The sequence below is a fragment of the Carex rostrata genome, chromosome 8 (genome assembly GCF_964058835.1).
Source record: "Carex rostrata chromosome 8, lpCarRost1.2, whole genome shotgun sequence".
Lineage (NCBI taxonomy): Eukaryota > Viridiplantae > Streptophyta > Magnoliopsida > Poales > Cyperaceae > Carex > Carex rostrata.
This window is the reverse complement of record NC_135925.1, coordinates 1656666-1728754: the sequence shown is the minus strand read 5'-3', so window position 1 is coordinate 1728754 and position 72089 is coordinate 1656666. Positions and strand designations below refer to the sequence as shown.

General features: G+C 35.5%; 3 protein-coding genes and 1 pseudogene across 5 annotated transcripts in view; 2 read left to right on the top strand and 2 right to left on the bottom strand.

The window, feature by feature from the left end:
• Window positions 1-39909: 39909 nt before the first annotated feature.
• Window positions 39910-45460, top strand: LOC144558631 (pentatricopeptide repeat-containing protein At3g26782, mitochondrial pseudogene; annotated as a pseudogene). Its single transcript, XR_013512952.1, has 2 exons — window positions 39910-39973; window positions 42318-45460. The product of XR_013512952.1 is annotated as a pentatricopeptide repeat-containing protein At3g26782, mitochondrial pseudogene (transcript).
• A 262-nt stretch (window positions 45461-45722) lies between these two features.
• Window positions 45723-50861, bottom strand: LOC144558601 (calcium-dependent protein kinase 26-like). The gene is made up of 7 exons (XM_078307446.1): window positions 49845-50861; window positions 49284-49427; window positions 49034-49186; window positions 48032-48147; window positions 47355-47522; window positions 46945-47169; window positions 45723-46126 (listed from the first exon to the last, which is right to left on the bottom strand). Exons 1-7 carry the CDS (start codon window positions 50584-50586, stop codon window positions 46004-46006), a joined length of 1671 nt encoding a protein of 556 aa, XP_078163572.1. The 5' UTR covers window positions 50587-50861; the 3' UTR covers window positions 45723-46003.
• Window positions 50862-64023: 13162 nt separating this feature from the next.
• Window positions 64024-66435, bottom strand: LOC144558717 (uncharacterized). 2 transcript variants are annotated; one of them, XM_078307567.1, is made up of 3 exons: window positions 65289-66435; window positions 64343-64396; window positions 64024-64252 (listed from the first exon to the last, which is right to left on the bottom strand). In XM_078307567.1, exons 1-3 carry the CDS (start codon window positions 66195-66197, stop codon window positions 64178-64180), a joined length of 1038 nt encoding a protein of 345 aa, XP_078163693.1. In that variant the 5' UTR covers window positions 66198-66435; the 3' UTR covers window positions 64024-64177. The 2 variants fall into 2 exon arrangements, with proteins under 2 accessions (XP_078163693.1, XP_078163694.1); XM_078307568.1 differs by lacking the exon at window positions 64343-64396.
• Window positions 66436-71310: 4875 nt separating this feature from the next.
• Window positions 71311-72089, top strand: part of LOC144558600 (callose synthase 3-like) — a 17342-nt gene continuing 16563 nt past the window's right edge. Inside the window, exons 1-2 of the mRNA XM_078307445.1 lie at window positions 71311-71657; window positions 71983-72083. Coding sequence (XP_078163571.1) covers window positions 71471-71657; window positions 71983-72083 — 288 coding nt within the window. The 5' untranslated portion in view covers window positions 71311-71470. The remainder of the gene's footprint in view (window positions 71658-71982; window positions 72084-72089) is intronic.

The following is a 72089-nucleotide window of genomic DNA, read 5'->3' as shown; positions in this document are numbered from 1 at the left end:
ATATTTGCGGGATAAATTGTTCGAAATAATCATTATAGGTGATGCATAATAAGATCAATCATGGGGTGAATAAATTGTTCAAGGGAGAGATCATTAATATTTTGAAAGTTCTATATTTTTGTATGCCATGTCAATTGTACTAAGTCCCAGTTCCAATTTAATTTGTAGCAAGTCCTCGAGATTATATGGTTTAACCTTAGACCAGACAAAACATATTCACATTATGCTGTCCAAACTCATTAGAAATTCACACTCTTTACTCCTAAATTCTCATAAACCCCAAATGCTTGTGATTCCAAAGTATTTATGTACTAGATTAAAGAAAAAAAGGAGGAGAAGGAATGTGTATGTAGCATAGTTCACTTGTTGCATATGTGCAACACCCAAAAAAAAAGAAAAAAAAACCCTCTAACGGGCATATGAAGTGAAGTGAATAAGGTGGTATCCCGAATAAACGGGTCAGGTCAGCTAACCAAACAAAAGAAGAAAATCTTGAAAGCGGTCAAATTAGTTATGGTTGTACTATGGAGTTAAATAAGTTCTTAGCTTGGAAACACTTGCGACATTCGAGCAATTTTTCTTCTTTCCTAAAGTCCACTATCCATTCAACCCAAACATTCCACTAACCTCTACGAAAAAAAAGAGAAAAAAAGAAAAAAAAGAGAGTAGGTGTCCAGTTTAATTACTTGAATTAGAGCTTCATAACTTGTCTACTTTGAATTAGAGTCAACTAGTATGGTCTTGAACTTTACCAAGTAAGCCCAATAAATAAATAATTAAAAAAAATTGCACTAACCCTGCAAGTACCTAGTGGATCCCTGTGGTGCCGTTGATGATCGCGTTATAACAAAATTATAATCCCTCGTGGATAAAAATATGTTCCAATAAGCATTTGAGGCAAAATACCACAAGCGAACGCTACCCCTTTGAATGCACCCTAGTGTTAACCATCTTGACTCACAATGTCAATGATGGAACAACAATGGGTAGCGACATGACTACAAGATATGATTCACCACTTCATTCTCAGGTACGTGATTAAAATAAAATAAAAATTAGCTAATGAAATATAATCGAGGTTGGGTACCAAGTAGTCTTACCAGCACTTAACAAGTTAAATGGGTTTCACCCTAGAATGCCTAATGCCTTAGGGACCCATTAAATAAAATTGAGTGCAAGGATAGCAGCTATGTATACCAGACCAATAGTTATATTTTCATGGATATACGGGTGTCTTTTTCCTTCAGCATAGCTTTGTGAGACAAAGCTATCTAAAGAGGGGCAGCTGTAGACACCCCAAATTGTGTAATCTTGACAATAAAAAAAATGCGCTTGCACCAAACGCAAGTTGGAAAATCCAAGACGAATGAATAATGTTATCTTCATGCACCTGCAAAATGAGGTACGTTTCGCAATCAATTTTTTTGGTAAGTATCATTTTTACTGCCTAGTTTCGAACTAAAGATGTGCACTATGGGTTGAACAAAATTCAGCATGAGAATATTATGAAAGATACTTCAAAAAAAAATTATTATATCCACGTTAATGATGATTATTACTGGCAGTTTCCTATCCACGGTTTTAAGATAAATTCTAGTACTATGTATCACCTCGCAAAATTAAGATAAAATCTAAAAAAATATATATAGGGTGAGGAAAAAATATATTATCTCGCAAAATTAAGATAAAATCTAAAAAATATATATAGGGTGAGAAAAAAACATATTATCTCTCAAAATTAAGATAAAATCTCAAAATTATGACATGAATTAGTTATTATTATGAATTGCATTGTTCAAGCCTGAACAAACGTTCGGTACACCAAAATATCAGTTCTAAGCATGTACCACATTGTCTATTGTGACAGGAACAAGTATTCAACCCTCGCTTAGATAAACTATAAATATCTAAACATGTAATACGCCATATATTTTTTTAATCTGAGATAAATATTAGCTTATGTCTTTGCATTTAGATGAAGTATAACTGCGAATAAGAATCTTATAAAAGATATTTATTTCTTATATCCTCTTTTAAAAGTTAAGCTAAGGATAAGGATCAGTCAATTAATTTGGTTTTAATAGTCTTAACGAGCTGCATTTACTAAAACGTTTTGGATGAAACTACTATGTATATTAATTGTCACGCTTCCAAAATTTTAAGCAATCATTTGCTGAAAATAAAAGATCATATCATCAACATGTTTATTTTTCACCCTCATCTTTTTATGAATCAAATGATAATTAATTATTGCTTCATGTATAAAACTAACATCGGTTTGTATCATCATGCCATGCTTCTCTTTTAGCATATATAGCAAAAATTAGTAAGTCACAAATGCATTTTTCAAGAAGAATATATATAATCAGATCTTATCAATATTACTAACCATGTTTTATAAAATATGTGCAAACCCTTAATATTCATGCTTAGCTTTGCAAGACATTACTATTTATATCAAGCGTATATTTTTCTTCTCCACATAGAAACCTTTTTAATATATAAAGAATAACCTTTTGTGTCATTTTATTCTAGAATACATATACCTTCTGATGCTACGTAAATCTAGAAAACAAAATACATCTAATATGCTTCATAAGTTGTGAGCATGATTACACTACAAAGCCTAAGAAAAAAATTCAGAAAAGTTCACCAAATGAAGTTAGTAGCAAGATGACAAGTTATGATTATAAAATGTATAGTCAAATCACTTGTGCAAGCGGCAAAACCAGCCAAGGAGCAACTTGAAACCCCTTTTCAGCTGGATTCTAGCTTCAATTTCAGCTTAATATTTGACTATTTCACATGATGTTGCCTTTAAATATTAAATAAATTAATTTTTTTCTTAAAAAGGTGATATATATACTGATTCTTATGGGTGAAAAATCATGCCATCCCAAAAGAAAAATTATTTCAAAAGAGTTAGCATGCCAATTCTGGTAAAACATAAGTAATCACCTAAAGTATAAAAAAATAATATGGTATTATCTATTTGCCTAGCTAGAAGTTGGTAAGTATTAGAGATTATTTGATGCTTAGTTATCCAAGAAATTATCAATGAATATAACTAGTAGGATACAATATATAGTAGTCATATGGTGCAATAATCGTATGCCAATGAGCGAGTAGTAGATGTCCGTTTAATTTCAGCACATCAACTCAGAGAGCTTGTGCATTATTATGATAATATACTATTGAACTTTGCGATAAGGCCTTGTTCTTACTTGCTACTTCAAGCTAAGAGAGCAACTCTAAACATTACAAAAAAAAAGTATACATTTTATGTCTAAGAGTATGGTGAGTACCAGTAGCCGCCAACTATCTTACTTGAAGCAAAAAAAATCCATATTTTAAAATTCATCATTTAGGTCTTAAAATTCAAACCCTAAATTATTTACCTAAACTTACAAATACTAACAATATTTTTCTGATTTAAGTCATATGCAAAAAATCCCAGCAGCTAGAAAAAACTCAGCAGAAAAATTCCAGCAGCACAGTTTTTTTCTAGCAGCGAATTCAACAGCAAAAATTGAGATTTAAAGCAATAAAATTAACTCATTTATGCATATTAAAAACATATAGTCTAGTCATGTCCTTGCTGCAAATTTTCATCTTTTTATCCTCTTGGAATTGATCAAAGAACAAGGCAAATTTCTGAATTTCAGCAGCAAGAATCCTGCTGTTATGTTTCCTCTTGTTCTTGGTGATAAACACCATTAAGATATGAAGAATAGTCATTAAAATTAATAAAATCCTTCTAAGTACCTGTAGGCATAGTTTTGATTCTTCTCCTGCATTATAATCATTATATTTCAGTATTTTTCACAACCTTTTTCTAATTCTAGTCAAATCTGTTCAAAACAGGTTCAGTTGTGGGGCATGGCTTCTTGCAGCATATTAAGTACAATTTTAAGCTTCAAAAGGCTTCAAACTTCACCTATAAATAGCCCCCTGCATCTTCACTTCATCTTCATGCTTGGTTAGAGCACCCAAAGCACAAAAGAGAGCAAAAACGTCCATAATTCAGCCCTCAAAAAAAAAACAGCAAGGAAGAATAATAGCTTTCCACAAACATCTTCCTAATGAGCTTCAAAAAAATTATGAGTGACAAACCTATCATGCTATCCTATTAACTGAGTTCTCAAATACTAAAACCATCCATCCAAGCCATTGAAAAGATCATCATGATTCATGACGTGCTATTGGCGAGAATGAAGATCAACGTGGCTTGAAATTTTTGATTAATTTTCATTTTTCTTTTAGTTGCTTTATTTCTGACTTTTTTTTTCCTTCTTTCTTCCTTTTTTTATTGTTGTTGTTAAGCTTGTTTGTCTTATTTTGTAACATACATTATCGTTGAAATAAATTTTTGAAAGCTAGAATTAGTAGAGACCAATTGATCGGGTGAGTGTGGTGCCTAACACCTTCCACATTCATAACCAAGACACGAACCTAGCTTATCCATGAGAATAAAAGAAATTACATTGTGTATTTCCCATTGCGTTACGGGTGGCGACTCCAAAATAAAATTTAAATCACACTTAAAAGGTTGAGTTGAGTGTCGTAGCACGGTAGCTACATTAATGTTTAGTTGTTTTTGGAAGGAAGATATTCCACCTCTAGTAAGGGTTTGATTTTTGTGGTAAAGAATATGATTTTTTCTGATTTTTGTTGTTGCTGGTTTTGGTATAAATTTGGCACTGGCTGAAAAATTGATAGGAATTAGGGGTGGTTTTATGGGTATTTTTTTGGTAATGGATTTCTGATTTTTGTTTTGCCGAAATTGTTTGCGGAAATACTGATAAATGTTGGAAAAAAGAAATGGGAGTTTAGGGACTTTTGAATCTAGGTTTGTTTGGCTCTGTTGGCTCTAAACCCTCTCTGCTTGCTTGTTGCGTGAATTTCATAATCTATGCCCCGATACCATATTGAATTTTAGAGTAGAATAGAGAATGGATTAACAGTGATTTTATTGATCGTTGTGTATAAAATTCTAACTAGCTGTTGGGCTATTTCCTAAATTATCTATGTTGTAATATATACCCTAATTGTCTCTTAATTACAAAGATTCACTGGCCATTACATGAATCAAGCTATGTACCAAAAATAGTTGAATAGTCATACAATTAGAGGCTAGTTTATTTGTTGCCTAAAATTGCCAATGATAAATCTTATGAGGCTAATGATCTTTTTTCTTCAATACAACTACCCTCTTCTTTTGCCATCTAGAGACACTATAAGAGTGCTGCTAAGAACTTCAATTAGAGCATTGTATTAGGGTAACAACGAGACTCTTTTCTTGCCATTCGGAGACACAACTCGTGTCCTACAAAGACCTTCAATTGTAGTATTGTATTGGGGTTGTAACTAACCTCTTCGATTGCCATTTAAAGATACTACTAAGCGTGTTACAAATTCCTTCAATTCGAGTATTATAATAGGATTGCAATTAGCCACTACTCGTGTCATCTGGAAACACAAATAGAGTGCTACAAACATCTTCAATTGGAGTGTTGTATTTGACTTGCAACTACCCTCTTATTTTGTCATCTAGAGACACTACTGAGTGTTAGTTTGTAATAATCTAGAAGTCAATAATACGATAAATTATCATAAAGCTTTGTTCATGAATTGAATGTTTATTTATATATCATTTTGTTGCCTTGAGTATTATTGCATTTATGGATCATTTCGAGTTTATGACTGAAATTGTGAAACTCCATAATATAGATGATATATACTCTTAAAAGGTCACTGACCAAGGTAATTAGCAAGAACACTAATTACCGCTATAAGGTTAGTATGTGGATTAAAAGATGGTTAAGTTTTACAAACCACTTGACACGAGATGTCATTTTAATCACATAGATACATGTTATAGGAACATGGTATTTGACAGACCCCGAATGAGACATTAAATAGAATTGTGTTCGTGTCATTTATGTTTTCATTCAGTGTCACGTTCTACAGTATGAGGTATTTATCGTTCCCACTGAGAAATATGTATGTGTGATTGTTATCTACCACTGTCCGTAAAAAGCAGTCATAACGGTAGCATTCTCATATGTATAGCTTAGCTGAGGAAGTGATAGTCTACCAAAAGTACTATTTGTCCCTCGTATTTTATACGAGCAATAGCATCACTGGGCCCCTTGGTAGAGTTAGATTATCTGCATGCGGTATAATTACAAGAGTAATTATATTTGATAATCTACTCAAGATCAAGAAAAGATTCAGTTAGCAAGGATGACACACATCTACCTTGAAACTGATCTAATAACTATGAGACAGAAGAACAGACACAAGTAAATAGTTTACTGGATCGTGATATTGTACAGTACAGCATCATCTGTGTAATTGGATGGTCATGATGTGTTGCCAGATACCACTCATGATTATAGAAGTTAAAACAGTTTTAACTCTGTTTACCAACATAACACAGATCCTATTGGGTCACACCATATAGGAGCTACTCGGAGAATCTTACTGATTAATTATAAATTGATTATAATTAATATTAAGATGGTTATAATTAATTATACGTGATATAATTAAATTATAAATGTCATTTAGAATGACAAGCAGAAACAACGGTTAATTTATAAACGTACACGTTACGTTGTATAAAAGTTACCGAACAACAACCGAAAAGAAATATAATTGTATATGACAATTATATATATTTGATTTGGATTTTAATTTATTAATTATGGATTTGAATTATGGGTTTAAAAGCCCAAAATAATCAAAGCCTTAATTAAAATTAAAAGCCCAAAGTCAAAGCCCAAAATCAAAGCCTTTTACTATTCATGCCTTAATGGGCCAAGGGCAAAATGGTCATTTCACACCTATGCCACCTTGCATGACACCTTAGGGTGTAGAAGCATGGAGAAGAGTGTGGAAGGGGTATTTTGGTTTTTTCACATATTAAAGGATGAGGTGTCAAGGGTTTTTGGTAAATAGATTTGTTTTGAGGGGTATTTCGGTCTTTTGCGAACCTCCTCAAAACACTATAAATAGAGGGGTGAGGGTAGAGAGAAAACTTACTAATTCACATGTTAATCTGATTAATTCGTTAATCGAAATTTCTCTCTTCCCCGGTTTCGGTTATTACGAGATTCGGAAAAATATATTTTTGCAAACTCTGCGGTATTTCTTGTTTTGCTTTTAAGTGAAACGGAATAACTTGGAGTCTTAAATATATTTAATCTGTCCCTTTTTTGGTGAATAGTATTTCTGCAGAATTCCGCGGTTTACGATATTTCTGGCAGAAGAAATAAACCGCTCTCCGGTTAGTCCTGGTGGATAACCGATAGAGGTATCACACGTGTGATACTCCGAGTCGATTCCTTCCCTAGTGTAGATCTTCTCGCTCGATCTGCATTCCAACTGTGATTTGGAAACAAGGTATAAATTGTTATATTAATCTATTTAATTGGTAAATAGATTTAAAGCTTTAGAAAATCAATTATGGAGTAGATCTGTAAATAGGATTAAACGAATCTTATTGATTCATTTAATCCGTAGCTTAAGTTAGATGTAAAAAAATTTTATTTTACTCTTTCCGCAGCTTAAGCTAAATCAATGGGTTTGAACCGTCAAAACCCCAACACTAAGAGTGTTGCAAAGACCTTCAATTGGAGTGTTGTAATAGGGTTGCAATTGGCCACATCTCTTACCATATGCAGACACTACTTGAATGCTACAAACACCATCAATTGGAGTGTTATATTTGGCTTGCAACTACCGTCTTCTTTTGTCATCTAAAGACACTACTAAAAGTGTTGTAATAGGGTTGTAATTACCCACTTCCTTTGCCATTTAGAGACACTACTAGAGTGCTACAAACAACTTCAATTGAACTTTTGTATTTGGCTTCCAACTACCCTCTTCTTTTGCCATCTCGAGACACTACTAAGAGTGTTGCAAAGACCTTCAATTGGAGTCCTGTAATAGAGTTGCAATTAGCCACTTCTCTTGCCATTTGAAGACACTACTCTGGTGCTATAAACAGCTTCAATTGGAATGTTGTATTTGGCTTGCAACTACCCTCTTCTTTAAGAATCAGACCCCACGACAAAACAAGGGTGCGGACGTCACCAAGGCAGGACAAGAATTGGAGAAGGATGCTGGGCCGACTATTTTAATTAGGCCCAAAAGAAAGGATGTTGCTTCCTCTTCTAACTTGGGCCCTCAGAAGAGAAATACACAATCTGGGCCGAATGGGGCCCAATTAAATAAAGATGGAGATGGTTTGGTGGAGGTTGAGATCCAATACTCAGATTCTCTCATGTTGGCCCAGGCAATAGGGGTCTCTGTTGATGATATCTCACGGGTTCTTCAAGCAGACAATGCTGACCGTATGGCAACACTGCCAGTCACAACTGAAGGAACTGACAGCCCCATCGGTGATCATGCAGTCACCTTTGACCCGGACTCGGAGGATGAGTTAGAGGATGAGTTGAGCTTGGATTAGATTCCTTCTTGTCCTTGTTGTGTTGTGTTGTTTATCATTGTTTTAAATGTTATTAAAAATATCAAGATTATGTCGTGGAACACAAGGGGATTAGGTGATCCTTCAAAATGTAATGTTGTTAGAAGTGTGATTCGGAATGCAAGATGTGATGTTGTATGCATTCAGGAATCAAAATGGAATTGTTACAATTGCTCTTATGTTGCGAGTGTGCTACCTTCTTATTTTGATAGAGAATGTGTGATGTTACATGCACTGGGTACCTCGGGCGGATGCTTTATTGCTTGGAAGAGGAGCTTTACTTTACAAAATTCATTTGTCACTCGCCACACGTGTGCAACCGAAATCAGGCATATTATTTCAGGTCACTTCTGTATATGGTCCGGTACTGGAGGAGAGAAAACAAGCTTTTATTGACGAGTTGAGAACCCTACACACTTAGATAGTGCACCCTTGGTTCCTGGTAGGTGATTTCAACATTGTCAGATGGCTCACTGATCGCTCGAGACCTATGAGAAGTTTTGGCATGATGTTCTCTTTCAATGATCTAATCCGAGATTTACAATTGGTGGACGTGCCTTTGATTAATTGTGTCTACACATGGTCAAACAAGCAACCTACACCGACTTTATCCAAATTAGATAGATGTTTCATATCTTCGGATATTGCTTCCCAAATGCCAATTGTGAAATTGACTGCTTTGGAGATAATAGTGTCAGACCATGTCCCTCTAGTACTAAGTTGTAAGAGCTTGCAGCATAAAAGGAATACAATGCGGATTGAAAACTTTTGGCTTCGGTATGAAATGGTTGCACCCATAATCAACTAGGTTTGGAATGAGCATGAGGAGCTATCAGGGGATCTAGACCCAATTGAGTATATGGGCAACAAAATTTTCCAAGTGCACAGTAAGCTAAGAGAGTGGCACAAGAAGAGGTTTGGGAAAATGAATGTTGAACTAGAGGCATGCAAGTTGACCATCTTATTCTTTGATAAGGTGGAAGAATCTAGACCCCTAATGTCAAAAGAATTTCAAAAGAGGTAGCAGATGAGGGAAAAGGCATACGAGATCTCTAACAACCTCGAATTGCGTTGGCAACAACGCTCGAGATGTAATTGGCTAACACATGGGGACCATAATACACAATACTTCCATGTGTATGCGTCTGCGAGACTTAGGAAAAACTCAGTATCACTGATGCACGTGCAATCATTAATGCATTTCGAGACCATATTATCCAAGTGCTGGGTACTGATCCTGAAGCTCTCCAATTCAGTCCCCAGGTGCTATACCCTACATACGAAGTTGACTTAATACCCCTGCAAGCCGAATTTACTGAGATTGAGGTGGAAGCAGCAGTTCGGCAATTGCCGAGTAATAAGGCGGTGGGGCCAGATGGGCTGCCACATGAATTTATAAAGAACTATTGGCCGCTGGTAAAAGGAGAGGTGATGGATATCTTTGAGAACTTTTTTCATAATACAGCAAAATTGGATGTTATTAACATGGCCAATATAGTGATGATTCCGAAGAAAGATGGAGCAAAACTGATTGCAGACTTTAGGCCAATAAGCATCATAAACCTCGTCCCAAAATTGATTGCCAAGGTTTTATCGAATAGATTAAGGCCTTTCTTACCGCAGCAAATTTCACCGAATCAAACGGCCTTCGTCAAAGGTCGCCACATCGCAGAGAACTTCATCTCTACGAGAGAAATCTTGCAACACATATCGAGTTCAGGAAGAAGTGTGGTGTTTGCAAAAATAGACTTCTCAAAGGCATTTGACTCAGTCAATTGGTCCTTTCTATCTTCTGTGATGAGAACTCGGGGGTTCCCGGATAGATGGATCGAGTGGATTCAGAACTTGCTTTCATCTTCTCAATCAGCAGTACATATAAATGGTGAAAGCTCTGAATTCATTAAGCATAGAAGAGGGTTACGTCAGGGAGACCCGCTCTCTCCCATGCTCTTTATTCTGGCTGCTGATGTTCTGCAGCAAATGATCACGGCAACAAATTTGCTTCTCAATAAACCTTTATCCACAAAAATTGTAGAATCAATCATGGCGCTACAATATGCGGATGATACGGTGATAATTGCAAATTCTGACAGAAAAACCTTGATCTTCCTTAAGATTGTGCTCAGAATCTTTGCGGAAGTATCTGGATTGAACATTAACTCTGCAAAGAGTAATTTCGTCCCGATCAACCTGACACAGGGAGAATTGACCAGTGCAAAGAACATTCTGGGTTTCACACAGTCAACATTCCCTGTCCTCTACTTGGGCATGCCTCTGACCATCAAGTCACCTTGCCGATCAGCCTTCCTGCCATTGATTGAGAAGATTGAAAGAAGGATGCAAGGATGGAAAGGAAAAATGATTTCACGCGGGGGGAGGCTGCAGCTGGTCAAATGAGTACTCTCATCCATTCCCATATACTTCATGACCTGCTTTCTACTACCCAAGTGAAACGAATTGACCACATCAGACGATCATTCCTATGGGGTCGAGATGGTAACAACAAAAGGAGCATTTCATTAATTAATTGGGAACATGTATGCTTGCCGTACCGATGGGGTGGTATGGGAGTTCAAAATTTGGAGCTCCAAAATGTCTCCCTGTTACTAAGGTGGTGGTGGTGACCATATGTATTACCAACTAGTCTATGAACCATGGTCTTACTCAGAATTAGACTAATTGGCAATAATGCGAAGGGGCCAAAAATCTGGATGATAGGGGGGTCATTTTTTTGGACGAAACTGAGAACTCTAATCCCAATCTTTCAGTTCTGTACTAGCTAGAATATTGGAGATGGAAGGAAAAATTCATATTGGTTTGACTCGTGGAATGGAGACCCAATGATAAACATGCTACAGCAAGGAGAACGGTCGATTCAATCAAGAATTTTCTTGCGGAATGCATATCCAATCCGACATTCACTGCACACAGAAGAGGTAGTTTTTACTGACATTGATTTTACGCAGGATACTGATGAGATGCTATGGAACTGGATAGCTTCCCACGCCTATTCGGCCTCATCAGCATATCACACGATAGTGGGTGGAGGTAGAATAGCCTCAAAATGCTTGACAGTATGGAGCCTTCCAATACCGCCCAAGGTGAGGGTATTTGCGTACATCCTGATCAATGAAAGAATATTGACTCAAGAGATGATGCAGAGGCGAAACATGGGGGTAGATGAAGGATTGCATGTGTCAAAACAGTACCTCTGAAACGGCACTTCACCTGTTGTTTCTGTGTAACGCTGCAACTAAAGTATGGAGGGAGACTTCGATCAAACTAGGATACACACTAATGACAACTGGACTCACGGTTGAAGAGGTTTGGATTAACTCAGATGAGGGTCTACGTGCGGGGGGGACTTCCAAAATGAATGAGGGAAGGGTTTTATTCATGTGTGTCTACTGGAACATCTGGAAAAGAAGGAATGACAAAATTTTCTCAAGAAAGTCAATAAATTCAAGAGCTTTAGTAGAGAGAATCATGGTGGAAGGAAGGTTGTGGTTGAAGTACTGTAACACTGGTGCTAGGAGGTTAATGGGAACTAATTTGCTTCCGGAACCAGACTGATGCAAATAATAAATAGATAGGGGTGGTTTTGGCATAATTTACAAGTATGTCGTTTAATTAGATCAATGGTCTGTGTGTTTGATTTTCTGATGTAATGCCTTTTGGCAAAACTCTTTACATATATGCTATATCGCAGCTACTACTGATATTTTCAAAAAAAAACTACCCTCTTCTTTTGTCATCTAGAGACACTACTAATAGTGTTGCAAAAACCTTCAATTGGAGTGTTGTAACAGGGTTACAATTAGCCACTTCTCTTACCATCTGAAGACACTACTGGAGTGCTACAAATACCACAATTGGAGTGTTGTATTTCGCTTACAACTACCCTCTTATTGTGCCATCTAGAGATACTACTAGAGTGTTGCTAACACCTTCAATTGGAGTGTTGTAATAGGGTTACAATTAGCCACTTCTCTTCCCATTTGAAGACACTACTAGAGTTTTACAAACACCATCAATTGGAGTGTTGTATCTGGCTAGCAACTACTTTCTTCTTTTGTTATCTAGAGACAGTACTAAGAGTGTTGCAAAGATCATCAATTGGACTGTTGTAGGTTATAATTAGCCACTTCTCTTGCCATCTGAAGACACTACTAGAATGCTACATACACCTTCAATTGGAGTGTTGTATTTGGCTTGTAACTACCCTCTTATTTTGCCCTCTAGAGACACTACTAGAGTGTTTGTTTACACCTTCAATTTGAGAGTTGTATCAAGGTTCCAACGACCTCTTCTCTTGTTATCTCGAGACATTACTAGTGTGCTGCAAAGACCTTCAATTGGAGTGTTGTATTAGGGTTGCAACAAATCTCTTCTATTTCAATATAGAGACACCACTTGTGTGCTGTAGAGACTTTCAATTGGAGTGATGTAATAGGGTTTGAATTATCCACTTCTTTTTCCATCTAGACACACTACTAGAGTGCTACAAACACCTTCAATTAGAGTATTGTATTTCGCATGCAACAACCCTCTTCTTTAGCCATCTAGAGACACAACAAGAGTGCCGCTGAGACCTTCAAATGGAGTGTAATATGGTTGCATCGATCCTCTTCCCCTACAATCTGGAGACATTAGTAGTGTGCTGCAAAGACCTTCAATTAGAGTGTTGTAATAGGGTTACAATTACCCACATCCCTTGCTATATCCCTACTAGAGTGCTACAAACACCTTCAATTGGAGTGTTGTATTTGGCTTGCATCTACCATCTTCTTTTGCCATCTAGAGACACTACTAAGAGTGTTGCAAAAACCTTCAATTGGAATGTTGTAATATGGTTACAATTACCCACTTCCCTTGTCATCTTTTGACACTACTGGCATGCTACAAACACCTTCAATTAGAGTGTTGTATTTGATTTGCAACTATCATCTTCTTTTGTCATCTCGCGACACTACTAAGAGTGTTGCAAATACATTCAATTAGAGTCCTGTAATAGAGTTGCACTTAGCCACTTCTCTGGCCATTTCAAGATACTACTATGGTGCTATAAACAACTTCAATTGGAGTGTTATATTTGGCTTGCAACTACCCTCTTCTTTTATCATCTAGAGACACTACTAATAGTATTACAAAAACCTTCAATTGGAATGTTGTAACAGGATTACAATTAGCCACTTTTTTTACCATCTGAAGACACTACTGGAGTGCTACAAATACCACAATTGGAATGTTATATTTGGCTCGCAACTACCCTCTTATAGTGCCATCTAAAGGCACTACTCGAGTGCTGCTAACACCTTCAATTGGAGTGTTGTAATAGGGTTACAATTAGCCACTTATCTTCCCATTTGAAGACACTACTAGAGTTTTACAAACACCATCAATTGGAGTGTTGTATTTAGCTAGCAACTACCCTCTTCTTTTGTTATCTAGAGACAGTACTAAGAGTGTTGCAAAGATCATCAATTGGAGTGTTGTAATAGGGTTACAATTAGCCACTTCTCTTGCCATCTGAAGAAACTACTAGAATGCTACATACACCTTCAATTGGAGTGTTGCATTTGGCTTGCAACTACCCTCTTATTTTGCCATCTAGAGACACTACTAGAGCGATGCTAACACCTTCAATTTGAGAGTTGTATCAAGGTTCAAACGACCTCTTCTCTTGCCATCTGGAGACATTACTATTGTGCTGCAAAGACATTCAAATGGTGTCTTGTATTGTGGTTGCAACGAACCTCTTCTTTTGCCATATAGAGACACTACTATGTATGCTGCAAAGACCTTCAATTGAAGTGTTATAATAGAGTTGCAATTACCTACTTCCCTTGCCATCTGAAGACACTACAAGAATGCTACAAACAACTTCAATTGGAGTATTGTATTTGGCTTGAAACTGCCCTCTTGTTTTGCCCTCAAGAGACGCTACTAAGAGTGTTGCTAAGACCTTCAATTGGAGTGTTGTAATAGGGTTGCAATTACCCACTTCCCTAGCTATCTGGAGACACTACTAGAGTGCTACAAACACCTATAATTGGAGTGTTGTATTTGGCTTGCAACTACCACCTTCTTTTGCCATCTAGAGACACTACCAAGAGTGTTGCAAAAATCTTCAATTTGAGTGTTGTAATATGGTTGCAATTACCCACTTCCCTTCCTATGTTTTGACACTACTGGCATTCTACAAACACCTTCAATTAGAGTATAGTATTTGGTTCGCAACTACCATCTTCTTTTGCCATCTCGAGACACTACTAAGAGTGTTGCAAACACCTTCAATTGGAGTACTGTAATAGAGTTGCAATTAGCCACTTCTCTTGCCGTTTGAAAACACTACTATAGTGCGATAAACAACTTCAATTGGAGTGTTGCGGCTTGCAACTACCCTCTTCTTTTATCATCTGGAGACACTACTACTAGTGTTGCAAAAACCTTCAATTGGAGTCTTGTAACAGGGTTACAATTAGCCACTTCTCTTACTATCTGAAGACACTACTGGAGTGCTACAAATACCACAATTGGAATGTTGTATTTGGCTCGCAACTACCCTCTTATTGTGCCATCTAGAGGCACTACTAGAGTGTTGCTAACACCTTCAATTGGAGTGTTGTAATAGGGTTACAATTATGCACTTCTCTTCCCATTTGAAGACACTACTAGAGTTTCACAAACACCATCAATTGGAGTGTTGTATTTGGCTAGCAACTACCTTCTTCTTTTGTTATCTAGGGACAGTACTAAGAGTGTTGCAAATATCATCAATTGGACTGTTGTAATAGGGTTAAAATTAGCCATTTCTTTGCCATCTGAAGACACTACTAGAATGCTACATACACCTTCAATTGGAGTGTTGTATTTGGCTTGCAACTACCCTCTTATTTTGCCATCTAGAGACACTACTAGAGTATTGCTAACACCTTCAATTTGAGAGTTGTATCAAGGTTCCAACGACCTCTTCTCTTGCCGTCTAGAGACATTACTAGTATGTTGCAAAGACCTTCAATTGAAGTGTTGTATTAAGGTTGCAACAAACCTCTTCTATTTCAATATAGGTGTCACTTGTGTGCTGCAGAGACTTTCAATTGGAGTGTTGTAATAGGTTTGGAATTACCCACTTCTCTTTCCATCTAGACACACTACTAGAGTGCTACAAACACCTTCAATTAGAGTGTTGTTTTTCGCATGCAACTACCCTCTTCATTAGCCATCTAGAGATGCTACTAAGAGTGTTGCTAAGAACATCAATTGGAGTGTTGTAATAGGGTTGCAATTACCCACTTCCCTTGCTATCTGGAGACATTACTAGAGTGCTACCAACACCTTCAATTGGAGGGTTGTATTTGGCTTGCAACTACCATCTTCTTTTGTCATTTAGAGACACTATTAAGAGTGTTGCAAAAACCTTCAATTGGAGTGTTGTAATATGGTTGCAATTACCTACTTCCCTCCCCATGTTTCGATACTACTTGTGTGCCACAAACACCTTCAATTAGAGTGTTGTATTTGGTTTGCAACTACCAACTTCTTTTGCCATCCCGAGACACTACTAAGAGTGTTGCAAAGACCTTCAATTGGAGTCATGTAATAGAGTTGCAATTAGCCACTTCTCTTGCCGTTTGAAGACACTACTATAGTTCTATCAACAGCTTCAAATGGAGTGTTGTATTTGGCTTACAACTACCCTCTTCTTTTATCATCTAGAGACACTACTAATAGTGTTGCAAAAACCCTTCAATTGGAGTGTTCTAACAGGGTTACAATTAGCCACTTCTCTTACCATCTGAAGACACTACTGGAGTGCTACAAATACCACAATTGGAGTGTCGTATTTGGCTTGCAACTACCCTCTTATTGTTCCATCTAGAGACACTGCTAGAGTGTTGCTAACACCTTCAATTGGAGTGTTGTAATAGGATTGCAATTAGCCACTTCTCTTCCCATTTGAAAACACTACTAGAGTTTTACAAACGCCATCAATTGGAGTGTTGTATTTGGCTAGCAACTACCCTCTTCTTTTGTTATCGAGAGATAGTACTAAGAGTGTTGCAAAGATCATCAATTGGAGTGTTGTATTTAGCTAGCAACTACCCTCTTCTTTTGTTATCTAGAGATAGTACTAAGAGTGTTGCAAAGATCATCAATTGGAGTGTTGTAATAGGGTTACAATTAGCCACTTCTCTTGCCATCTGAAGTCACTACTAGAATGCTACATACACCTTCAATTGGAGTGTTGTATTTGGCTTGCAACTACCCTCTTATTTTGCCATCTAGAGACACTACTAGAGTGTCGCTAACACCTTCAATTTGAGAGTTGTATCAAGGTTCAAACGACCTCTTCTCTTGCCATCTGGAGACATTACTAGTGTGCTGCAAAGACCTTCAATTGGAGTGTTCTATTAGGATTGCAACAAACCTCTTCTCTTGCAATATAGAGACACTACTATGTGTGTTGCAAAGATCTTCAATTGGAGTGTTATAATAGAGTTGCAATTACCTACTTCCCTTGCCATCTTAAGACACTACTAGAATGCTACAAACAACTTCAATTTGAGTATTGTATTTGGCTTGAAACTGCCCCCTTGTTTTGCCATCTAGAAACGCTACTAAGAGTGTTGCTAAGACCTTCAATTGGAGTGTTGTAATAGGGTTGCAATTACCCACTTCCCTCGCTATCTGGAGACACTACTAGAGTGCTACAAACACCTTCAATTAGAGTGTTGTATTTCGCATGCAACTACCCTCTTCTTTAGCCATCTAGAGACACAACAAGAGTGCTACTAAGACCTTCAAATGGAGTGCTGTAATATGGCTACATCGACCCTCTTCCCCTACCATCTAGAGACATTACTAGTGTGCTGCAAAGACATTCAAATGGAGTGTTGTATTGGGGTTGCAATGAACCTCTTCTTTTGCCATCTAGAGACACTACTATGTGTGTTGCAAAGACCTTCAATTGGAGGGTTATAATAGAGTTGCAATTACCTACTTTCCTTGCCATCTGAAAACATTACAAGAATGCTACAAACAACTTCAATTCAAGTATTGTATTTGGCTTCAAACTGCCCTCTTGTTTTGCCATGAAGAGACGCTACTAAGAGTGTTGCTAAGACCTTCAATTGTAGTGTTGTAATAAGGTTGTAATTACCTACTTTCCTTGCTATCTAGAGACACTACTAGAGTTCTACAAACACCTTCAATTGGAGTGTTGTATTTGGCTTGCAATTACCATCTTTTTTTGCCATCTAGAGACACTACTAAGAATCTTGCAAAGACCTTCAATTAGAGTGTTGTAATTGGGTTGCAATTAACCACTTCGCTTGCCATCTGGAGACACTACTAGAGTGCTACAAAAACCTTGGATGGGACGGTTGTATTTCGCTTGCAACTCCCCTATTATTTTGCCATCTAGAGAAACTACTAAGAGTGTTGCAAAAACTTTCAATTGGAGTGTTGCAAAAACATTCAATTGGAGTGTTGTAATATGGTTGTAACTACCCACTTCCCTTGCCATTTTTTGACACTACTTGCGTGGTACAAACACCTTCAATTAGAGTGTTGTATTTGGTTTGCAACTACCCTCTTCTTTTACCATCTCGAAACTACTAAAAGTGTTGCAAAGACCTTCAATTGGAGTGTTATAAAAGAGTTGCAATTACCTACTTCTCTTGCCATGTGGAGACACTACTAGAGTGCTACCAAAACCTTCAATTGGAGTGTTGTCTTTCGGTTGCAACTACCATCTTCTTTTGCAATCTACAGACACCACTAAGAGTGTTACAAAGACCTTCAAATGGGGTGTTGTAATAGGGTTGCAATTACCCACTTCCCTTGTTATCTGGAGACACTACTAGAGTGCTACAAACACTTTCAATTGAAGTGTTGTATTTGGCTTGCAACTACCACCTTCTTTTGCCATCTAGAGACACTATTAAGAGTGTTGCAAAAACCTTCAATTGGAGTGTTGTAATATGGTTGCAATTACCTACTTCCCTTCCCATGTTTTGACACTACTGGCGTGCCACAAACACCTTCAATTAGAGTGTTGTATTTGGTTTGCAACTACCATCTTCTTTAGCCATCTCGAGACACTACTAAGAGTGTTGCAAAGACCTTCAATTGGAGTCCTGTAATAGAGTTGCTATTAGCCACTTCTCTTGCCGTTTGAAGACACAACTATAGTGCTATAAACACCTTCAATCGGAGTGTTGTATTTGGCTTGCAACTACCATCTTCTTTTGCCATCTAGAGACACTACCAAGAGTGTTGCAAAAACATTCAATTGGAGTATTGTAATATGATTGCAATTACCCACTTCCCTTCCTGTGTTTTGACACTACTGGCGTATTACAAACACCTTCAATTAGAGTGTTGTATTTGGTTTGCAACTACCATCTTCTTTTGCCATCTCGAGACACTACTAAGAGTGTCGCAAAGACCCTCAATTGGAGTACTGTAATAGAGTTGCAATTAGCCACTTCTCTTGCCGTTTGAAGACACTACTATAGTGCTATAAACAGCTTCAATTGGAGTGTTGTATTTAGCTTGCAACTACCCTCTTCTTTTATCATCTGGAGACACTACTAATAGTGTTGCAAAAACCTTCAATTGGAGTCTTGTAACAGGGTTACAATTAGCCACTTCTCTTACCATCTGAAGACACTACTGGAGTGCTACAAATACCACAATTGGAATGTTGTAGTTGGCTCGCAACTACCCTCTTATTGTGCCATCTAGAGGCACTACTAGAGTGTTGCTAAGACCTTCAAATGGAGTGCTGTAATATAGCTGCATCGACCCTCTTCCCCTACCATCTAGAGACATTACTAGTGTGCTGCAAATACATTCAAATGGAGTGTTGTATTGGGGTCGCAACGAACCTCTTCTTTTGCCATCTAGAGACACTACTATGTGTGTTGCAAAGACCTTCAATTGGAGGGTTATAATAGAGATGCAATTACCTACTTCCCTTGCCATCTGAAGACATTAGAAGAATGCTACAAACAACTTCAATTCAAGTATTGTATTTGGCTTCAAACTGCCCTCTTGTTTTGCCATGAAGAGAAGCTACTAAGGGTGGTGCTAAGACCTTCAATTGGGGTGTTGTAATAAGGTTGTAATTACCCACTTTCCTTGCTATCTGGAGACACTACTAGAGTGCTACCAACACCTTCAATTGGAGTGTTGTATTTGGCTTGCAACTACCATCTTTTTTTGCCATCTAGAGACACTATTAAAAGTGTTGCAAAAACCTTCAATTGGAGTGTTGTAATATGGTTGCAATTACCTACATCCTTCCTGTGTTTTGACACTACTGGCGTATTACAAACACCTTCAATTAGAGTGTTGTATTTGGTTTGCAACTACAATCTTCTTTTGCCATCTCGAGACACTACTAAGAGTGTTGCAAAGACCTTCAATTGGAGTCCTGTAATAGAGTTGCAATTAGCCACTTCTCTTGCCGTTTGAAGACAGTAGTATAGTGCTATAAACCGCTTCAAATGGAGTGTTGTATTTGGCTTACAACTACCCTCTTCTTTTATCATCTAGAGACACTACTAATAGTGTTGCAAAAACCTTCAATTGGAGTGTTGTAACAGGGTTACAATTAGCCACTTCTCTTACCATCTGAAGACACTACTGGAGTGCTACAAATACCACAATTGGAGTGTTGTATTTGGCTTGCAACTACCATCTTATTGTGTCATCTAGAGACACTACTAGAGTGTTGCTAACACCTTCAATTGGAGTGTTGTAATAAGGTTATAATTAGCCACTTCTCTTCCCATTTGAAGACAGTATTAGACTTTTACAAACACCTTCAATTGGAGTGTTGTATTTGGCAAGCAACCACCCTCTTCTTTTGTTGTCTGGAGACAGTACTAAGAGTGTTGCAAAGATCATCAATTGGAGTGTTGTAATAAGGTTACAATTAACCACTTCTCTTGTCATCTGAAGACACTACTAGAATGCTACATACACCTTCAATTGGAGTGTTGTATTTTGCTTGCAACTACCCTCTTATTTTGTCATCTAGAGACACTACTAGCGTGTTGCTAACACCTTCAATTGGAGAGATGTATCAAGGTTCCAACAACCTCTTCTCTTGTCATCTGGAGACATTACTAGTGTGTTGCAAAGACCTTCAATTGGAGTGTTATATTAGGGTTGCAACGAACCTCTTCTCTTGCAATATGGAGACACTACTTGTGTGCTGTAGAGACTTTAAATTGGAGTGTTGTAATAGGGTTGAAATTACCCACTTTGCTTTGCTATCTGGAGACACTACTAGAGTGCTACAAACACCTTCAATTAGAGTGTTGTATTTCGCATGCAACTACCCTCTTCTTTAGCCATCTAGAGACACAACAAGAGTGCTGCTAAGACCTTCAAATGGAGTGCTGTAATATGGCTGCATCGACCCTCTTCCCCTACCATCTGGAGACATTACTAGTGTGCTGCAAATACATTCAAATGGAGTGTTGTATTGGGGTTGCAACGAACCTCTTCTTTTGCCATCTAGAGACACTACTATGTGTGTTGCAAAGACCTTCAATTGGAGGGTTATAATAGAGTTGCAATTACCTAATTCCCTTGCCATCTGAAGACTTTACAAGAATGCTACAAACAACTTCAATTCAAGTATTGTATTTGGCTTCAAACTTCCCTCTTGTTTTGCCATGAAGACACGCTACTAAGAGTGTTGCTAAGACCTTCAATTGGGGTGTTGTAATAAGGTTGTAATTACCCACTTTTCTTGCTATCTAGAGACACTACTAGAGTTCTACAACACCTTCAATTGGAGTGTTGTATTTGGCTTGCAACTACCCTCTTTTTTTGCCATCTAGAGGCACTACTAAGAGCGTTGCAAAGACCTTCAATTGGAGTGTTGTAATTGGGATGCAATTAGACACTTCTCCTGCCATCTGGAGACACTACTAGAGTGCTACAAAAACCTTCGATTGGAGTGTTGTATTTCGCTTGCAACTCCCCTCTTCTTTTGTCATCTAGGGACACTACTAAGAGTGTTGAAAAACCTTCAATTGGAGTGTTGTAATATGGTTATAATTACCCACTTCCCTTGCCATTTTTTGACACTACTTGCGTGGTACAAACACCTTCAATCAGAGTGTTGTATTTGGTTTGCAACTGCCCTCTTCTTTTGCCATCTCGAGACTACTAAAAGTGTTGCAAAGACCTTCAATTGGAGTGTTATAAGAGAGTTGCAATTACCTACTTCTCTTGCCATCTGGAGACACTACTAGAGTGCTATAAAAACCTTCAATTGGTTTGTTGTATTTCGGTTGCAACTACCATTTTCTTTTGCAATCGAAAGACACTACTAAGAGTGTTACAAAGACCTTCAAATGGGGTGTTGTAATAGGGTTGCAATTACCGACTTCTCTTGCGTTTTGGAGACACTACTGAAGTGCTACAAGCACCTTCAATTGGAGTGTTGTATTTGGCTTGCAACAACCCTCTTCTGTTGCTATCTATAGACACTACTAAAAATGTTGAAAAGACCATCAATTGCAGTGTTGTAATAAAGTTGCAATTAGCCACTTCTCCGGCCATCTAAAAGACACTACTAGTGTGCTCCAAACACCTTTAATTGGAGTGTTGTATTTGGCTTGCAACTCCCCTCTTCTTTTGCCATCTAGAGATACTACTAAAAGGGTTGCAAAGACCTTCAATTGGAGTGTGGTAATATGATTGCAATTACCCACTTCCCTTGCTATCTGGAGATACTACTAGAGTGCTACAAACACCTTCAATTAGAGTGTTGTATTTGGTTTGCAACTGCCCTCTTCTTTTGCCATCTCGAGACACTACTAAGAGTGTTGCAAAGACCTTCAGTTGGAGTGTTGTAATAGGGTTGCAATTAGCCACTTCTCTTACAATTTGGAGACACTACTTGAGTTCTACAAAAATCTTCGATTGGAGTGTTGTATTTCGCTTGCAACTACCCCTTCTTTTGTCATCTAGAGACACTACAAAGATTGTTGCAATGACCTTCAATTGGAGTATTTTAATAGGGTTACAATTAACCACTTCTCTTGTCATCTGGAGACACTACTAGAGTGCTAGAAACACATTCAATTGGAGTTTTGTATTTGGCTTGAAACTACCATCTTCTTTTGCCATTTAGAGACACTATAAGACTGCTGCTAGGACCTTCAATTAGAGTGTTGTATTAGGGTTACGACGAGATCATGCTACCCGGAGACACTACTCGTGTCCTACAAAGACCTTCAATTGTAGTATTGTATTGGGGTTGTTACTAACCTCTTATGTTGCCATTAGAGACACTACTAAGAGTGTAGCAAATACCTTCAATTGGACTGTTGTAAAAGGGTTGTAATTAGCCACTTCTCTTGCCATCTAGAGACACTACTAGAGTGCTACAAAAACCTTCAATTGGAGTGTTGTATTTCGCTTGCAACTACCCTCTTCTTTTGCCATCAAGAGACACCACTAAGAGTGTTACAAAGACCTTCAAATGGAGAGTTGTAATAAGGTTGCAATTACTGACTTCTCTTGCTATTTGGAGACACTACTAAAGTGCTACAAACACCTTCAATTGGAGTGTTGTATTTAGCTTGCAACAACCCTCTTCTTTTGCCATCTATAGACACTACTAAGAATGTTGAAAATACCTTCAATTGGAGTGTTGTAATAGAGTTGCAATTAGCCACTTCTCTTGCCGTTTGAAGACAGTAGTATAGTGCTATAAACACCTTTAATTGGAGTGTTGTATTTGGCTTGCAACTACCCTCTTCTTTTGTCATCTAGAGACACTACTAAGAGTATTGCAAAGACCATCAATTGGAGTGTTGTAATTGGGTTATAATTGGCCACTTCTCTTGTCATCTAAGGACACTACTAGAGTTCTACAAACACATTCAATTAGAATGTTGTATTTGGCTTGCAACTACCCTCTTCTTTTGTAGTATTGTATTAGGGTTCTAACTAACCTCTTTTGTTGCCTTTAGAGACACTGATAAGAGTGTTGCAAAGACCTTCAATTGGAGTGTTGTAATAGGGTTGCAATTAGCCACTTCTCTTGCTACCTACAGACACTACTAGAGTGCTACAAACACTTTCAATTAGAGTGTTGTATTTGGCTTGCATCTACCGTCTTCTTTTGTCATCTATTGATACTACTAAGATTGTTGCAAAGTCCTTCAATTGGAGTGTTGTAATAGGGTTGCAATTACCCACTTCCCTTGCCATCTAAAGACACTACCGGAGTGCTATAAACACCACAATTAGAGTGTTGTATTTGGCTTGCAACTACCCTCTTATTGTGTCATCTAGAGACACTACTAAGAGTATTGCAAAGACCTTCAATTGGGGAGTTGTAATAGGGTTGCTATTATGCACTTCTGTTGCCATCTGGAGACACTACTAGAGTAAACACCTTCAATAGGATTGTTGTATTTGGCTTGCGACTACCCTCTTCTTTTGCCATCTATAGACACTACTAAGAGTGTTGCAAAGACCTTCAATTGGAGTGTTGTAATAGAGTTGCAATTAGCCACTTCTCCAGCCATCTAAAAGACATTGCTAGTGTGGTCCAAACACCTTTAATTGGAGTGTTATTTGGCTTGCAACTACCCTCTTCTTTTGTTATCAAGAGACACTACTAAGGGTGTTGCAAAGACCTTCAATTGGAGTGTTGTAATAAGGTTACTATTAGCTACTTCTTTTTTCATCTGGAGACACTACTAGAGCGCTACAAACACATTCAATTGGAGTGTTGTATTTGGCTTGCAACTACCCTCTTCTTTGGCCATCTAGAGACACTACTAAGAGTGTTGTAATAGGGTTGCAATTACCCACATCTCTTGCTATCTGGAGACACTACTTGGGTGGTACAAACACCTTCAATTGGAGCGAACCCTAGCCTTTGAACCGCGGCCAAGCCTCGTTAGCCGAAGTGTTTATAGTATTTACATGTATCCCCTCCCACACCGAGGTACAACGACTTATAACACCTATTGGTGTGTGGAGGACACTGGACCATCTATGGACAGAACTATGTATGCAAAGACATATTTCAATAGCATTCTAATTAAAGTAAAGAGCAATTAGAATTCATTACATCCATCCCTAGAGGGGAGGAGCTTAGCTACTCAAAGCCATGACAAAATAAAAGAAGTAATAAAAGAAAGACATAACCTAGAACCTAGAACACCTCTTCCTTACAAGACTCCTTCTTTTTCCGCCTTGGACTTCGAGCGATTCTTCTTCTCCACGACTCCAAATATTTCACGCAATATTCTGCTCTAAACCATGGACTTACACAACTAAAACATGCACACTCATGTCTATTACAAGAGGGGTTTATATAGCCTAGTCTAGGGGTGAGGAGTCATGGAGAACATGGAGATCATGGGAGATTATGGGTGCCAAATATAGCATAAAATGCTATATTTGGAGCGCTAAACTTAGACTTCAAGGCGAGGCAAGGCCTGCCACATCTGAAAATGCATCCTTCTAGAAGGTTGTTGTCCAACGGCTGAGATTTAATCCAAACTAAACAGTCCATGGATTCAATCCACGTGCCCCTGCGGCATAGGCATTTATGCTGCATGTGACATAGCTGAGGTCGTAGGGCACTGTACTTAGCCAAATTTTAGTGAATTTCGCCATGATGCATGTTGTGCACTTCGTGTGAGGTGTTTGTATATGTCCTATTTTGACGCCTTCGTCGGAATCGGCCTAAATATAACATTTTTGCTCCGTTTTCGGCCTAAATTCACAACTTTCTCCAAAACCTGCCAAAATAGTCTAAAAACACATTTGCGGTGAATAATTCAGGAAAATGAATACTTTGCATACGCTTTTCCACCATTTTCCGTACTAAAAAATAGTGATTTTCACTATATATTTTGGCGTTATCACAACTATCCTCTTATATAGCCATCTGGAGACACTACTAGAGTGTTGCTAAGACCTTCAATTGGAGCGTTATATTGCAGTTCCAACTACCCATTCTCTTGCCATATGGAGATACTATTTGAGTGCTGCAAAGACCTTCAATTGTTGTGTTGTATTAGGGTTGCAAGCACCCTCTCTTCTTGCCATATAGGGACACTACTAGTGTGCTCCAAACACCTTCAATTGTATTGTTGTATTGGGGTTGCAACCACCCTCTTATGTTGCCATCTGGAGACACTACTACTAGAAAGATCTTCAATGGAGTGTTGTATTCGGTTTATAACTACCATTTTCTCTTGCCATCGGGAAACGCTATTATTGTCCTGCAAAGGCCTTCAATTGGAGTATTGTAATAGGGTTGCAAAACCCTCTTCTCTTACCATCCAAAGATGGTACTATTGTCTTGCAAAGTCCTTCAAGTGGAGTATTGTATTATGGTTGAAACCACCATCTTCTCTTGCCATATGGAGACGCCACCAGTGTGTTGCAAAGACCTTCAATTTGAGTGTTATTTGCATTCATAATTTGGTACTATCCTATTGATCCTAGTCAATTTTGGTTCTTTCAAATCCAAAACGAGATAACTACAATTCAAGTACTAATTATGTAATTAACACAAATGATAAATCACAGAAATTAACATCAAATCCCATAGAAACAATCATAACAAAAACAAATAACCGAATAAGATATAATTAAACAAGTTCATGCATTGACCTAAACCCCTAGAGAGAGATCTACTCCCTCATGGAGAGATCCATTACAAAAATTGGCAAAAATAAGAAGAAATGAAATAAAGAAATGATTACACCCTTTATTGAATCAAGAACCTCAAACTTGCCGAAATCTTGCTTGGACCTTCTTTTCCTTCCTAGAAAAGTTTCAGGAACTCCAGGAATTACCGCAGATTTATCGCTATATTTTATGGAAATGGACATGCACTAAGGGAGAGAGAGATGGGAATGGATGATGCTTGAATAGGAAATCAACTCCTCCATTTATAGCCAAGGACTATGCCCAATTAAGAAGCATAGTTGTGAGGTGAGTGGGTGCTATATTCGGATTATTTCCCAGGTTGCCTTGTCCATATTTAGTTGTAAAACACGTCCATGAAGCGCCAAAAATAGAAACCATGTTGAAAATGTGTAATTTTGGCTTTCTGCAGCTCCAGTGCATCCGCACTGGTGGTGAGTGCAGGTGGCTGACCCGCACTGGATTCTGAGTTTCCATATTTAACTTGGAAAAATCCTGTGAAATCTCCTCAGTGCGTCCGCACTGGATATGATTTGGGTAGTTGACCTGCACTGGTGAAATTTCTGTGTTGTTATGGAGCTTGAAGAAATCGGCTAAGTATTGAGTGCGGGTGGCTGACCCGCACTGGTGTCTGAGTGCGGACGCATTATGCTCAGAAAAAATCCCTGGGTCTGCTGAGATGCTGGAAATGCGGCTAAGTCCTGAGTGCGTCCGCACTGGCTTGAGTGCGTCCGCACTGGCTTGAGTGCGTCCGCACTGGCTTGAGTGCGTCCGCACTGGCTTGAGTGCGTCCGCACTGGAGGTCATTTTCTTCAGTTTTTCACCTTTTCCTGCATTTAAAGTCAAACAACCGCAGTAACTTGATTCTAGGTATATTTTAATAAGTTCTTATTTAAAATACATGATATTTGGCGTTAGAATTTTGCCAAAATTTAGATCGAATGTGTATATAAGTTATGCTTATCAACCACCCCTGCTCCCACCCCTAGCCGCACATATATTCGCAGGAATTCCAAATTTCGACATCTTTTCGTATTTTGGCCATATCTTGGCCATACAAACTCCGTTTTAGGCAAATAAAAGCTTGCTCGAAAGAGGACAATGAGATTTACAATTATAAGAAGTTTAGAAATCAGAATTTATAATGTGCAAGTTACAGGAACCTTTTTAGAAAGAAATCAGCAGGAATCTATTGTCATATCTCACGGGATCTTGATTGATTCACTTTCCATTATTGGTTGTTTACTCCCCAGTCACAAAATAGCTATAAATGAGGGGGAGGCAGCAGGAGGAAGATCATCTCCCCTTTGGGAAAGCCATCTTTGAATACCATATTTCTCTTCCATCAAACCCTATTCACCATCTCCATCCATCTCATCTCTGAAGTGAATCAAAGGCGCGAAGGATTGAAGGACTTGGCAGATCTCGAGGACCTTCCAATGAAGAACTGGGGCGTAACTTGGAAATTGGTGTAGTCTATTTCTCTTGTTATTATCTTGTTTTCATGTATTATTTTACTTGTTTTCTATCATGGATGTTATTGTTTTTGTGATTACACCCATCAGAGGCTAATTTCCTCTCTGAGGGCTTAGGTTGTATCATGAACTTGTGTTAGTTTATTTACATGGATGTTCTTTTTATAATGATTGTTTTGGCTTGATGTTTGGTTTTATTTTATATTTGTGAGTCATGCATGATTGTGTTTTGATAATCGGACCTTGCGGAGGTAGTGACAGTACCTCCTGTCTCTATGGTTACGTTGGTATAAAATTAACCCTTTTATTGTACACAAATCACCTTAGGGATAATTGGTTAGATATACCAAGTCTAGTCTACCCCAAGATGAAAGAAACGATAACGATAAGAAATCTGTAATGAAGAATAAAAAAAAATAGGGATCAAACAAAGATTAAGGAAAAAGAATCTTACTTCGACAAATGCCCAGATTCATAGAACCAAAGGTTCAGTATGGAAAGTCGTGGGAAACCATATGTGTGATTACTCTATTAATCGGGAGTCTACCAAATGCAATACCAATTAGTAGTAATAGATGACTTCAATTAAAGAACCTAAATAGGTAGTGACAGACCTAAGCTGGAGATATATTAATGTGAAGACATGAATTATGAAAGGTAGATGTTAGGAGGTATATAAGCCAATCCCCATCAAGACAACAACATGAATTTAGAGAACTCCAAAAGTAAAATAGAATGACCAAGTGATTGTCGACCAAAATCCCTTAGACCTCGTTATCTTAATTACAAAACACTTTTTTTTACTTTGCATTTAATTTAGTTATTGTTACAACCAACTACTTCGGGTATTGAACCCAAAATTAAGTTTACTTGCAACAACAACCACCCCCCCCCCCCCATTTACTTATTTGCATTTATTTAGATTTAATTTAGTTTAAAATAGAAAATACAATTGCCCTAGTCTTTGGATCGATACCTTATTTACTATAAAGATAGATTGTGCACTTGTAATTCAATCTTCTTTGCATATTTAGGTTTTATAAATTTAAAGCGAAAAAATTGTACTGATTTGACCCAAAATAATCACACCTAAAATACACAACATAATAACAACCAGTACGTAGTAGATGAAAGACAACCAGTAGAATAAGAAACACATCCAGTACTAGATGAAAGACAACAATTAGAATATCAAAGACAATAACTACAAGATGAAAAACAACTATTTATAGGTGAAAAACAACATGTAGTAAATGAAAGACAACTAGTAGAACGTGAAAGATAACTAATAGAACATGAAAGATGATAGGGGTGAAATAAGTCGTTATTTTCCCTATCACTTAGCCTAAATTATTGCCATTTATCGTATTATAATTATCTATTTTCTTAAGAATCGTATTATTTTTGTCATTTTATCCTAATTCTAGAGAATTGCAAATTTCTATTACTTTTAGGTCTAAAATAGAGGTAAAATGAAGTATTCTGGACAACAAGCATTTGTCGTACGGTTTGGACACAAACCGCATGCAAGCAAAGCAAGGAACTGGAACAAGAATCCAAAGATTCTTGATAGCACACAGATGAGCCAAACCGCACGCCCAACCGCGCACTATTGAAGAAGCCATCTGCACAGAAATGCAACAGTTCATTATCTGGTAGCATGCATTTTAGTATGCAATTGTGTGCAGTTCAGCCAAATCCGCATGGACTGCAGTTTCCAGAAGGAATGACGGTTATGAAACAAGTTGGACTCCAAGTTACTTGCTCTTCAAGTACCATAACTCCAGAACACGTCCCCCTCTGCCCTAATACGTCCAAGAAGCCTATAAATACCAATCCCTTTGTATCAATCTCTCATCTTTCAATTTAGCAAAGTTAGGGTTAGTAAAAAGGCATATTAGAGCGGCACGATTCTGCCTAAGGGCAGAATTTAGCCAAGAACAGAGGCAAGGCAGCAATAAGAAGGCAGAGAAGACTCTCAAGGTGTACTCCTTCCATCTCTCTTTCTTCTCTTTTGTTGTATCATGTCTCTTCTATCTCTTTTCATTGTGTATTTGCCCATAAAAGGCTAGATAGAACCCTTCTAGGATAAAGGCTTGTAATCTTGAATTCTTATAAGTTTAATCTAGTTATTCATTTATATTATCTTTGCACTATGATCTGAATTCTTACATAGATCTCTATGCCTTATGTTCTTATTTATTGTGTGCTTAAAGTGACCTCGTATGTTTGGAGTACGTAATCCCTACATACCCTTAATTGGGAGGTTAACCAATATCCAAATAATATAAGTATCTTAGATACAAGTAGAACATGCCGACAATGTGCCCGCTTGTATTCGAATTGCATTAAAGGAACCTATTAGGATATGGTTTAGCAAAGGAATGTCGCATTCTATAACTAATAGTGGAGTAATCCCGATTATTGGTATTGTGAAATATTGGTAATTAGGATTTATCATAAATCTTCATGCAACTGAACTAAGTACACCGATAGGGGCTTACTCAGTTATGGTGTTGGTTAAACGGCAAGGCAGACAATACTAGAATAGGATTAGCAGCTATCAGATCACATTGATACCAGTACATGGCGTGGCGGTTCTGATCAAACCGAATACGATTCCGACTGGAGTTGAAACCAAACTTTGTACAGTTTACCCAGAACGTGTATGGATGGTGACAGAGCTGCATGCTATTGAGTAACTTTACAAACTGACAGGTATTAGCAGTAGCATGCGGTTGGTTACAGACCGTGCGCAATTGCTATGACAACCAGAATCTAGATTAGATGAATAGGAATGACAGATAGTCTGATCCCTAGAATTCTTTATTACCTTTAACCCTCTACTACTTTGATTGATCACCTTAAAACACAACATAACTCAACCAAACAACCAAACAACCCTAGAATTAGTGAACAACTTAACCTTAATACACTATCCCTGTGGATCAACACCCCAATCTATAATATACGATAGATTCATGCACTTGTCAATTGACAGTAAAGTAGACATTAGGGTTATAAATATTATTATCATTGATTTCCACCCTATCAAAAGACAACCAGGACAAGATGAAAAACAACTAGTAGTAGATCAAATACAACTCAAAAAAAATCAAAGACAACCAGTACAAGATAAAATACAACTAGAAGAAGATAGAAATCAACTTGTAGTCCTTGTTGGTGAGTTTGAAGTGAATTGACTTCTCCTACATGCAATCCTCTCAGATCTTCGTATGGATGATTCGACCAGCATGAAAAATCCTAAAAAATAAATAAAATTTTAAGTAAATCTAAAAAATAAAAATAAAGAAAAATGAAAATAAAAATAAAGAAAATTAAAAGTCTAGTCGATTCAAATAAATTGGATTTAATAGTCAAAAGCAATGGCGTCTTGCGAGGCCTTGCACAATAAACACAATGTTCTTTTTCACTTTGGATGAATCCAAGGTGTTTAACCTCATCATTGAAACGTTTGTTCCAACTCCTGATGCTTGCTTCAATCCATAAATGGATCTTCGAAGCTTGCATACTTTACTACCATGCTTTGGATCTTCAAAACCTTGAGGTTGTACCATGGACACTTTCTCTTCCAATTTCCCATTTATGAACCCTAATTTGACATCCATTTGTCATATTTCATAATCATGAAATGCGGCAGTGGCCAGCAAAATCCAAACGGACTTAAACATAGTAACAGGTGAAAGGACCAAACTTGATTGTCATACATGGATTGTATTTCGGATTTCATGGCTTCATACCATGATTGGGAGTATCTCTATTCATTGCTTCGTGAAAGGTCAATGGATCTTCAGTATCAATTACTGAAATTTTATGAAGGCCTAAACAGAAATCAGGTTTCTTTCTTACCCTTGTTGATCTTACGTAATTTCAGAAAGGCCTAATTTATTCTTTCTTAAATTTTTTAACGAGAAAAGAATGTAACATTATGTAAAATTTAAATGTTTAAATTATATTTTTATTTTTAAAACTTTAATAACTTAAAATTTTACAACTCAAAAAAGAAAATATTTTTTTTCTATTCCCTTTTAAAATATTATGTTAACTTCAATGATATTTAGAGTTTTGCACAAATATATTGATTCGGATAATGTATGAATGTTAATTTTTTCATCTTATTAATTTATATGAATTATTATTAATTTATATGAATTAAAATTGAAAAATAATGATTTTTATATAAAGAAAATACTATATAAATACCATGTAACTGCTTTATTTTGACATAAAAGTTTTAAAATATTATTATTAAAAAAGAAAAAATAGAAGATTGATAAAGTACATATGAAGACATTTGAATCCTCTTCACCTTTACAACTCAAATCGAAAGTGGCTGAAATCACTAAATTTTTATACACAATTCATTCTCTCTTTTCTTTATTGCCTCTCGTTTTTTTTATTCTGAAGTAAACATCTCTGATCAGATCTAATAGAGACATGTCTCATTTTCCTTCTCAATCTCCCTCGGTCTGGAGCCTCGAAAGCGTATCCTCTGCGGAGCCAATCGCTGCAGAGTTTTTAATCTGGTTCGTTCATTTCGGATCGGACAGACTAGATCAGATCTTGCTCGAATTGAATATATATATATATATATATATAGAGAGAGAGAGAGAGAGAGAGAGAGAGAGAGAGAGGAGGGATCAAGTTACAATAACCATTTTCTACATTTTCAAAGTCCAAATCGTCGGTCCAAACCGTTAGATGTGATCTCTACAATAAAATGTGCTTCCAGACCAAATTTTACATTTTTTGGAATTTTTGTATTATTTATTATGATGGGTACAAAATTCAATGGTCTGAATTTGACTAGTTTTTGTATCCATCTTAATAATTAGTAAAAAAATTCCAAAAAATGTAAAATTTGGTCTCCAAGCACATTTTATTGTAGAGATTATATCTAACGGTTTGGATCGACGATTTGGACTTTGAAAATGTAGAAAATGGTTGTTGTAACTCAAAAATTGTTGTAACTTGATCCCTCCTCATATATATATATATATATATAAAGGAGAGATCGAATGACACCCTTTTTTGGTGACATCGAATAACATCGTGCATTTTCAAAGTTTTCAAAGTCTAAACAGTCGATCCAAACCATTAATGTGCTTGCAGATTAAATTTTACATTTTTCTGAATTTTTTTACTATTTATTAAGTATTTAACAAAATCGCTATATTCAGACAGTTGAATATTTGTACCCATCTTAATAAAGAGTAAACAAATTCAGAAAAATATAAAATTTGATCTGCAAGCATATTTTAACATATCCATCAAGATGAACGGTTTGGATCGACTGTTTGGACTTTGAAAATGCACGGTGTCATCCGATGTCACCAAAAAAGGGTGTCATCTGATCCCTCCTCATATATATATATATATATATATATATATATATATATATATAGAGTTAGGCTGGGGTGCTATGGATAGCATAGAGGCCTCTATGCTACGGCTAAATATTCGAGTTTTCAAAATCCAAACGGTCGATCCGAACCGTTCATCTTATTCTCCATATTAATATCTGCTTGGAGACCAAATTTTACATTTTTCTGAATTTTTTTACTATTTATTAAGTATTTTACAAAATTGTTGATCCAACGGTGGCTGCACAAAACAGTAAAACCGTTGGATTAGCGATTTTCAAAGTGGCTTAATAAATAGTAAAAAAATTCAGAAAATTATAAAATTTGGTCTCCAAGTAGATATTAATATGGAGAATAAGATGAACGGTTCGGATCGACCGTTTGGATTTTGAAAACTCAAATATTGAGCCGTAGCACGGGATGCCACTATGCTATCCATAGCACCCCAGCCTAACTCTATATATATATATATATATATATATATATATGCTAATATGCCTTCGGTAGTATATGGGCCGAAATACACACGGTCCAAATTTAAAATTTTAAAATTCAAAAAGTCGATCTGAACAGTTCATCTTGTTCTCCATATTAATATGTGCTTGGAGACCAAATTTTACATTTTTCTGAATTTTTTTACTATTTATTAAGTCACTTTGAAAATTGTTGATCCAACGGTGGCTTAACAAAAAAGTAAAACTGTTGGATCAATGATTTTCAAAGTGGCTTAATAAATAGTAAAAAAATTCAGAAAAATATAAAATTTGGTCTCCAAGATCATATTAATATGGAGAACAAGATGAATTGTTCAGATCGACTTTTTGGATTTTGAAATTTCAAATTTTGACTGTGTGTATTTCGGCCCATATGCTACTGAAAGCACATTAGCCTATCTCTCTCTCTCTCTCTCTCTATATATATATATAAAGAAGTCTAATATATATATATATATATATAAAGAAGTCTAATATATATATATATATATATATATATATATATATATATATATATATATATATATATTCTCAAAATTTGCAAGATCTGATCTGATCCGTCCGATTCAAAACTAACGTACCAAATTAAAAGCTCTGCAGTGATTAGCTCCGGAGAGAATATGCTTCCCTGGAGCCTCGGGGGATCTGAACCCCGAAAAATGCAATTTGTATCCTTCGCCTTAACTTTGATTTTGAGTTAACGCATCTCTCTTTTTAATCCGAACAAGATCCGGATCAATCCAGTCCAAAATAAAATATACAAGACTTCTTTAATATTTGTTCCAACACAAATCAAACAGTTCGATTTCATTATGTATTACTCAGATTAGTGCAGATGGCACGAATCTCGAAATTCATTTTGCATTAATTCAGATGATACGAATTCGAAAAATTGGTGATTTTTTTTTCTTTTTTAGGAAAAGTGGTGGTGATTGACATGGAGCCTAGAGGTAGGAGGAATCTGGTGGGTTCCCATCACGTGACAAGATTTTTTTCTTTTGCCTTTTTTGGTTTTTGTGAGAAGATCAAGATCTCTCAAATCAATAATACATCTTTGGCCTCGTAGGAAGGTCATAAAAGCAACGGTGACAGGTTCGCGTACCAACAAAAATAGGAGCAGGTGTCAATACCTCACCTATCAAGTAGCCAATACCTCCCAATTGGCAATGAATCACTGTCTAATCCTGCGAACCTTCTCACGCTGCTGACCCAGACTTTTTTATATCTTCATTTTACCATTGATGCCAGTCATGCAAAATTTTCTATAATTATTCTAAGAACAAAGGAGTTTCCTGTCTTTTTTTTTTTTTTAGTTTGGAATACATCGATAGATCTAATGTTATGCCAAACCGATTTTAATATGTTTTTTTATCAATTTTCAGAAGAAGAAAAAATGACAAAATATTCTTTTGTTGATAATAAATTAATAATTATACAATGAGGATGATTCCAATAACTCATACTTTTCATACCTCATCATGTCTCATGTTTTATATCTTCATTTTCAAAGTTCAAACTGTCGATCCAAACTACTCAACATGATATCCATACTAAAATACGCTTAGATACCAAATTTTAGAATTTTTTTTTTTTACTATTTTTTAATATAGATACAAAATTGTTGTTTTTTAACTATGAATAAAATTGAGCAAGGAACACTCCGCCCTTTTGGCATAACATTAGATCTACTAGCAATAGATCTAATGTTATGTCACATATACAAAATTACTGTTTTTTGTGTCCTCCTCTTATACAATTATGTTCAACTCTGAATTTCTTATTATATCATATTTTCTGATTACATCCCTGTGTAATGCACCATAGAGATATAGCCGTAATAAGACGAGCAGACAGATGAAGATTTGTTTGGAGATTAGAACTAAAGTGATATCTAATTGGCTGAATATTTATCTCTTGTAGCTGTCTGATATTTTGATATGTGATACTTGTTGGATTGAATAAAGAGCAATAATGAGGTTATTTTTCTGGATAGTATTATTTAATTTAGATTCTTTTTTTCTTTTTCTTTTTTTTTGGGGGGGGGCTGCTTGATATTCAATATTTTTTATCTAATTAGAGCGGTATTTAATACGCATTTTTAATCCTGCAGGTTATTGTATTTATAAAAATAGCGCTACATAATTGAACAATTAAACAAAAAAAAATGTATACGCCAGTTTTTTTATTGTGAAGTAAACTCTACTCTTTACATATGTTTTGTGCAATTATGTAAACCAATTAACATTACCAAATGTTGGTAGAACCACTTCACAAAAAATACTTTTCCATTATTAAATTTATAAAAATGGCATGCTTCTACGCTAGACGTTTGAAACACACTATATTAATCATTTATATATCGTCTCCATGCTCAAAAAAAAAGTTATAAAAATAAAATATCTACCATTCCCCACATTGTCACCTACCAAAATAACAGGGTAAATTTGTTAACGAAGCAGTTTTGACTTCACACAGAGCAAGAATTAGTTATGTTTTGATTTGATAATATGTGCGCTACATGAATTGAAAATTGCTCTGTTAATTTTTGTAAAGAAGAAATATCAGGAGAGGATCTTTCCCATTTGGTAAATAATTTGATGATGCATACACCTGATCAGCGACAGCACATAGTGTGTGTGATGTGATGACCCAATTTTTGGAATATTATTTGAGGGGACCAGCATCCCAAATCGCCTCTTCAACTCTCATTATATGCCATTTGTCTTTTTCAGGATGGAGACCACCTTCATTAGGACCCACTGCCAGTGACTCATCAGAGGCCTTTATTTATGTTATAAAAATCAATAATACGCAATAAATAAATCATGTATTGAATTATTAATTGGATAAATTAAGGTTTATATCTTACGTACAAAAAACCCACTTACAAAACACACATCATCATTTATTCGATATAAAAAAATTATGAAGAAAAAAAAACACATCTCAAGTGTCAACTAAAAGGAGAGGAACCTCATTGATTTTACATCTCACCTCATTACCTTTTAAAATAAATAATCTCTAGTGATGATACCGTTTGCATTGAGCCGCTTACTTTCTAAAATATCAAAACCAAAATGAAAGGAAGTGATGATTTAACCAGTAAAATATAAATCATACTTCAACCATTATAAAAAATTTGGTTTGGTTTAGTCAATTTGAAAAGAAACCAAACCGATCTATTTAAACTGAAACAATTTAAAAATTCAACTAAATCAATTCATTTAAACTAAATAACTGATATGTTAAACTGAAAATTTTCGGTTTGGTTGACCAAATAAACCGAACCGTTTGAACACCCCTACAGAGCGGAACTAGAAAATCTTGTCAGAAGGGGCTAAAATATAAAATGCACAATACGTGATAGGTGAGAATTAAACTCTCAAGTCGTCATCATCATAAAATAGAGTTTTAACCACTAGACTACAAGTGAGTATTTGATATTTTATGAGGATGACTGGACTGTATAAAATATTTTAAAAATTAAATTAAATTAAATTTTAATATACATAATTAAAATTTTAAAACTATAGGGGTAGCTTAGCTATCTTTGATTTAACTTTAGATCGCCCCTAGACTAATGAGTAATGTAGACTGTGAGTTATACATTTGTATTTGAATTTATAGCTTATTAAATTCATTTAGTATAAATCAAGCAGTTAAAATAAATAAATTTTATATTTTTTTAATGCATTTTTTTTCCAATCATCTTTTGATTACTTGATTTTACAATAAATAAAATAAAAAATTCTTAAATTTAACATATAAGTACATCACTCGTTGAAAGTAGATTAATTTTAACAGTCTGGCATTGTTAATTAAAATTGATATAATAAATTTAGAACCAAGTTCACTAATCATCTCAGTAAACCTAAGTACACACTAGCTTCAATTTTTTTTTTTTTTTATAAAAGATTGCTTTGAACTCCATTAAGCTTGCCCCGTCTCAATTTTGCTTTTTATTTATAATATGTGGATATGGGATACATTTTTATTTAATATGTCAAAAATCTGAAATAAGAGGGTCTAATAAATGATTTAATTTGTTGAATCTGCCACGTCTCTATTGAATTTTAATGCAAATCACATAATAGGCCACTTTACAAGATGTTTTGACTGCGACTATTATTTTCACTTTTAAATTTTAAATGAATTACAAATTTCTGAATTTTGGATTTTACAAAATTATCGTCTCGTGCTTTGTAATGTACTGGAGAAAAAGGTAGATGCATATTTTTGGGTTCCTGAACACTCGACATTTTCCTATGCTAATTATTAAAGAAACTTAGCAACAATTGCAATCGTTGATTTGACGACGGACAGCGACACCATCTTTCAGAACTTCAACAAAGCCGTCCATTTATTTTCGTGGGGCATATCTGAAACTGAAAGCTCGTTTTTTCATATCAATATCTAAACTAAACTAAAATAACTAAAGATCTAGAGGTTATCATAATTTGCAATGTGTCGTGTGTGTTACAAGTATTCTAGGGAACGAAATCAGCTGTTATTCAAATTTGATTCTCTCCGTGCTATTTTCTATCTCTCTCCTTTCTCTCTCTACCTTTTTTTTCTTTCCTTCTCTCTCCTCCTCTTTTAAAGAGAGAGATAGGCACATAAACGAAGAGTAGCAAGCTGCTATTCTTCTAAGAATAGCAGCAGATTCATATTCGTATTCTAGCTACATAGCCAAATCATTTTCCGTCAAAAGGAAAATGGGCTTCGGCCCATTTAGTTTTAGGCTTCATACGACAACGGAGGCTCCCTGAGTTTTGATTTTATGGAGCCGTAAACTTTCATATTTCTTTTGTTTCTCGCTCCATATATTATTGGTATTTTACTCCTTTTAGAGTTTTAGTGATGAATAAAAATCAATTCCTCACTTGTGCTCCAACTTAACATAATAACTAAAGTCAAGATGAATAGCAATTGCAGTCACTTTGCAAAAACAAAAAAAATTATGGCTTTGCATAAAATAAGTAAACAACTTTTTTCATTCTAGTTTGTAGATCCTTCGTGTGTACTGCTTAAAATTTTCAAATTTCAAAACATAATTTGACATTTTTAAGTCCTATTTTTTCATACTATCATATTTAGGAATTCAAATTTTACATATATTCATAGATCATAATAATCGAATTAATGTCGTTTTAGCATCTATAAAGAAGAGTGTTCGCCGGAACTATAATTTTTATTTGCAAAGATTGTGTAAAAACAATATGTTATTTTGTAAATTGAAATAAAAAAAATGTTTGATACAGAATTAGGAAATAAAAAAAATTCAATCCAAAATTAGAAACTGTCAGGTTATATGCTTTTTAAATGATATTAGTTTTAACCTATCCACGAGTAAATATGAAATAAGTAAAAATTGTTTTATATGTACTAAAAAAAAGATTTTAGAGGATATAAAAATTCAAAAGCACTGACCTAATAATAATTAATTTTGTGCTGAATTTTTATAAATTTTTTGTAGGGTCATATGACACATTTCTCATATTGGAATCATTTTAACTATTGAGCCCTCATGTTTTATTGTTTGAAAATTGTATTTTTATTTATTTTCTTATAAAATAGAATGCTTAATGACACTCCAAAGAAAATTAGAAAGTTATAATTAATTTAATTGGGATTTAACTAATTCACCCTTTGCTCTATCAATAGTTGTGATGAAAGTAATGTAAGAGGTTGTTTAATATCAAAACATTTGTTTTTGGACCTTGGAATAAATGGTTCAATTTTAATATTTTCAAAATTCAAGCAGTCAATCCAAACTGTTTAACATTTAACCTATATTAAAATGTGTCTGGATACCAAATTTTACATCTTTCAGAATTTTTTTACTATTTACGAAGTCAATTTTAAAAACGTTATTTTAATTTAGAAGTTTTTCATTGTTTATTAAAATCAGCGATTTTAAAACTGGCTTGGTCCATTGCCATTTTCTAAGAATGAGATATTGTACTATACATAACACGGATTGTTCTGTAATATAGATCAATGTTTACATTTTCAAAATTCAAATAATCAATATAAACTATTTAACATGATCTACATATGAAAAATGTACTTAAAAATCAAATTTTATATATTTAGATTCTTATTTCTATTTTTTAGATAGATAGAAAATCACCTTATCTCAAGATTCTAGATCATTCAGAAAATAATTTCTACCTAATTTATAAAAAGTAAAATAAAAAAACTATAAAATATAAAATTTATCCCTTAAATATATTTTTATATAGAAAATCATATTAAATAATTGAAATAAACTCTTTTAAATTATAATACAGATTAATATACGCTGTACCATAACCTCACTAAATCATCAAGTTTGTCCTTATATTCTATATAAGATTAACAGCAAAAAAATAACGACGGAAGTACATCCTCTGGAAGTCCAGGGACCGCACGGTGGAATGAGGTACCAGCCGGGACCGAATCTCCTGCCCCCTTATGGGCAGGATTTTCCTGCCCTCATCTTAATCTAGCCGTTCAATTTGCTTTCAGATTTGCGCTATGATGAAGCCTTTGATGAAACGGAAAACTTAAAACTCCTCCGTTAACTCCCTTTTCCTTCCGACTAATCTCTCATTTTCTCCTTCCTCTCATGTGTTTCTCTTCTTCATTTCTCTCTCGTTGTCTTCTTCCTCTCCTACGTTTCTTCTCTCCATCCCTTTCGCTCTTCTTCCTCTCCTGCGTTTCTCCTCTCCATCTCTTTCATTTGAGTAAACAACAAACATCTCTATTAATTTTCTTGTCTATGCTTGTTAATATATATATATATCTTTTGCATTCTTAAAAACATTGCGACATTTGATAGATATTATCAGAGAAAAGAAAATAACCAAGTTCTCCCAATAAAATTTCAACAACCAGTTTGGGTCTTTCTATGATAGTTCAAGGACTAAAAATGAAAATTTCCCTTGCCGGTTTGACACCCCTTTATTAAATTGTACTTCATATCTTTAAACTAGATGTTTTGCACCAACCCACGCACTCACAGTACCAGTTCAGGACCAATCGACCAAAGAACTACCTGACAGTAACTATTCTAAGGTTTCAACTTTCAAGAGATTCTCTGGTTTTTCTTTGATATTTTTATCTTCCAAGTAAATATTTTTTTTAAAGTTAAACTAACCAAAGAAAAAATTATTAGCATTCACCCCTTTTTGTTTTGACTTTTGACATACTTCATAGAGTTAGGCATTACATCACATAACTAAAAGGGAGCATGGCAAATTGGCAACCATACAATGATAGTTAAATTTTTGCCTTCAATCTAAAATAAATTTCTTGTCTATGTTTGTTTCTTTTGCATCTCTATTAAACATCTCTGCAAATGAGTAAAAAGTTGTTAACATTTTTTAGTGCATAGTGGTCAATTAGGATATGAATTATGCAATTTCTTATTTCAAAATATAAACTCTGACATGTTAGACCCGTAAATGAGTGGTACCAAAACAAACAATGGTTGGTAATGGTATATACCAGTTTGTAACAAAACATTATAATTGATAAATTTTGAAGACAACACATAAACTGGTACTCAAGGTGAAAACTGAAAACCTCATGTCCTTTTGATTAAGTTATATTTGTTTCAGTAATTGCTTTTAATTTACTTGGTATGCTTATTTATGGTAGGACTGAACATGTTTATATGATTGATATGGAAATTTGGATAAAATCTGGACTGAAATTGAAAATTTGCATTTTTCAAATTTTAAGTTTGCATTCGAAGTTTTACGCATTATGGTATGGTCATGGTACCATTGTACCAGTATGGTGTGGTATTGAGAACATTCAAAACTAAATTGTATTTTGTCATTAAGAAACAAGTAGCAGTTATATTTGGGTACCAGTACCCGTTATATAGCAGTAAATTCCCCATTTTGGTCTCAGCTAACAGTGGCTTGCTTGACCACAAAATAACAAAAACTTCTAAGATTACTTCTAAAACTAGTTTACTAGGTAGTTCATAGCTACTATATCATATAAGAAAGGCTACCGATAATATTTCAAAATCATCCACAGAGATTCATCAGACAACAAACACAAAAAATTATACATATAAAGAAATTATACAATTATATGTATAAAGGCAAGTTTATACAATTATGAAGCACTTGGCACACTATAAATTGAAATAGCTGCTGTGCAAAATAAAACATCTTTTGCATTATTCTACGGGGGTGTCATACTTTCTTATTCCTCTTATGTGCATTTTTTTTTTTACTTTGTTTTTTTCAAAAGAAATGGATCAGCCCCACAAACCATGAAATATGAAATGACAACCATCAGATCCATCGTTTTTTAATTAACTTAATTTACACAAACAAAACAGTAACAGCCCATCTACTCCACATAATCATGTGTTACCGACAACTGATAAAAGGTTTTTCGGGTCACAAACAAAACAGAGGCACATCCTTAAAGAGTTAAGACCATATATGTCCAGCTCTTTTGCCAATGTAAAACATAGGAGAAACGCACGAGAAACGCAGGAGAGGAAGGAGAGCCAGAGGGATGGAGAGAAGAAACATAGGAGAGGAAGGAGAGAGCGAGAGAGAAATGAAGAAGAGAAACACATGAAGAGGGAGGAGAAAACAATAGATTAGTCGGAAGGAAAAGGGAGTTAACGGAGGAGTTTTAAGTTTTCCGTTCCATCAAAGGCTTCATCATAGCGCAAATCCAAAAGCAAATCAAATGGCTAGATTAAGATGAGGGCAGGAAAATCCTGCCCATAAGGGGGCAGGAGATTCGGTCCCGTACCAGCCAAAGGAAAAGTGCCAAATTTGTGCGGATTCTCTTTAATATTCGTGCTACGGACGATGCGATCTCATTCACCCGTGTGGGTACCACTGGAGCTGAATTCAAAAACGACAGGAGATTAGGAGCAAATTGTTCGAAAGGCACTTTTATGAGATTTTCTCAGAGTAGAAAGTAAAAACATTGAATTGAATGTTAAAGCTCTCATGGCCGCGGTTAAACCACCTTTCTCTATCTTTCTACTCTCGAATTCAAAATTTCACCTCTTCTTCTTCGTCTTCGTCCTCTTACATGGCTCTAAGCCAAGAATTCTTCGACACTATGAAATCCTTCACAGCTCCACCCTTTCTTCCCAATGCACGGATGCTTCATGCTCAAATCATCTCCATTGGCCTCTATTCTTCTCTATTCCTTCAGAACAATCTCCTAAACATGTACTTGAATTGTGGTTCACTGGCCGATGCCCGTCGCGTGTTCGATGAAATATTTAACCGAAATGCAATCTCGGGCAATATGATGATGAATGGATACTGTAAGCTAGGACTGTTGAGTGAAGCAGAAAAGGTGTTTGATGAAATGCCTGAACGAGATATCACAACATGGAATACTCTCATGTCAGGTTACCACCAAAATGGCAAGTTCAGAGAGGCTGTTAAGCTATTCACTCTGATGTTTTCTTCCGTTGACTGCGAGGTGAATTTATTTAGCTTTAGTTGTGCTACTAAAGCTTGCAGTGCATTTCAGTGCAGTAAATTGGGCCTCCAGTTTCTGGGTTTTGTTGAAAAGACAAAGCTTGGATGGGACCCTCAAGTCAGACAGGTTCTCATCGATATGTTTGTCAACTGTGGAGCATTTCACATTGCCTCTCAACTGTTCAGTCAAATGCCTAGCCCCAATATTTCCTGCTGGAACAGTTTGCTTTTGGCTCACTCAAAGCTGCATGGTGTAACTCATACTTTAGAACTGTTTGATAAAATGCCTGAAAGAGATATTGTGTCATGGAATACAATGATTTCAATACTACGAAAAAACATGTGTGAGAGAGAAACTTTTGCACTGTTTTCAAAAATGGGTAGAGAAGGTATACAACCCGATTCAACCACCTATACATGTACCCTCTCTGCATGTGCTAGTACCCCTAACCTAGAGTTTGGTAGGCAGCTCCATTCCCAAATTGTAAAGACTGTGCCAAGAACTGACATATTTATAGACAGTGCATTAATTAATCTTTATGCAAAATGTGGCAAACTAGAATCAGCCGAAAGAATATTTGATTATTCAACTGATCGTAATTCGGCTTCATGGACAGCCATTATTAGTGGGTTTTCTCTTCACGGATTTATTGACAAATCTGTGAAACTTTTCAACCAAATGAGAACAATGGTGCTTAGCACAAACGAAATAACAATAGTAGCCTTAATTAGTGGATGTTATACTTTACCTGGGCCGTGCCTAGGAAATCAGCTACACTCACTCTGTTTAAAAAACGGTCAAATTTCAGCTACTGTTGTGTCAAACTCTCTTATAGCAATGTATGCAAAGTACAATATCATTAGTAGTGCCAAGTCAGTCTTTGATTCAATGCTGGTCAAAGATATAATTTCATGGACTAGCATGATCACTGCATATTCTCAAATGGGAGATGTTACACATGCAAGGGATGTGTTTGATAAAATGCCTGAGAGAAATATAGTCACTTGGAATGCCATATTAGGCGCTTATGTACAGCATGGTTATGAAGAAGGTATTAAATTGTACAGTATAATGCTAAGGGAAAATAAGATAAGACCCAATTGTGTCACATTTGCGACTTTATTCAAGGGCTGTGTTGATGTGGCAGATATAAAGGTCGGCAATCAAATATTCAATCAGTCGGTGAAATTGGGCTTTGACTTGGATCTGTCAGTTGCCAATGCGATTATTACAATGTACTCGGAGTGTGGTAAAATAGCCGATGCTAGACAATTTTTCGAATCTATTGTTCTAAAAGATTTGGTTTCATGGAATTCCATGATCACAGCATATTCACACCATGGCATGGGCATGCATGCCATAGAGACTTTCCAGCTAATGTTACAAAATGGAATCACACCTGATTATATAACATATGTTGCGGTTTTATCGGGCTGTCGTCACTCAGGTTTGCTAGAGCAAGGGAGATATTACTTTAATTCCATGACCAAAATTCACAAAATATCACCAGGCTTAGAGCACTACTCTTGCATGGTTGATCTCTTAGGCCGTAATGGGCTTCTAGAAGAAGCCAAGGGTATAATAGATAGTATGACAATTAAACCTACTGCTAAAGTTTGGGGACCTTTACTTGCAAATTGCAAATTGCACAGAAATACCAAGCTAGCAGAATTAGCCGCAAGAAATTTATTTGAGCTAGATTCGAGGGATTCCGGCAGTTACATGCTTCTGTCAAAAATATATGCTGATTCTGGAAACTCTGCTGAGTCAGCAGGAGTAAGAAAATTGATGAGAGATAAAGGGGTAAAAAAGAAACCCGGTAACAGCTGGATTGAAGTACAGAACAAGGTCCATGTTTTCACAGCTGATGACGGGAGCCATCCGCAGATTTTTGCAATTAAGAAAGAAATCAAGGATCTAATTGAAAAAATTGTTGGTGTGGGATATGCCAAAACAGATGCATCAGAGATGGCGATGTATCATAGCGAGAAATTGGCAGTTGTTTATGGGCTGATGACTTTACCAGAGTGGATGCCTATACATGTGATGAAAAATCTAAGGATTTGTACAGACTGCCATACTGTGATAAAATTGATATCTACCGTGACTGGTAGAGAACTTGTGGTTCGAGATGCTGTTCGGTTTCATCATTTTAGAGAAGGGGTTTGCTCTTGTGGGGACCACTGGTGATTAGTCTAGGTAGCTTGGTTTATACGTTCTAAGCTGATGTTGTCAACTAACTACTAAAGATATTGTAGTTGGAGTTGTAGATTATGGACACGGTATTTTAATTTTGATTAATTAGCTTTCTAGATATTGTTTTTTAAACTCTTTAGTTGGAACAGACAATATCTGTTCAATTATAGATGAGGGGTCACTTTCTCCTCCTGGGAACTATGATGTAATTTATTCCAGTGATTGGACAGATTGTTGGTGTCATTCTATAATTTTGAAATTTTGAAATTTCCAGGGGCTTGCATGTTATTACTTCCGACACTGTATTTTCAAAACGAGATTACAGGCCACGTTTGGTTGTTGTGCGTAATGCATTGCTCTCGTTTTACATGCCGAGCAACCGGTAAAACGAGTGCAATGTAAGTTTTGCCACTTCATGTTAATTGAACAAACACATTATCGCAAATCTAGATCAGAACAATGGTAGAAGTGCCGTAAAAAAACATTTAGGTACGACTAACATATCTAAGAAATCCATTTCATATTCTCAGATTGCATTTATTCCTCTTGCATTTAGTTTTTCTCATACAGTGGTCAAACATATTCCATGAAATAAACATCAACAATAAACCTAATTGCTCCACAATAGCACCACTCATCACGTACATTGCACAAATCAGATACAACAACAGAGAATTTAATAAAAGGGTAAAAAAAAAAGGAAAAGAACAAGAGCAAAGGGAGTCTAAAACAAGAATCAACCATCTAAAGCAAAGTCAAAATCTGTACAAACGGCGATCGAGAACTCTACAGAGCACCAGGCGCATCCCTCATACTTACATTCAGGCTGTTTCTCATTGTGCGTCTGCCCAGTCCCATGGTACCTTTTGTCATCATGGCGACAAACTCACCATAGTCAATTTGCCCATCCTGTCCAAATTGAAAACTGTTATCAATAAACAAATAAAAATAATACATAACACAATTTCCGAGTGGAGAAACCGTTAGTAACGGTTAGTCTGAAAAAACATCGAGGAAAACCGTCCGTTGTCAATGGTTTCTACATTCAAAACAAACCGATAAGGGTGTATTTTCTCAAATAACATATAAGAAAATCAGGGTATAGGATACTGATTAAGTGATGACACATTCACATCCCTCCTACATGACCAATTCACATAAAGAGCCAGTGGGTTTATCTAAAATGTCACTGAATGACCTTGAAAAAATGTTAATACCCCACAAAGAATCATGAAATATGAATTTCACCTACACTCTTCTAGCCCTGAATTCTACAGTTCTGCACATTATTGTGCAACTAAGAGGCACAAGATGTTGTACAGTGACAAAACATTTGGAGTGAGGCTATGGTACTATGCATAGCGCGGATTGATCCATACTGTGGATCAATATCTCCATTTTCAAAGTTCAAATAGTCAATCTAAACCGTTCAACACGATGAAACTGTACTTGTAGATGAAATATTATATTTTTTTAGAATGTATAGCATTTTAGATAGGTAGAAAATCAATCTAAAAATTCTAGACCATTTAATTCAAAAGTAGTGATTTTCTACCTATCTAAATAAATAGTTTGGGACTAAAGGCTTGGTTGTTGTTGTAAAAAAATAGTAAAAAATGTAAAATATAGTACCATGGCCTCACTCAAACAATTGAACATAGAATATCATTTTATGTTGGTGGTCTGCATCATATTTCTTCGTGAAAGTTCAAGACGAGAATGCTTACATTGTTTTTGTCTATTTCTTTGATGGTGTCATCTAGAAAAGCATCGGGCATGTTCTGCTCCCTACAAGCTTCTTGAAGCTCGTCAATAGTTATGTAACCGCTACCATCCTTGTCAAAGTACGAAAAGGCCGCAACCAGGTGCTCCTCTCTGTCTAGCTTGTTAAGATGTAGTGTTGCAGCGATGAACTCACCATAATCTATAGTACCACTGTTGTCTATATCAGCCTACAATTAGTACAGCATGCCTAAAGTTAATAACTGAGTACTTAGCTGTCATATGTTACTGCAAGTCGGCAAATGATACAGCATGCCTATAGTAATACACTAATACCAGCAAAAAAATGTTTATGTGATTTTTTAGCATATGCTGGAATAGCAGCTGTCAAAAATTGATGGATTTAAGAACTCACCGCTTCCATAAGATCATGAATCTCAGTATCATTGAGGGTAGAACCGTACTTTCTCAGGCCTTCCTTAAGCTCATCATAAGTGATGGCACCGCTGTTATCAGTATCCATAGCTGTGAACATCTCTCTTAGCCCAGCTATCTCCTCCTCTGAAAGGCTCTCAGCTATTACCTGTTCATAAATAAAAAATAACTCAGTACTTAGCAGAGACTAAAACAGACAGAAAGTTGCTGAACAATATTAGAAGAGTGAGGCTATGGTACTATGCATAGCGCATATTGGTCTGTACTATGGATCAATATCTCTCTTTTTGAAATCCAAACTGTCAATCTTAACATTCAACATGATCTCCATATGAAAATGTACTTGCACACTAAATTTTACAATTTTTAATTTTTTTTATACTATTTTTTTTAGATAGGAAGAAGATCAATACTTTTGAATGGTTTAGAATATTTAGACCAAGTGATTTTCTACCTATGTAAAAAAATTCTAAAAAATGTCAAATTTGATCTACAAGTACATTTTCATATGGAGAAAATGGTGAAACGGTTCAGCTTGACTGTTTGGATTTAAAATATAGAGATATTGATCCATATACAAACCAATATGCGCTATACAATGTACCGTAGCCTCACTCATATTAAAAACAAGTGGCATAAATTGGAAGGATTAACTACCCGTAAAGCCATCTTCTTTAGCTTGTTCATGGCAGAGAACTGTTTGAGCCGAGAAAGAACAGCTGGATCAAGTGGACGGTCAGGAGCAACTCCATTCTGACTAATCCATGGGTGAGCTACAAGCAGAACATTGCCAATTAATTGAAAAACTTAATTAAATAAAGTTTTAATTATGCTCCCATGAGATGTGAGAATATTATGTATACCCCTTCAAAATGAGGAGCATCCTACGTGTCCCTCTAAAGGTGGAAATATATATATATAGAGAGAGAGAGAGAGAGATGGGCTGACTTGCTTTGGGAATTAAAGAGGGTGTTTTACTTCCCGCTCATATCTTCATTTTCAAAGTTCAAATAGTCGATTTGAACATGCCAACATGTTCTTCATATTAAAATGTGCTTAGTGACCAAATTTTACATTTTTTGGAAACTTTTTACTATTTTTTCAGAATTTTTGAAAATCACAACTTTTCATTAAATACAAAAATAATAAAAAATTCAGCAAAGCAATGATTTTCAAAAATTCTGAAAAAATAGTAAAAAATTTCCAAAAAATATAAAATTTGGTCTCCTAGCACATTTTAATATGAAGAACATGTTGGAAGCTTCAAATCGACTATTTGAACTTTGAAAATGAAGATATGAGCGGGAAGTAAAACACCCTCTTTAATTCTCAAAGCAAGTTAGCCCATCTCTCTCTCTCTCTATCTATATCTATATATCTATCTATCTCTCTCTCTCTCTCTCTCTCTCTCTATATATATATACCCCTCTTCTTATTTCACTAAATATGCCCAGATAACCCATTTTTCCCCATCATTGCAGAGATAACAGTAAGGAATGAATATTGCTCCAAAGTTTTAGAAATGCGCAGATAGATAGTAAGGGTTACTCATTATATAGGAACTTTCTTATGATTTCTAGATGAATTGAATCGTTTCCATTTTTGGAAGGGCGTATATCATATTTCTTGTTTAGAAGGGTACATAGCTAAGGGACTAACATAAAACTTCATGCGCGTTCAAACGCTCGGACGGACGAGGATTCAGCATCCTCCTAATAAGATCCTTTGCACTACCAGAAATCACTGGCCATGGTTCCGAGTCAAAGTCAATAGCTCCCTTCAGAACTGCATCGAATATCCCTTGTTGTGTCTCTGAAAGCGAAAATCAACAAAAAAGACGTTTTAGCAGATGGCTTAACTAAGTATTAGATTAAAAAATTAAAAAGATATGATAAGAAAAATGATTTACCGGCCCAGAAAGGTGGCACACCACTCAGAAGTATATAAATAATTACACCAGCTGTCCATACATCGGCTTCTGGCCCATAGTGCTTGCGTAGTACCTCAGGTGCGACATAATATGGGCTTCCCACGACATCGCTGAAAACCTGACCTGAAATGTTGCAAAAAGGTCAGATAATTAGTTCAGCAATCATCAAAGAGTTATATTGGTATTCAAGGAAACATTTTAAACATTTAAAGATAGCATCTTTTTCTGTTGTACATATATTATTTATGATGAGCATGAAATGTGATAATAAATTGCCATTATACATGGCAAGAATAAGCAAAACTGTCGGATTGTACATCATAACAAGTAACAAACTAATAAATGAGCACCTGTGAGTAAGCAGTTGATTGAAGTAAATCAAACAGAACTACACTCAAAACCTAAACCAGACCTATGACACGTGAAGTTCAAACTAAAAATCAGCTGTCAACTGTTAAGTTAACATATAACCCTTGTCAAAAAATAAAATATCCAAAGAACAATAATACCCATAAAAGTTTAGAATTTTCATGACAATACCTGGCTTGAAAAACACAGAGAGGCCAAAATCAATGGCCTTGAGCGACAGGTCATCATCTCTATTGGCCAAGAGAAAGTTCTCTGGCTTGAGATCTCTATGCATAACACCAAGAGAATGGCATGCTTCCACTACTCCAACTATAATCTTTGTCAGCTCAGCTGCCTTTCTCTCACTGTAGTGGCCTCTTTGTATGATCCGATCGAAGAGTTCTCCTCCCTGGCAAAGCTCCATGACTATATGCACATACAACTGATCTTCATAGGCACCTTTGATTGCCACGACATTCCTGTGACCAGACAAGTGATGCATGATTTGGATCTCACGTCTCACATCCTCCACATCCTCTTTTGAAATGAGCTTTCTCTTTGCAATCGATTTACAAGCGTAATCAATTCCAGTTGAGATTTCAGTGCATAGGAAAGTAGTCCCAAATTGACCCTGACCCAATTTGCGGCCGAGGAGGTACAAATCGCGAATATTTGGTGTTTTGTGGCCGAGTACATAGTTGGTATTTGGATCGAAGGCGAAACCCCCGCGCTTCATCACTGCTGAAACTGGTTTGGGAGGCATAGCGGGTTTTGGGTTAGTGTTCTCAGTCTGGGTACGGTCGTGGTCGTGGTCGTCAGTGAGCTTCTTCGTTATCGGGTCGTCAGTTGATGCGGATCTCTTAGAGGCGGTTCGATCAGCGAAGCTAAAGTACTTGCTCCTGATCAGAGACGCGCCGCCGCACGTATTGCCCATGAAACAGAGCAATCCGCTCGCATCAAGGGAGAGAACCCTTGAAGAAACTTCCGGTTTTGACTTCTCGCTTGTCGCTAGTAGTGGTGAAGTGCGTGAGGTAGGAAGGATGGATCGAAAGATATAGGAGGGGTTTTATTTATCTCAAGTGGACAGAGAAAAGGGAAAGGAGAAGGAAAGAGCGAAGATGGAGAGTGAGAGAAGGGGGCTTCATGGTTGCTTCTTCTTTCATCATATCCTGTTTCTCTTTTATCGTGATTTTATTTTTTCTTATTTCTCGTTGATTTTTAATACATTTCTTCAATTTTCAGGGGTAAAAAATTTAACAGAGCAGTTTTAAATTCATGCAGAGCACCAGTAATATGTAGTACTGTTTTAATTCTATAGTCCATGAGCAGATGAGCTGCATAAAGTTAAAACTACTCTGTTAAGTGAGTGGCAAGAGCAAGGAGCCTAGGAGGGGAGTGCGTATCCTCTGCATTAACTCAAAAAGGAATCTTTTGAGTTAATGAATTTCAACCGTCTGATTTTAAACGGAGCCAATCCGGCCCCTGTTTATGATATAGGGGACCTTTACTATTAGTGCGGATCTAGTCTGCGCGAATCTTGAAAAATATCGGATGGATAATATTCATGAACTCAAAAGATTCCCTTCTGAGTTAATGCAGAGGATACGCATTCCCAGGAGGGAAGGAAAGAAGGGTCGTGATTGGCTGGCTTTGTCTGCATGTGAAGCGATTCCTCGAAGCTCGCTGTTTTGGTGGTTAATATTCTCGGTTTTAAAAAAACTGGAATTATCCATTCCTTTTATATATGGGTACGTGTTGTCTCCTTTTCTATCTATGAATGGAGACTGAATGAATCAATTATTACTGTTTTTACTTTTTGCTATTATCCGAAAGTGCGCTGCAGGAGGGTAGAGATTTTAACAGAGCTGTTTTTTGTACGGACTGCAGACTACAGACTTAAAAGTAAAACAACTTTGTATATGGTTCGTGCCGACGTGCGGCTGCATGAAGCTAAAACCGCTCTGTTAAAATCTAACCCCGTTGCAGGATTAGGTGTTAAGAGTGAAATTAAAAAGCACGTAAAACGTCACCCTTCAATCATGACCGTTGATTTCTGAACTGCTCGCTTAGTTACATTATTGGTGCAACAAACACAGATGATCTACTTCTTATTATTTGGAAAATAATGGGAGAACCCCACAATAAGCTTACCCTATTTTTTTTTTATTTATATTATTTATAAAGTGGTGTACAACCAACTTTGAAAGCAGCGTTATCTCTGTTTGAATATTTTTTTCAGGGTTAATCAGAATTGGTGAATCACCAACTGATCCTCATTTTTTTGAATCAGCATGTTTATTTCGGTCGACTAAAAAAATACCCTAAGTTGGATATCTAACTTCGAACTCTTTTCACTACTTTGCACTTTGCAGCTTTTGTGAATTCTTAAGAGAGAGAAAAATTCCATTATTAGTTATTTGTATACAGTGTTTCCTAACATCACGTTAGTCTCGATTAAAAACAAAAAATATATAATGTAAGTAATCCTTTTTTTTTTTAGTCTGCCTGTTTATTTCGACAGTACAGTTGACTTAAAAAAAAATTATAAGTTGGATATCCAAAGAACGAAAATTGCAACTCTTCTCGCTTCTTAGCAGCCTCTGTGGAGCTTAAAAGAAAAAAGAAAAAAACTTTCATTATTAGTCTTTATGTACAATGTTTTCTAACATCACGTTAGTCTTGATTGGAAAAGATATATATTATGTAAGGAATTATGTTTCAAATATATTATTTAATAGTGAAATACAGGAGAAATTTTATGTATATCTTTCAAAAGTTTCAAAATTACGTATTTTTCCTTCCAACATTCATAATATCATATTGACCCTTTTGTGAAATTTATCCAATTTATTCTTTCTATTAACTCATTTTAAATTTATGAAAATCCCATTTTATCTTTAATTTTAAAAAATATAAACATGTTCATTTTGTGAAATTTATCCAATTTATTTTTTCTATTAACTCATTATAAATTTATGAAGATCCTATTTTATCTTTAATTTAAAAAATATATAAACATGTTGCATGTGTAAGAAATGTCTAGTCTTCTTATTAATTTGTTTGTGTTAACAAATAGTCTATTTCTTTACTTGTAATGTAAACACTAACATATATCTAAATTTCACTATGTATGCGTCAGGTAAAGAAATGAACCATTTTTACTCACATATTGTTAAATTAGATCCCTTTACACAGGCTACGTATTTTTTTAATAAAAATTAAATGAGTACTTTACAAATTTAAAATGAGTTTTAATTAAAAAGGACAACAAATTGAGTATATTTGTGAGTTTTTTAAAATTTAAAGGTTTAAATATAATACTACAAATTTTAAAAGACAAAATAGTTAATTTCAAAAAAATTGAGAAGCATACATAAAATACCTCCTAAAATATACATAACTTGCCTTCATATTATTGAAAAACCGTGTACAAAAATATATCCAAAAAAAAAGTTGAAGATACAATTCAAGTGCTTTATATAAACTTAAACATTTACGAAACAACAATTTTATTTTCTTAAAGATGTAGTAGTATTGTGTTCTAATTATTGGGTTCTAGGCTTCTAGCAGACTATTTTTCCAAGAAGCCAACAAGCATGCTAATTTGTTCGTTTTTAGAAATAAAAAAAATGGATTATGGGAAACAAGATAAATTATTTTCTTTCAATTCAGTATTATAATATATAAAATCAAATCAATGATTTAATTCCATCGAAATATTTTTTGGGACCAAATTAATCATTTTGTTCCAATATTTCCCATAAACTGCAGTGTATCTTAGGAGTTAGGCTGGGGTGCTATGGATAGCATAGTGGCCTCTATGCTACGGCTCAATATTCGAGTTTTCAAAATCCAAACGGTCGATCCGAACCGTTCATCTTATTCTCCATATTAATATCTGCTTGGAGACCAAAATTTATAATTTTCTGAATTTTTTTACTATTTATTAAGCCACTTTGAAAATCGCTAATCCAACGGTTTTACTGTTTTGTGCAGCCACCGTTGGATCAACAATTTTGTAAAATACTTAATAAATAGTAAAAAAATTTAGAAAAATGTAAAATTTGGTCTCCAAGCAGATATTAATATGGAGAATAAGATGAACGGTTCGGATCGACCGTTCGGATTTTGAAAACTCAAATATTGAGCCGTAGCATAGAGGCCACTATGCTATCCATAGCACCCCAGCCTAACTCGTATCTTAGTATCAAAAAGTTTGAAAAATATCGAGATCGATCAATTGATTAAATCACAGAAGTTGTAAAAGTTGCGGGCTCTGTTCTCTTCTTTATTTTCTCAGGAAACAGAGTAGGTCCGATGGGCATTGGACTTACTTTGGTTCCAATGGATTCACTCATTGTTGGATTGGCTTTAGGATTTGCACCAGAACTTTTGCGTCTGCTTTAATATTCGTGCGCATAAATCCTGAAACAAATTAGACGGTATATCTGTCCATCAGAATCAAACTAGATCCGATGGGCATGGGACCTACACCTTTCTCATTTTCTCAATCCCACCTGGTCCCCCATTGGCTAGAGGTCAGAGAAAACAAACCATTATTTTTTTAGACTTTGTGGTCGTTGATGTGATGATTGAGAAAATCGGCAGAATCAAATCAATAGTTTAGTCCTATTCATCTCTCCCAAATAAATTTAAAGTTGGGTGATAGTGTAATGCAATATACAGATACTCTTGTGTATTAGACTCTAAACTGTTAGATTCGAAGTTTCAATAATCGATCCAAACCATTCAACTCGGCTTCCATATTAAAATGTGCTTAGAGATGAAATTTTACATTTTTATGGAAATTATTAGCTATTTTTTTAGTTTGAAAATCATTGTTTTTTATAGTCCAAAAATATATGAAAAATAACGATTTTCAAAAATTTTAAAGAAAATAGCAAACAATATGCTAAAAATGTAAAATTTGGGCTCCAAACACATTTTAATATGGAGATAAAGTTTAGCGGTTTTGGATCGATTGTTTGAACTTCAAATCAAATAGTTTAAGGTCCAATGCACGAGAGAGTTTATACATTACAATGTACCATAGCCCAACTTATAAGTTCAAACCATTGGATCGATTCCATCTATTTAAAAAAAAAAACTTATTTTTGATAAATAATTTTTTTAATTTCTTCAAATAAAAAATAATTGCGTGCAGGCTCTGAATTTTTTTTAGAAACCATAAATAAAAATAAATTTTACCAAATCAACTTGATTGCTTTGTTTTTTGCAAAAACCATAAGAACCGAGATGCCATTTCGGTCCCGGATTTTTTTTTGGGACCGAATTATCATTTTGGTCCTAGCCGTTTTCACATATTTCGAGAAAAAAATACGTTGAAAAATTGTGAATAAACCTAGGACCGAATTGTCATTTCAGTCCAAAAAAATATATATTTCAGGACTGAAATGGTATTTCAGCTCTTATGGTTTTTGTAAAAAAAAAAGTAATCATGTTGGTTTCATAATTTTTTTTAATTATGGTTTATGAAAAAAATTCCTCTAGAGCGGGTGTAGATTTTAACAACAAAGTTTTTGCTCAAAGCAGCAAAGAGGTGAGAGAAATGTTTAGAAATGACCATTTACTCCTTCATTGATAGGTACCTCATTAATTGAGTATAATCAATTAATAATCCTTTCTTTAATTGGCCAATTCTGTTTAGTTTTTTTAGTTGAACAATAAGGTTCCTATTTTGAAAAAATTTCAGAGAAAACAAATAATTTCTCTCTTCTTAGACAACAATCACTTGTTATTCAATTCTTAAATCAAAGGTAATTTATAAATATTTGATTAATTTTATTTTCAAAAGTAACAAAGGTCAGTCTCTCATCAACGTGGACAAGAACTTTTATTTATTAAGCAGATTTGATTAAGTTTTGATGCTTGAAAGTATAGCACATTAAGAAAAAAATAATTTTCTACAATATTTTAAGAGGTCATCTGATTGTTTGTTTTATTTATTTACATTTTTTTAATAGATGGATATTGATGAATCGACAATTTTATTTGAACAAGAGCCCGAAAACTTGAATTACTCATTTTCAATTACGAAACTCGGGAAGATCTACTCTTCGGAAATTCTATTCAAATTTTTATTGTTAAAATAAAGTTTTTAAGAATAATAATTGTTATTTTTATGCTATTACATTACAAATTGTAATGGCTCAAAATCAGTACACGGTATGTTGGTTGACCTATTATTAAACTAATCATTGATATAAAAGGCATGTAGTAGTAAATGTCATTTTTAAAAGAGGAGGGTTTTATTTTTTGTGCCTCCATCATGCCTCCATTTTTTAAAACTTTAATAACTTAAAATTTAAATCTTAAAATTCAAAATAAAACCATTGGATATGAACTATATCATTTTATCTATGCACGTGTAAAAAATTATGGCATTTCAACTTTGTTTTGGTTGTCATCTTGAGCTTGTAAAAATGTATACTAATGTGGATAATTTATAGACGTTGATTTTCAACTTATTGATTCACATAAAACCAAAATAAAAATGTGATAATTTTTTATAAGTATATAGAGAAAATAAGATAGATCGCATCTAACGGTTTTATTTTGACGTTTAAGTTTTAAACTTTGAGTTATTTAAGTTTTTAAAAATGGAGGCATTTGAACCCTCCTCTTTTTAAAATCAACTTATTTGCTTCATGGTTAGAAGGAAAAGACAACAAAACAATGTCCACATATAAATTTTAAATTGTACAAAAATGAAAATAAAAATAAAAATCGGATTTGTTGTTACATGAAGCTGACAAAAAAACAATGACACAAAAACAGAGCAAACAAAATTTCAAATGTAGAAACTCAATATTTAATATAAAATGAACATGTTATTAATTATAAAAAAAAAATAGTCCGATTTTTTAACAATAAAAAATAATACAACATTCCAGATTTCATCGTATATCTTTGAATTTATTTGAAGAAAATATTTATATTACAGAGATGATGCTCTATTAATGCAAAAAGTCACACTACACTTGTATGTTGTTTATTAATTTCCTTTCTAAAACGTGAACATAATGGCTCAAATAAAAAATTTCTCCCAGTTGCTGTATTGAGTCAAATTGTAGGTGTTAAAATCCTCAGCCCTCCAGACTCCAGAGCCGACTTATCTTAAAACGGTTGCTTTAAAGAGCAGGTGAAATTTCACATGCCGTATTTAGTGGATATCGGATAAAGCAGCCATCAACTTCAATCCCTTTCAATTTAGCGCGTGGGGCCGTGGGGGTGGGGCTCCCAGCTCCCTAGCCATAATTGACTTGGTAATAAAAAAGTAAACAGAGACACTCAGCAATTGCACAACTCAGGGAAACTTACCTACAACTACAAGTCAAGTTGTGCAAGCCACCACATGAATATTGCTTATTAGATAGATATAGTTTGCCCAAGGAACATTCAAATTTTAAAATTCTTTCCACCGATTTTATGAATTTACCTGAATTCACATCCTCTTCGTTACCTGATCAAGGAATCTTTTACAATTAGTAGATATGGACCGTTTTTTACACTTGGCACGAATCTCAAAGCCTGATGATACTGCCCCTCTGCTAGTCCGAATTCCAAATTTTCATGCATATCAGCTGAATAATACTACTAGCAAAGGGGATAAATGTCACGTACCATAGTTTTCGTTATAGTTATGTTATTCGTGATAACTTTTTTTTTAACATTTTCGTGATGACGCGATTATCATTATTTAAAACTTTGATATATATCATATTCTAAATTGTAGAGGGACAAATAAGTAATTTTAGTTTTTGGAAGGATGTGCATGAAATTCCCCTAAAAAATGATAATAATGTCAAAATATTGTGGTACCGGAACCTTCTCATTTAAGAGGATGGTTGCACTCTTGTGCAGCCGACAAGAAAGCATACTTTACGTCCGTTGACTAGAAAAAAGAAAAAATTATGGCATGGCTGCCATGAGCTGCCGTTGGATTTAGTTTTCATTGAATGTTTAAGGCTACGTTTGGATAGTGCAAGAATTAATGCAACAATAGTGATTTTTAGATTAGTAGCTGAAAATAGTACTAACTTAAGGGAATTAAGAATAATATTAACTTTGGCTATTCCGAATTAGTAAAAATGTTATTTGAGTTGTATGTTTAAAATAGTAATGAAAGGAAGGAATATAATAATGATTTATTTGTTTTTATCTTTTCAATTAACTTTTATATTTATAATGGCTTGTTAAATATATATGAAGCATTGTATTTTTCAATAATACTTCAATCTAATCACAATTAAAATTTAATTAAACAATATCACACAAATTAAATTTTGAAATATTTTTTTTACTATTTAATAACAAATTTCAAAATAAATCACATAAATTACAAATACATAAATTGATCCCATTTCTAGATGCACGTGCATTAATATTTCACAATAGTATAAATCACAGTAACATAAATTAACAATCCTCTAAATTCATATCATTTAATTAGCATAATTAATTCAAAATAAGTGATACAAAAATACATCACCGTAGGTAACTAATTAAATATTACAATCCTTAGGAAATATCAAAAATGATCAAGGATCTCTCACCTAGGAGCCCAAAGGGTCGAAGCCCTCGTGCCATCACAAGGCATTGTAGAGATGAAGGAAACAAAAATGACATATGAAATTTACCTCTGCCACTATTGTTCACTGTCTCGGTTATCTCTACTGCCACCGTCTCTCGCTGCTACCGTTTGATCGTTCACCAACTGATCTGAGAAAATTTAAATAAAAAGACATATATGAAGCAATGAATTGACAAGCCCAAAGCATGACAAAACACAAGTAATGTCTTATCCTAATTTTCTAGTGTAAACATACTTTAAACAACTTTACAAAAATGACCCTCTGCTGTCCAAATTAGCAGCTACTGATATACCAATTTATATGGCATATTTCTCAATGTTTCTCCACACATGACCCCTAAAAAACTTATACAACCCTATGCTATATGTCTACTATTATTGTGCAAAGTTTCAAGTGAAGATAAGCAATATAACCCCTTTGTTTTGTACGTTTTTCTTTTCTCCAGTGGTCCAGAATTTCTCAGAAACTGAACCTGTCGGAGAAAAACCCGTACCAGTAGAAATTTAGTTATCATTTTAGGCCAAAGAAATGGATGATAATTTTCTTCACTTCATTCCCTAATTGCTCACAAAATTTTATGGTCATACACCTCAGGGAGCCCTAGTTTTGAGGCTTCCGAAGTTGACACAACCTGCTGCACTTTTCAGGACAGCAGCAGGTTCGTCAGTTTCTATCATTTTTACTCTTGAAAATCCTTCTAAACCCAAAGATTAGCACAACAATCAAAACTGAAAAGAGGATTACAGAAAGCCACCTAACAATCAAAACTAAAAGTCCCAATCTTTCAATTCTGAGGTTCTTCTAATATTTAACTGCACCTTACTCAAAAAAAATATCTAGCTGTACCATTCACCTTCTAATACTTCATTAGTCGTTTCTTTTCGGGATCACACAAAATCAAATTCGTATGCTCTGAGTTAACTCAAATTTTGAGTTTAGGTCCGGACATCCCACGAATATTAAAAGGCCCGTGCAGTGCCGTAATATTTTTTAATACAGCTTGTCATGCATACATAAGCGTACCGCATATATATATATACATTGGCAGATCCAAAAAGAAATTAGGGTAACTTATCTATTTTTAGATTTGAATTTTCTTTTTTTGATCTTGTTATGTATGCCTCTCATCTCATCATATATATTCATCAGACTTGATTTAGCAGGATGTTAGAAATGGTAGGCCATGTTTGGCAGGCTATATTAAGGAGGAAAAATTAGTATTTTAGTATAGGGTATTTTAGGATATGTCATTTATAGTATTTTTTTTAGAGATTTATGTTGCTATAAATTATTTCATTTGTACTCTATGTAATAATGAAGTTCAAGGAATACAATTAAGCTTCCTCATAATATTGTTTCTCTTATTTCTTGTCTCTCATTCGTCGAAACCCTAACAAATTGGTATCAGAGCCATCTTCCTTGCCGGCAATCGTTCGGTGATTTTCAGGGTTCTTTGTTCCGCTGCCACTTAGGGTTTGTTGATCGCCACTCCAGGCTCTGTCGTTCTACCTCCATCATTCAATTACGTTCTGTGAATTTGTGAGCCGCGATAATTCCTCTTTGGTGCGCGACTTTCATTTGGTGGACCACGTGAAGATCAATTTCTCTTTGTTTTTGGGATCTGTGTGCTACTCAAAGGTTCATTTATTAATTCTGCAACTTATCTTTTGGTGATTTAATCATTGTGCCGTTATAGAAATTTGATATTTGAGTAAATTCGGAAATTCGATATTTGAGAAATTGATAAATTAGAAAATTTGTTGATTTGTTGATTTGGTGAAATTTGTAATTCCAAATCTCGGTGTTGTGATGAGTTCAAATTCAACAATGTCTGCCAAATTTGATATTGAGAAATTCGATGGCACAAGTAGTTTTGCGCCTTGGCAAGTTCGGATGAAGGCGATATTGTCCAATTTAGGCGTAAAGGCCGCAATTTTGGGTAGGCCTGAGGAGTTGGAAGGGGAGGCTAAAAATAAAGATTGGGAGATTATGAATGACAAATCTCTCTCGACTATCCAGTTGTGTTTGAGTGATTCAACTCTTCAAGAAATCATTTCAGATACTAAAGCAGCTGATGCATGGAAGAAGTTAGAGGGGATCTATATGCGAAAATCGGTCACTAACCGGTTGCGTTTGAAGCAAAGGTTTCATTCTTTCAAGATGGCAGAAGGTACATCCGTTAAGGTCCATATTTCAGAATATACCGCACTTCTCAATGACATGGAGATAATTGGTATCAAGGTGGACGATGAGGATAAAGTTATGGTTCCATTGTGTTCGTTGACCAAGTCTTATCAAGGGTTTAAGGAAACCATGCTTTATAGCAAGGAATCAATCGCCTTTGAGGATGTGAAAAATAATTTGTTGGTCAAGTCCAACATCTATAGTGATTTGTTAAGGGCAGAGAATGGCCATCAAGATGTTGGCTTGATTGTCGAGAAGAGAAAAGAAAGGGGGGAGAACTTGACTTCATCATCGACCTATTCGAGCTCTAAGCACAAGAACCTAATTTGCAACTATTGCAGGAAGAAAGGACACATCAAGGCCGACTGTTTCAAGCTCAAGAATAAACAGAAGGCGGACCAAGGTGATAGTTTTTCAGGCTATGCTAATTTAGTTGAAATTCAAGTTGATAATGTGCTTTAGGAGTTTATTTTGGGGTTTTATTTCAGGATGAGATTTCAAGTCAAGGGGAGCATTGTTATGTATGCCTCTCATCTCATCATATATATTCATCAGGCTTGATTTAGTAGGATGTTAGGAATAGTAGGCCGTGTTTGGCAGGCTATATTAAGGAGGAAGAATTAGTATTTTAGTATAGGATATTTTAGGATATGTCATTTATAGTATTTTTGTTTAGAGATTTATGTTGCTATAAATTATGTTATTTGTACTCTATGTAAGAATGAAGTTCAAGGAATACAATTAAGTTTTCTCATAATATTGTTTCTCTTATTTCTTGTCACTCCTTCGTCGAAATCCTAACAGATCTAGTACTAATTGTTCAACGTGTTTACCTCCGATTCGATGTTGTGCCTACTCTTGACTTGAGTTAGTCTGATTCTTAAACCGATTCCTTATGAGCTTTGGTCGATTCTAAGTATTTTTTTTTTTTTGGATTTGCGATGCTCTATATATTTCTAAATAGAATGAAGGAAAATAAGAGGAAAAAAAGGTCTGACAGCGGGACCTATCATTACAATTCTAAGAAAATGGACCGGTCAAATTTTTTGACCATTTTATTATTCAATACATATATTTCGATTACATTTTTATCTAAGTTTTGACTTCAATTTGCTAAGAATAGTCCCACTTTGGACTATGCCAAATGAATTTTTAATTAGCTTATAAAAAATATTTCAATACTGCATCAATCAATTTTATAATTATAACATATTCTTAAATAAACATTAATTATATGATAAGTTAATGGATTTGAACCCGATTAGCCATTTAAACCTGAATAATGCCATACCCTGACAAAATTTCTAGATCTGCCCCTGTATGCATATGCAGTATAGCATATGCATATGCGGTATGCAGCTGCGTATGCTGTTTTCATGCAAATTTATATATGTAAATTTTCCATAGCTTAACATTTTTTTAAAATCAAGAACTATGGTTAATAACTCTAAATATATGGACTTGTGCAGGAAATCCAAAAATAACTAAAGAGCACTAACAAAGCCCAAACTATGCTGTAAGAAAATATAATTTAAGATACTTATAACTTATTATAAGAAAATACTTCAGCCGCACAATTCTAATTGAAGAGATATCGAAAGAAACCGCACAATTATGTATCTGCCCATCTGATATAATCAATATTTTAAAACTGCTTTAGTCCCACAACTTCAAAATGTAAGAAAACGTTTGCTCTAGATTCTATAAAATAAGCTGGAATAACCTACAACACATCTGAACTAGTCCGAAAGAGAATTCAGATTTCAATTAATAAAATTGTTCATATCCGAATAGATTTGGATTTTTTTTAATAAATAATAAAATATTTGAATGGACTGCATATATAGTTTGTATAAACACGGTAATACAGTACATGCGATTGCATTTAAAAACACTTGAATTAATGCATATATAGATGATTAAACTAAATTTTAATCGGACAAAATTTAAAATCAAACGGTGCGTTAATGCAGAGGATGCAGCAAAACCGATCATCCTCTCCTGATAAACAAAACATTTTTTTTTTTTTATAACTAACAACAAGACATTTCCAATACTGTCAGTCTAAAGTTGGGACAATACAGGTGCTGTCAACCCTTTTTATGACCGGTAAGAACGTGTACACGTTTTTTTTAATATATATAAAGGAATTGGTGCAGTCGGCAGGATATTAATTGGATTTAAATAATTGATTGGGTTTAAATTTATTAACTTAAACGGATATATAATTACAACTTAGTTTTTATAACTATGCTTATTAAAAAAAATATGTTATGATTATAATATCGATTGATAAAATATTGAAATATTTTTTTTCTAAGCTAATTAAAATTTTGTTTGATACAGTTCAAAGTGAATGTTCTTAGCAAATTAGAAAATTGAAATCAAAACTCATAAAAATTTAACCGAAATATATGTATTGAATAATAACAAGTCCAAAAAGTTCAACTAGCTCATTTTTTTAGAATTGTAATGATAGGTCCCACTATCAGATCTTTTTTGTTCTCTTCTTCTCCTTCATTCTATTTACAAAATAGAGCATTGCGGATCTGAAAAAATAAAACAAAATACGCAAAATCGACCAAAGCTCGGAAGGATTCATTTTAAAAATCAGACTAGCTCAGGCCAGGAGTAGGCACACTAAACAATTATTACTGAGTCGAAAATAAAAATCCAAATCCAGGGGGAGGCAAGCTTTGATAACAATTTAACATAAATATATGTATTGAATAATAACAGGTCCAAAAAGTTCGACCAGCTCATTTTCTTAGAATTGTAATGATAGATTCCACCGTCAGGCCTTTCTTGTTATCTTATTCTCTTTCATTCTATTTACGAACCAGATCTGAAAAAAAAAACGAAATACGCAAAATTGACCAAACTCGGAAGAATTGGTTCAAGAATCAGACTAGCTTAGGTCAGGAGTAGCCACTACATCGAACTGAACAATTAGTATTGGATCGAAAATAAAAATCCAAATCCAAAAAATAGATACTTGCCTACCCCAGTTTCATTTTGGATCCGCCATTGGATGCAGCTGGTACAAGCTGTAGCATATATGATATACCAACAACAACGACAGAACATGCACCATATGTGTACAAGTAGGAACAGAACTAGAAAATTTAGACAGAGAACTATAAGATTTGAATTCAAAGTCTTCACGATTTTAAAATAAAATTTTAACAAATAACAGATAAATTTAATATTTTATGAAGAAATGATTTATATATAAATTTTAATATACATGATTAAAAATTATAAATTTGTGAGGTAACTACTCCCTGACTTGCGATCCGCCCCCTCTGTAGGGTAGTCTTCAAACATAATGAATGCAGATATCATTTTTTTGAGGTTTTAAAATGCAGTTACTATTACTTGAAACATTAATTATAAATAAACATGATTACTATTAGATCACGAATCCGTTTAATATTGTGAATTTGTGATTTATCAGTTACCACAGATTGAGGAAAGTGCATACTTTTTTTGTTTCTAGAATCAAAGACAAGCACACATCAGTCATCATCATCATCAGAATCAGAAAAAAAAACACACACACACGCCCGCAATGCAAATAAATAGCTATCCTAACACCAATATAGTCGTCTGTTAGATAACACTAAGCACACAACAAATGTTGCCAAGCTATCACTCGTATTCCCTCCTAAAATTATTCTATTCTTACTTTTTTTTAGTGCATACAACTATCATGAAACTATCAGTTCAACCATGAAGCACTTGCTGTGGTTCAAAACTCCCTCGCGCTAGTTTTCTCAGAAGAAGCTCATTCTCCCTTCCCTGCAAAACAGTAAACAAATGAGAGTTTAGAATATAGAAAGACCAAAGTACCCTTCACAAATGCATTGTTAATATAGCAATCTCCTATACCTGAGGAATATCAGTTCGGTATGGATAGCGCAGCTCCTCAATGTAATCAGCCTTCTACAGAGTGAAATCAACAAAAAAAAAAAAGTTTAATAGATGCACAAGTATCCGTGTCACTGAATGCATATAAGTTATCTTAGCCGTTAATGTACCAATTTGAGCTGAATACTAGGGAAAATATTTATGTTTGAAAACAGAAATTCATTGAAACTAATACTCCAGAACAAAAAAAAAAAAAAACAAAGAATTCCAAGAACTGTGGTTTTTACAAGCATGGCCTGCTTCTGATGCACCTATTTTGACAATATAACAATATTCCTTAATCAGGTTACAAATTTGAGCTGAACACAATGGTACGTTAAGATCAGACTTTAAAAAAATACCTGTAATTTTGAAACTAAGGTCAGACAATCTTTGGAATCAACAAATTTGTGTTGTCAAAAACAATTTTCTGAATACTAGCAAATGAAACAAACCAATCAGGCCCTATGAAAAGCCCAAAATGCCTAAGAGACTAAACTCCTCTTTTATACAGTATGCATTAATAGTTAGGCTTAGGTGTACTCACATGTTAAGGAATAAGAAGTTTATTTTAATTGTTAAATTAAAAGAGGACAGGAATGACTGTCCCTGCTTGTACTTGACCGCTCTGCTATCTGTTTATCATAGTTCTCTCTTCTTCTTTTTTAATTCCCTGTGCTCGTTGTGTGCTTAATGCTTCATTAAGGCATAAACAATAAAAGAGCACATAACAAAAGAATTACCCAAACCAGCGGCAAAATGTTTCACATAAGCACCATTACAACAGGTACTGGTATGGTCACAGTAAAATTTCACAGACCCAAAATGCAATCATTTTTCTTTAATTCTAACATACCCATATGCATCTAACTCTAATGCATGCACAACCCTTAGATAAATGCCTCAGAATAAAAAACTGACAACTTACATGCAGATAAGGAATTTCGAACAACCCTTTCTCCTCGCCTTTGATCCAATGGAGATAATACATTGCCAGGTCATGTGTGCCCTTGTTGACTAAATCATTGTAATTTGTATAAATAGACTTCATCCTTTTCTCCCAGGAGGGTGATACAACAAGAGAACCTACCTCCTTGTCATACCACAACTTAAAATGAGAAAGATGAGGTGCGAACAGCCGGTCCCACAATTCAGGAAGGATATAAATTCGACCTTGAAATGGGGACCAGACAAAAACTTTTAAAAGATGCTTAGCTGAAGCCTTCTCCTTTTTCAGGAGTTTATATACTATGCCAAGATAGAGATTAGCACATGTAAGTAACCGAGAATCAGTAGCGCCAGAGATTAGTTCTTTGAGCTTCAAAGAAGCATTGTTTAGTTGATTCAAATCGAAACCGAATGAAACTATTCTTTCGATTAAAACTATAACTTCCTTAAGATCAGCAAACAATCTTCCATCCCTGGCTAAGCAAACAGCACAGTTTTGATGAAGCAGTGAACGGAATGCCCCTCTTGTGGCAAAGCACTGAACATGTCCAGTCAGAATCTGTATTACTGCTTGAATCGCAGCTTCCTTCAGTGAAGGCGCACAGTAAGAACTTTTCACAGTGTTTTCAAGATATCTACTATAAATTATCTCATCCTCGTAAATCGGATTGCTGTAACTCTTATTGTACTTGCATCTTAACTCTTTTTGAGATTTTCCCCGGTCGTTATTAGAACTCACCTCTTCGTAGATATCAATCGTTCTCTCGTTACTCACCAATCGGTACTCACACGCCGCACCACTTTCAGCCCCACGATCTGCGGCTACAGACGATCTCTTTCTCTCTTTCTTGCAACCTTCCGAAGCGAGAAGCTCCTTCAGAGAAGTCATGGTTAGGCCTTGTGTTAGAGTTCGTGGAGAGAATGGGATAAGGTTTCAACCGGAGAGGTGTAGCGTTGGATTGAAAGGGTATTGATTGAGGTGGAGACATTGTGGGGGAAGAGAACAAGAGAAAAATGGGGGAATACGAATTTCTGAAATCGTGAAAGTTTCTCCCGGTTCTTCGGTCGGCGCTTATGGGGTTTTAATGGAAACCGTTTAATGGCAGAGCGCCAGAAGGGGAGCGGGAAGGGAGGAGGTGGGTCCGAGCACGTGATCCGCACGCCTGCAGGCTGCAGTTAAGGAGTTCGTATCCTCTCCATAACTCAAAAAAGAATCTTTATAGTTAATGCATCTAGACCGTCTGATATGCTCTAAGATCGATGTGGACTAGATCTACACTAATATTAAAGAGCCCCTGAATTATAGGCTGTCATCGGATTGGCTTCATTCCAAATCAAACGGTCAATATGTGTTAACTTAATGATGCTCTTTTGAGTTAATGCAGACGATGCGGACTCGCAGTTAAAGAGCATCCGATTCAAATTTTTTATGACAATTTGTAATTTCAAAAATTAAATAATATTATTTCTTTTAATATTTTTATCAAAATACAATATTGATAAAAAATATTAATTTATATTTACTTATCTATCTTAAAAATTAGTTTTTGAGATGTATGAAAATATTTTTTTCGAGTTCTGACTTCTGAACGATAAAAGCAATCAAAATTAATTGCACGACACGAATGCTGTATTTTTTAAATTTACCTTAAATTAATTTTAAGCTATTTATATTATAATTTCAGTTTAATTTTATGAATGTAGAACTTTCTTCGTTTAACTAAGCTTCCGCTCATGTTTATTCCAAGATTATTTTGTTTTTATTATAACTAGTTAATTGTTAATAATAATTAATTTAATATTAAAAATGAGTGGTAAAATATTAATTAAATGACTGTGATAGTTAACTATATAGCACTCAAAATTTACAAAAGAAAGTAACTGCTGTGATATACCAATCTAACACTATTGATCATCATTGCGAATGCGTATCCTCTGAATTAACTCAAAAGAAAAAAAAAATTAGTTAATGAATCTCAACCGTCTGATTTTAAACATAGATAATATGACTTCTGCCTATAACATAGTGGTCTTTCAATATTAGTGCAGATCTAATTTGCATGCATTTTGAAACATATCAAACAGTAAATATTCATTAACTCAAAAGATTCCCTTTCGAGTTAATGCAGATGATACAAATTTTCATCATTGCTCCCGGATAATCAGGATAACAAGCCAATTCAGATCATGCCTGCATGCAATTTTATTTATTTAAAGAGTTATAGAGTAGTTGTTACATAAAATTAGATAATTAACATCTTAGAAAATATACAGTTGTAAGCAAATTTAAAACACACAAAAGTATATGTACTGTGTTGACACAAATTTGGTTATCCTTGCTTGATGGAAGTGATACGAGCCTACTAATTATTTTCTTTGTGTGCAAAGCTTGTCTTGCTAGCAAACTTCATCGTAGAAGACACTGAATCAAATCAGAGAATAAAAGAGAGGGAGGATAAGGAGAAAAAAGAGAGCACGTAACAAATACCAACACAAACCAAAACATATAACAACATATAAAGTAAGTATCTATATGTACAATTCGTCTCACCCATTATTCCATTGCCAGAGAGGGAAAAAAGAGTTCAAGAGAAAAAAGGAGAGCGAACCTCTTAATCAATAAAAACCCTTAGGACACTGAAGGGAAAAGTGCTGACAAGTTCACCAGGCAGAAGCACCGACTCAAACGAAGACGAAGGAACGAGCGGTGGTCATATCTACTAGGCAAAAGCACCGAGAGTGATAGCCAGATCCACCAGGCAGGGGCACCAAGAGCAGTAGTTAGATCCACCAAACAGAGGCACCTGCTTAGATGGACAATACGAGTAGAAAATAGATAAAGATAGAGGTGCAAAGAGGATAGGGCGAGGTGGATAGAGAGAAGGTCATAGGCGACTTTAGATCGCCTCGGGAAGAGACTTGAGCGGCACCGCTTCTCCACATATACAGAGGGTTTTACTACATATCAGTCACACTTAAGTTCTAATTTCTTGTTGTTGTCACTCGTCAATAATTAGGACTAGGGTCTGGAAATGTTTAAACGGTAAGTTCGGTTCAAATCAAAGTAAAATAATCAAACTATTTTTTTCAATTTAAAAATACATAACTGAACCTAACCGATCAAACCATCAACTGAATAAGTACCAAACCGAACATACCAATTTTTTTATTTATCTGGTTTGAACTGAAATAAAGCCCATGATCATGAGAATTATCTCAAAATTTGTCACACCCCAAACCAGGAATTATGGATTAAGGTATGATCAACCTCGCCTCGTGCTTATTTAGTCATTAGGCACGCAGGGCTAACATAAACAGAATAATAAAAACAGCAAAGGAAGCATAAAATATAGTGTCAAACATCAGTCACATGTCACATAAATAAACATAAATATAACACTGATACAGTTTGGAGGGGAGGAAGTGGCCAAGCAAATACTTAGAGAGCACTCTGAAATGGTCCTCAATTCAGAGGTTCAAGACAAGCTGGTGTACACGTGGACGTCAAATAGTGCCTTTTATGTCAAAGCGGCCTATAGCATGGTTGATCAGCTGCAACCTTTAGTGCGCCTTGCATCGTTGTCGGAAAATGAGAAGCTTTGGAAAAGATATGGATAACTCAAAAGGTCATGCCACGTGTAAGATTTTTTTTCTTTTTCTGGAAGATCTTACAGGGGGCCCTCCCAACAGCTGCTGCAGCCCGAAGAATCCGCTCTATTCAACCAACTTGCAACACTTGCAGAGATGTGGTTGAAGATGCTGCTCACGCAATCTTCCATTGCCCTCATGCACGAGCTACATGGTTTCTTTCACCTTTGGGTCTTCGAACAACCGAACTAGTGAACATTGATCGCAAAAACGTCCTCCTGATGCTCTGGGAAAATCTAGATAGCAGCCTTATAGCTCTATTTATGAACTTGGCATGGAAAATATGGAAATCCAGGTGTGCACAACTTTGCCAAGAGAAAAAAGGGGACCTTGCAAGAACAATTAAAGAGGCACTGGCTACTTCTGGAACAATACCATGCACCAATACAAAGCAATACAACCAAGCAGTGATGGAGGCAACACCCCAGGGAGAAGACAATGAATATCAGGTATAGATAGACGGCTCGTTTGACAGTCTGGGCAAAGGTGGTGCGGCATTCATATTGCTCAGGAATCAAAACTTGGTCAGATATGAAATCAACTTTTGGGAACAGGCGGTATCTCGCTTCCATATGGAAACGATGGCACTATTAATGGCAGTAAAGGCTGTGATAAACCAGGGCATTGAAGCTTGCAGATTTAGAACAGACTCAAAGCTGCTAGCAGATACCATTCAACCACGGCAAGGTCAAAGTCCATTACAGACGGCGAATTGGAGATCATACTCACAACTTTCATGCATTGCCAAACTTTTTGCTACACATCCTCATTACTGCTGCGCATACACACTACGGGAAGAGAACGAACAAGCCTACAAACTTGTTAACTGGGCACGAGTCTACCGACTCAACCACACGGGGTACACCTACCCCCTCTTCTCGGAATAACAAGAAGATTGGATCAGAGGCAAGACCTGTAGGCTATGATACTTTTCAATTGTCTTTGTAATATAAATAAGTGAATGTATCACTACATCTACTATGTAATCTCCTATGTTCAATGAAATGCAGTTGCCTAAGAGCTTTCAATAAAAAAAGAAATCGAATCGGCTCATTTCAAAGTCGAACCATCATATATCCGTGCATAGTTAGGCAGATGCCCTACTATGAATTTTGAAATTTTGTTTTATAAACTCATATATTGCATTGAGTTGTTGCTCTACTTTAGAATTTATTTGTCGTGTAAAGTTCAAATTTCTCAATGCAATGTAATTTGTAGTTTTTTAATTTGTACTTTAATACTCTGATAAATTTTGAGTTGTTAATATCTCTGTCCACTACTGACTTAAATTTCAACTACACTGATTATAAACCGAACCGATCTATTTAAACCTAAATAATTAAAAAAATTAACCAATTTAATTAAATCAACAACTTATCCATTTAAACTGAAATTTTCCGATTCGGTTAAAAATCAAACAAATCAAACCGTTTGAACTTTGAAGTTTAAACACCCCTGGGTTGGACATGGTACACCATATAAAGGGCATCTCGACACCAAAGAATCCAGTTCCTTGTGTCCCATCGGTTTCTTGAATTCGAATCCTCTGAGGTATCTCATATTTTGCGTGACTTTTTGGAATATTTCAACCGTTGCAATAAGTTCTGCGCGAATCTCAAATCTCAAATAATACCGGCCCCCACATCACCCCCCGAATAGGCACCGGACACGTCGGTCACGCAAAATATGAGATATCTCAGAGGATCGCACTCCGGTTTCTCAACAGATGGGTCTCAAATCTGAATTCTATCTCACAGCAAGGAATTCCGCTAAGAACAGATCTTGATCGTTAATTCTAAATCGCAGGGTAATATTAGTTCCTGACTGGAAAATTCTTTTGCCGATTTTCGTCATTTGGACCGTCTAATCTGAGATTAACGTTGCAGGACTACCAAGCACTATTCTTTTTTGGTTAAATTGGAGAGAATCGGAATTTATAGGATGTGGATCCCACAAAATTCTGAGTGCGTATCCTCTTGAGTTATCTCAACTTTTGCGTGACCGACGTGGTCGGTGCCTATTCGGGGGTCATGTAGGGGTCAGTGTTACGTTTGCTTTGAGATTCGTGCAGAGCGTATTTAAACGGTTGGGATTTTCCATAGAGTCACGCAAAGTTTGAGATATCTCAGAGGATTCGAATTCCAAAATTCTTACAGCATTACGGGAGCCCGCATTTTTAAATGTATCCATAATTAAGCCCATAGACTTCAGTAATATTTTCAAGTCGCCCATAACTAAATTACAAGTGCTTTTTCGCCCAATGGCATATTTGTTATAGTTACAAAAACCCAACCTTATTCGAAGTCTCTCAACCCCGCGCATCTCTCTTTACGAAAAGGTTCTCCCCCACTGCCATCTATTCTTTCCCCACTGACGGACAGTCCCATTGTCGTCACTCTCTTCAAGTACCACGGCATGAACACTAAACCCTAGCTAGGTTTTTCTTTCCGCACCAATTTTTCTCTCTCAAATTTGTTCTCTAACACTGAGGTGTGAGGTTGGAAGAAAGCGCTCATGGCTTCTTCGTCTTCTGGTTCGGGGCAATTTCTGGACAGGCGGCTGAGTCGGAGCCAAACAATGGGAAGCATCGGTGACCCGGTTAATGATAGTGAGCTTGTGCCATCGTGCCTGTCTGAAATTGCTCCGATCCTGCGTGTGGCGAATGAGGTGGAACCTAATAATCCTCGCGTAGCTTACTTGTGTGAGTTTTTAAGCTCTTCTCTATGCTATTAATTTCACAATATTTCGTTCAAGGTAGCAAACTAGCGAGTTTACCCTGACATTGAATAGCTGCGAGTTTGTATACTGTTGATTGTTTGTGTTAAAACCAAGGTTTTTGAGCAGTGGAACTTCACATTTTTCTTATCTATGTACCAGTCATCTCTGGGGTTCATTACCAGATGTTCCTAATCAGGTTCTCCTTACCAGTCACAATTGTTAACCAAACTGAATACTTACTGTTGGGGCAATCATGTGGGGATGTTTGTACTCATTGTTTTTATATCCTATTCAAATGTTTTGTATAGGTCGATTTTATGCATTTGAGAAAGCCAATAGATTAGATCCTGCATCAAGTGGTCGTGGTGTTCGTCAGTTCAAAACAGCACTTCGGCAACGTTTAGAAAAGGTAGCT

Excerpts from the sequence above, each read along its gene's own strand:
- LOC144558601 (XM_078307446.1), bottom strand. The coding sequence starts at position 50,586 with ATGGGCAATACGTGCGGCGGCGCGTCTCTGATCAGGAGCAAGTACTTT. Across the intron at positions 49,187-49,283 it reads TGTGCCACCTTTCTGGGCCG|AGACACAACAAGGGATATTC; the intron begins GTAAATCATTTT and ends TTTCGCTTTCAG. Across the intron at positions 47,523-48,031 it reads TAAAGAAGATGGCTTTACGG|GTAATAGCTGAGAGCCTTTC; the intron begins GTAGTTAATCCT and ends ATTTATGAACAG.
- LOC144558717 (XM_078307567.1), bottom strand. The coding sequence starts at position 66,197 with ATGACTTCTCTGAAGGAGCTTCTCGCTTCGGAAGGTTGCAAGAAAGAG. Across the intron at positions 64,397-65,288 it reads TCGAAATTCCTTATCTGCAT|AAGGCTGATTACATTGAGGA; the intron begins GTAAGTTGTCAG and ends TTCACTCTGTAG. Across the intron at positions 64,253-64,342 it reads ACCGAACTGATATTCCTCAG|GGAAGGGAGAATGAGCTTCT; the intron begins GTATAGGAGATT and ends ACTGTTTTGCAG.